The sequence below is a fragment of the Capricornis sumatraensis genome, chromosome 1 (assembly GCF_032405125.1).
Source record: "Capricornis sumatraensis isolate serow.1 chromosome 1, serow.2, whole genome shotgun sequence".
Taxonomy (NCBI): domain Eukaryota; kingdom Metazoa; phylum Chordata; class Mammalia; order Artiodactyla; family Bovidae; genus Capricornis; species Capricornis sumatraensis.
The window spans coordinates 33,903,478-33,975,400 of NC_091069.1; the positions used below are offsets into that span (position 1 = coordinate 33,903,478).

Below are 71,923 nucleotides of genomic sequence, written 5' to 3' on the forward strand. Positions count from 1 at the left end.
TATTATTTATATTAATACCTTACAGGTAGGTTATAAAATTGTTTAAAATCTATTCAAGAGTTTATAAAGCCAGTTAAGAATTAGTTATAAAATTACACTGCACTTTAATATTAGTTAAGAATTGTTTAGTGCTTTACTACGTAGAAAGTTTACTTTTTAAAAAAATCAAATTTGTTTATGTAAACACTTAGCTGTTTCCCACTCACCTCAAACTTCCCTTTTTGGTTTTTGTGCTGTGTTGAACCTTTAATTTGTTCTCATTTTTCAACGCCAAGAAAATCCCCTTTCGGAATCATCTCAGGATGCACCAAGCACAAACACCCCTCCAGGGATGGCTCTTTCATTAGTCTGTTTCTCTTCCCCATGTGCCGATCAGAAGAAAAATAGCTGCATGGTTTTCTTTTCTTTCCCAAACCCCTGACTTATATTACCTTTTGATCCTATAACAAATGTTATCAGCTTGGAGCAAGGGACCAGCCATTGCTGTTCAGCATGTCCCCTGTGACCTGAGTGGCTTCACCACACTTCCAGCTTCCACCCCCAGGTTGCTCTTGCTGCTGCTGCTGCTAAGTCGCTTCAGTTGTGTCCAACTCTGTGCGACCCCATAGATGGCAGCCCACCAGGCTCCCTCGTCCCTGGAATTCTCCAGGCAAGAACATTGGAGTGGGTTGCCATTTCCTTCTCCAATGCATGAAAGTGAAAATTGAAAGTGCAGTCGCTCAGTCGTGTCCGACTCCTAGCGACCCCATGGACTGCAGCCCACCAGGCTCCTCCATCAATGGTATTTGCCAGGCAAGAGTACTGGAGTGGGTTGCCATTGCCAAAATGCACAGGACCTTCATGTCACAGGGCAGTTGTGTAGCTCTTGTATATTACTGGCTATCACAGTGACCAACTGTCTCTAAAGATCTCATGATTTCCTGTGGATTCTACCCAAAGGGGAAATGTGAGTCTTCAACCAATGCCTGTTAAGACGGAATATACATCTTAAACCAATACCTGTTGGGTTAGTTTCACGGTCTTCCTGTAAGAAGTGTCCCTTTGCGGTGTGTCTTTTGGCTTGGATGTTTGTGCCGAGAGCCGGAGCCTCTCAGCTTCCACCGGCTGAGCGGCTGGCAGGAGGCAGCTGTGCTGGACAGACTGCCGCTCTCCTCGTCTCACACCTCCCTGCAGGCTCAGGGAACTGTGGAAGGTGTTGACAGAAGCAGGCAATTCCAAACGCAGTGTTGGGGTTGGCATTTCCTTGGCAGGACTTACACTGTGCACCTTCTAGAAGTGTGGGGTGTGTGCATTTCATGAATGAGAAGCAGAGCTGCTGTAACCTTGACTGTCCACTCGGCAAAGTGCCCCCCCACCCCTCACCCAACCATGCATTTCTTTGCTGGAGCTGCTCAATGACAGAAAAAATGGCAGGAAGGTGGGCAGTGCAGGAAATTTACTGTCATCCCACAAGATGGTTGTGGGAGAGCAGATAGCAATAATTGTTACTATTTTAAACACAAAGAAGCTTTCTCAAGAAAGACTTGGCTCCCAGCTCACAGCATTTTCCCTCCCCACACGGAAGTCCCTCTTTCCCCAGCCAGCACATCACCTTAACTCTGACCCACTACTGGTTCAAGAACATAAGGACCAGGAAACTGGGGAGATATGAGCTGTGTACACTTGGATAAGTCTTTGCATGTTGGAGATATCCACCATCTTTCTGAGGAAAGCATCATTGCTTCCTTGAATATACTGTAAGATTCTTAGTATCTCTGATATTTGTAGCAGAACACCACCCCTTTAGTCCTGAACTGGTTCCCTTCAATTCAAGGTCCTTGTTGCTAAAGTCCAGCACTGGAGGGAAAGTCAGGGTCCACTTGAATCTGTGCAGCTCTAGAATTTCATACCTCTGAATTATTTTTTCTAATAGCATTTAACTATCTGGTGTTTTTCCCCATTCCTTCCTGGGAGGACAGAGATGTGATTTGACTGTTTGAATAGACAGAAGAGCTGGATGATCAGTTTTTGGTTAAACCAATGGGAGTGTAGGATATAGCCAGAAGTCTTTAAAGGAGGTGTATTTATTTTAAGGCCCAGTTGTTACTTAATGATGATTTGACTATAATGTTTATTACTATCTGATGTGGTATCTTAGTCAGCTTGAGCTGCTATAATAAGAATACCAGAGACTGGGTGCCTTGAGCAACGGAAACTCCTTCCTCATAGCTCTGAAGGCTGAGAAGTCCAAGATCAATGTCCCATCCAGTTCAATTCCTGGTGAGAGAGTTTCTTGCTTGTGGACAGTCTTCTCTCTGTGTCTTCATATGGCAGAAAGAGAGAGCTCTTGTGTTTCTTATTAGGAAACTACAAGATTGTCATGACTTAAGTAGCTCCCAAGACCCCAGCTCCAAATACCATCATGTTGGGATTAAGGCTTCAACATATGAATGTGGGAGAGGTGAGCCTAAACATTCAGTCCATAGCGTGTAATAAGCCAGTGGGCCAGGCTGGCTCTGTGTAGACAGTTATGGGGCTTCCCAGGTTGGTGCTAGCGGTAAAGAACCCACCTGCCAATGCAGAAGACATAAGAGGCTTCAGTCCCTGGGTCAGGAAGATCCCCTGGAGGAGGGTATGGCAACCCACTCCAGTATTCTTGCCTGGAGAATTCCATGGATAGAGGAGCCTGGCAGGCTACAGTCCATAGGGTTGCAAAGAGTTAGGTTTTGGAATAAAATCAGTGACTCAAAGCATCATAAATGAGTAAAACCAATCCTGACCTTTTTGACCATGACCACTGATAAGGATGTTCTCTGAATATGCTGCCCCGCTAGAGCAGAGGGAAAGACCATCATGGCCTGTAGTATTTGCACTGTTTAAAAGCATGAGTTTCAACAACTGTGCTCAAATCCTTTCTCTTTGGGGGGACTCTCCTAGGAGGTCTGAGATTTCTCCCCATTCACACACCCCCTCACTTTGTTATGTACATATACACGTCGTACACGCACAGACAGCAGGGACACTGTGGGAAAAGATGCCAGTATGTCTTTCTTTTAGCAAAGACTAGCAGGGAGAACTCTAGGAATGAGGTGCTAATGAGGCTACTGGAGGAGGTGAGAAGCATAATGAATGTCAACCATCACAAAAGTCAACATCAAGGCGGGATCAGGACGAATGAGACATCTTGGTGATACAGACCATTTGGAAATGTGTGGGAGGACACTGGTGTAACAAAAGACATGTCTCCCATCACCAACCTGCTGGTCTCACCCAGTCACAGCTCTGGCATCTGGTACCTGGTGAGAGACACCTAGTCTAAATCAAGTTAGATTTAAGGTCTTTAGGCAAGAAATGTCCCCTTGACACTTTAGCACTTAGTAATGCAATTATTTGTGTGTCTCTCACTCACTAGACTGAGTTTCTTTCTTTTTTAAAAAAATACTTTACTATTTATTTATATGGCTGTGCTGGGTTTTAGTTGTAGCATGTGGAATCTAGTTCCCTGAACAGGGACAGAACTCAAGAGCGTGAAGTGTTTGCCACTGGACCACCAGGGAGGTTCTAAGACTGGGTTTCTTGAGAGCAAGGCCTGTGTCCTTTCAGAGTTGCCTCCAGTGCTTGACACTGGGGAGGAATGAAGTTATAGAATATTTTCATGCACACAAATGTTCATTTTAAAAAGATATGCTCCCAAAACACCTTGGGCAGGGAACTTAAACAACCGTGCTATATTATTATCCAAACACCCCAGTCTAGCACTGGAGTGTTCCAAGGCCTTGGTAACCCCCAAAACACTGAAGATTTTCAGGTAGTTGTGATGACTACACCCCCCAATGTGAAGCTGTAAGTCTGCCAGAGGGTTGGAGGGAGCTGACAGTTCTGTGCCAATCAGACCCATCAGTCCGGCCACTGTTTACACTGAAGCCATTATTTACAGGGTTGGTTTCTGGTGAGGACTCTTTCTGGCTGGTAGCTGGCTGCCTTCTCACTGTGTCCTCACATGACCTTTCTTCTGGGCATAAGCACGGTTTATGGGGGTGAGAGTGGGTAGGGGAGAGAGGGAGAGCTCTCTGATGTTTCATCTTATGAGGACACTAATCCTATTTGATCAGGGCTCCACCCTTATGACTTCATTTATCCTTAAAAACTTCCTTAAAGGCCCCATCTTCTAATATAGCCACTCTGGAAGTTAGAACTTCAGCACATGAATTTTGGGAGGACACAAACATTCAATTCATAACTGCTCTAAAAATGATTGTCTGGCTTTCAAACCCTACTCTGTTATAAACTAGCTGTGTGACTTTGAAGAAGTTCCTTTAACTTTTCCAAGCATCAGTTTCTTTATGGTAAAACTGGGGGCAATAATAGTATCTATCTCAGGGCACTGTAAGAATCAAATAAGATAACGTATATGGTAGGCATTGGGAAGGGTCCAGTATATAGTAGATGTTTGCTAATTGTTAAGATTATTATTAGAATCCTCTAAATTCTGAGAATGAGTTTCTTTTAAGGTAGTCCTAGGAGTCCAGTCCAGTCCGGAGTTCCAGGACTAAAAGCAGGCTTCTGTGAATGGGTTCCCCCAACCGGAGAGGCTGCAGGACTCCCCAGATTTGCAGGAACCCAGCCTCTTCAGAGCCTGGTTAGCCTTCAGGGATTCCCAACAAAGAAGTGGAAAATGATAAGGTGAGTCATGGTGGCAGCCCAAGTGTTCTAGAGAAGGATTCAGGTACAGCTGTCAGGAGCAGGTCTTTTCTTCATCTCCTCACATAGAGGATGGCAGAGGGAGGGACTGAGCCCACTGGACATTAGTGAAGGGTCAAGTTGTATTCTTTCTGGCTTCTTTGTAGCTTAAAAAACCTTCTTAATACAACTTTTTAGAATTTAAAAGGTAATACAAGTTTAATGTATAAAATCTGAAAAATATAAAAAGCTGTCAAGAATGTAAAAATCATCTGAAACTCTTCTACCCAGAGTAACTCTGATAACCTTCCTGTAAGTAACCTTCCCTGTAAGTCCCAGACCCTGGAGTTGTATGACCTCTGATGGGTTACCTGTTATTTCAAAACCTCTATTTCCTTCTCTTAAAATAGAGTTAATACCTCCCCGCCTTCTTCTTACTTCTTGGGCCTGCTGTGTGAATTAAATTCCAGGCACAGGGTGTTAGCTTACTAACAGCCTTGTTACTATTGTTACTATTGAAGAAGACGCCCTTGGCCTTACTATGATTCCAGCATCACAGCTCAGACAAGAAACCCCGGTAAATCATTATCACATCACTCTTCCAGGGTCTCCACCCTCCAGGTGTGTGCCATGAGTATGTGTTGTGGATTAATAAGCAAATCAATATTCTCATTTACCATGCTGATAATGACTGGGCAGCAATTTCCCAGCATAAATATTCCTATTTTCCGTCTTACTTAAAGTTATTTTTAAAGGTGAGGATTATATATTTGCACAGAGGATTGTGCGTGTCTTATCACCATTATTTCTCGCTGAGAACTTGCATCTCTCCTTTTGTGGTCACTTCTGGCCTTGGAAGAAAGAGATTGCATCTCTGAAGGCTTTCTGGGCTTCCTTTGGCCAGAAAGGTTTTGTCCATCACCTAAGAACCAAATTCATTTCCTGATTATTGTGTATTAAATTAAAATTCCAGTTTTCACATTTTAGGACAAAAGTTCTCCTGACGTATGTCAGCTTTATTCCAGCTTCAGACAACGGGCTTGTTGCTATGACAGTCCCGGTCTCCGCGCCCCTCTGGCCTCCCCAATTCCTCCCCACTGTCTCTACCCAGTTCCTTCCACACTAGGGGAGGGATCCCTTCTCCTCAAAGGTCAGAAGGATGCCTGGCAGGGACCAGATGTTCATGGGAGACAACATAAGGAAAGGAGGCTTACTCCCAGCCACCTGCCTTATTTCCCAGCATCTCCCAGCAGCAGACCCCAGTGACCAGCCTCTCCTAAGAGCAGGAGGACCTGACAGTCTAAGCTGAATTCAGACTGTAAACTTTCTTGGTGTGGAGATTCCGTGCACTCCAGCCTGGTCAATTTGACAAAACAAAACAAAACAAAACAAAAAACAACTGCCTAACCAAGCGAGCTCAGGAGAGCAGGCTAAGCTCTCCAACTAGCTGACTTTATTTTCTTACAAGAGTTATTCTTTCAACAGATTGTAAGACCTTTTCATCCTGGGACACAGGCTTCCTGTACCTTGGCTGGTGGCAGGTGAAATAAAATGATGAGGATGAGAGAGAGTGTGTCGCTTTCTTTGCTCTGTTCACAGTGATGTGCTGTATTGGAAGAGGGATGAAAGTTGAGCGTTATCCTATATACAGAGTTGCCAAATGGCCCAGACAACAAATGTGGAATTGGCCTACTGCTTTAAACCATTTGATTGTTGGGTGCACAAGTATCAATAGAGGCAGCCATTCATCCTATTTTTTTCACAGTTTGAATTTCCTATACTGGATGCTGGGGGTGAGGATTGGGCAGATACAGTGCTCACTGCTATGCCTTTGACTTTGAGGACTTAGTGCAGAGGTGGAGACAGATTCCAGTGCCATGAAGTCAGTGAAGGTAGTGAGGGAGTCAGGGAAAGCTTCTCAGAAGAGGGGACAGTTGATTGGATCCTTAAGAATAAGTTTACTAAGTTAAAATGTCAGCTTTCTTTGAGACCACAATGACGCTGCAATGTCATTGTGGGAGGGAGGTATATCTCCCTCTGCTTGGTCAGGTTTATATTTGCTAAATCTAAATGAAAATCGTTTCTATTCATATTCCGAATGGTGAAGAGAGTTGCCAAAATCAACCTGCATTAAACACGTGTATCAATTAGGGGAGAACTGACATCTTTTCTGTGTTAAGTCTTCTGATCCATGAACATAGAATGTCTCTCCACTTATTTAGATCTTTGATTTCTTTCACCAGCATTTTGTACTTTTCAGCATACAAATCCTATATGCATTCTTAGATTTATGCCTAAGTATTTCAATTTTCTTGAGCATCTATGTGTTCATTGCTAGTATATAGAAAAACAATAGCTTTTTGTATGTTGATCTTATACCTTGTGACCTTGCTGAATTCACTTATTTGTTCTAGGAGATTTTTTTGTAGATCCTTTGGGATTTTCTGCATAGCCCCTATCACACCACCTGCAAATAAGAACAACTTTTTTATTTTTCAATTGTTGTGTCTTTCATTTCATTTTCTTTTGTCATATTGCCAGCTAGGACTTTCTCTATTGAATAATAGTGGTAAGAGTAGACATCCTTGGCTTATTCCCAGTTTAGCGGGGAAAATGTTCAGTCTTTCGTCATTAATTCTGACATTAGCTACAGGTTTTTTGTTGATGTTCTTTATCAACGTGAGGAAATTAACTTCTATTCCTACTTTCCTGAGAGTCTTCATCATGAATGGTTGTTGTATTTTGTCAAGTGCTTTTTCTGTATCAATTTATATGATTGTGTGATTTTTTTTTTTCTTTAGCCTGTTAATATGGTGGATTACACTGATTGATTTCCAAAAATTGAGCAAGCTTTGCATCCCTGGAGGTAATCCCATTTACATGGGTGGGATTTTTGAATTCTTTTACATATTGCTAAATTCTGTTTGCTGAGGTTTGTTAGAAATTTTTGTATCTACATTCATGAGGGATATCACTTCAGAGGTTTTTTTTTTTTTTTCTTTGTACTGTATTTCTCTATCATTGGTATCAGGGTAATACTGACTTCATAAAATGAGTTGGGAAGGTTTCCTTCTCTATTTTCTGGAAGGGATTGGTGTTAATTCTTTAAGTGTATGGTAGAGGTCTGTGGCTTTTGAAAAATGGATTCTGGGGCACAGCCTGAACCAAATAAAGCTGAGTCTTCAGTGGTGGAGCTTGAGCATGGATGCTTTTCAAAAGCTCCTCAGATGAGTTTATCAATGTGCAGTCAGCTAGGGAGCTTCAGTGTGGTAGTGGACTTCCTGACGCAAACACAGGAGGGTGAAGTGCAGCAGAATCTAGCTGAAGAATGGCCTGAATTAAACAGCTGTGAGGCTTGGAGAATTTGGCCCTCTGAAACATGCCCCAGGAGCCTCCAATATCTCCAGGACCATATATGGTTTAGTGGGGACATTCCTCATGTAAGACCTCTGGGTTTGACTTGGCTAGTTAGTAGCCATAAATTCCTTAATAGCAATTTCAGTTTTCTCATCTGTGAAATGCCACTTCTTGGACTGTTGTAGTAATAAAATGAGAACCCAGGTCTCCCACATTGCAGGTGGATTCTTTACAGTCTGAGCCACCAGGGAAGCCCAAAATGAGACAAGAGATATGAAAATTCTTCACAACCCCCACAACATCTTGAGAAGCTGAAAACCGATGTTTCTTTGGGTTCTCGCTTCACCTTAATTGCCGCAGTGTCATGATTCCCAAGTAGTCCTGCTGTGAGGTTAGCGGGAGGCCTGTGACCCCAGCTGGCTGAAGGACCAGTGTCCTCAGGCTATGGAGAAACTTCTTCCCCATCCCTGCTCCCTCAACTCTGCCCATTCATTTTGGGCTCTCACAGGAAGGGGTGGGACCTTGGTGACCATGAAAAGGGACTTTGACTTTGACCAATGCCCCTCTCTCACCTTTCACAGGAACATGCTTGCCAATTCAGCCAGCGTGCGGATTCTCATCAAGGGAGGCAAGGTTGTGAACGATGACTGCACCCACGAGGCTGATGTCTACATCGAGAACGGCATCATCCAGCAGGTGGGCCGTGAACTCATGATCCCTGGAGGGGCCAAGGTGATTGATGCCACGGGGAAGCTGGTGATCCCTGGAGGCATCGACACCAGCACCCACTTCCACCAGACCTTCATGAATGCCACGTGCGTGGACGACTTCTACCATGGGACCAAGGTAATGCTTCTGGGTGCTGAAGGTGCTTCCTCGGTGGCTTCCTCTGTTTCTGGGCCTGCTCTAGACTAGACCCTCATGAACAGGGTGCTCCCACCGTATTGCTCAAAGAAGAAATTTGGCCTTGAAAGGGGCCACTGTGCAACTAAAACAGGAAATTTTGGGCTAAATGTCATAGATGTCCATGATTATGGAAAACGGAGGCATTTGGGCTCATTTTGCTGATCACATCACTTAAGCGAGGTACTGAGGCCAGAAACTGATTTTATTTTTATGTTCTTATGTCATGTAGTGCTGATCTAGAGGAAGAGGAGAATTAGCTGGTGTTTGTTATTGTGCATGTATGGGGGGGAGGGGGTTGGTCTAATGGACTCCTTTATGTATGATAAGTTAAATTAATTTCCCCCAAGTTGTGAAAAATAGATATGCTTCTTCTAGATTATTTTAATGGTAGAAATTATGAAACAGACAGAGTTAGCTCTCTTTGATTATCTTTCTTAGCTTGTTATTTTTAAAAACAGCTTGAAAACCACTGGTGGTGGGCCCTCTTTCCAGAGTGAATTATCATGGACAATATTCATGAATTACTGAGCTGGGCTTGAGCTGCTTCAATGCAAAATACAAAAATTCAGACCTGTGAAACAAATGAATCAGCACGAAATTACATTTTCTCAAAAGCATCACAAATAGGTTTTTTTCACCATTAGTCTGTGCTCCAGAATCCTGTCATTGCTGTCATCTCTGCATTGTAATTATCTGTCACAGGCAGGCTTCTTTCTGAAGCTCAGACTATGGGCGCCTTAAGGGCAAGGCCTGACCGTATTCTTCTGTGTTTCTAGAGCCTGACCCTGACCTAGAATTAGAGTAGCTGACCAGTAAATGTTTGTTGAATGAATAAGTGATTGATATTTATCCATGTGGGTCTCTACATCCAACTGTACATCAGATTCATCTATGAAGATTTTTTCAAATGCAGAATTGAATCAGAATCTCAAGGGCCAGAAGTCCCTGGCCTCAGCAGCAGCCCTTTGTACAATCTGATCTATAAAGGACTTAGTCTCTACTGTTCCCTGGATAAAAGGAGTCCACTGGCCACTGGCCCAGTGGCTACAGTCCTATGTCCTACTTTGGCCCACTGCTGCAAATCCCCAGTGGCCCTGTACCCTAAAGTCTCGCTTCTGTTCTCTCTGGGGTCCTCAGGGAGCCCCTCTCCCATGCTCAGTGCTCTCTCTGGGATCCATATTCCTGGGGGCTTCAGTGCTCCTCCTGCTGGTGCTCCCCGAACCCACCCTGAAGAGCCAGTTTTCGGCAGGCAGAGGCTGGCCTTGGAGTTGCAACATTACAGGCTAGCCCACCTCAAGCAAATGGCCCTGAAGCTCTCCCTGAGGATATGCCTCCTTCCCAGTCCTGGAGCAGCAGATCAGACCCCTGAAGGCTGAGCTGTGAGGAGTCACAGTGGCCATAGCCCAGCCTGTGCTGAGGAGAGGATGATATCCCAGGCCACAGCTGCCCGCTGGAGCCAAGCCCAGGGAAGAGAGGTGCTTTGTGAACCCTCCCTAGTTTCTCCTCTGAGAATTACTCTGGGGCCATGCAGGTGATGCCTCACTCATGAAATGGGGAGCCCCATCCTCATACACACTAGCAGGGTCCTGTCAAGGGGACCCAGGTGGCAGACAGGGCCTTTCTGAAGTGAGTGAGCACTTTCAGCTCACCATGTCGATGCACTTGAGCCCTGCCAGGCCAGGCCTGCTTTGTTTGTGGTTAATTTTTAATTTTTTTTTTAGTTTTTTTTTCCTGCACTGTCTTTGTTGCTGTGTGCAGGCTTTCTCTGTTTCAGCGAGCGGGGGCTACTCTCTAGCTGTGGTGCCCATGCTTCTCATTGCGGTGGCTTCCCTTGTTGTGGAGCACGGGCTCTAGGTGCACAGCCTTCAGGAGCTATGGCACGTGGGCTCAGTAGCTGTGGCACGTGGGCTCAGTAGCTGTGGTGCATGGGCTCAGTAGCTGTGGTGCATGGGCTTAGCTGCCTTGCAGCGTGTGGAATCCTCGCGGACCAGGGATCGAACTCATATCCCCTGCATTGGCAGGCAGCTTCTTAACCACTGGACCACCAGAAAGCCCGCTGATTATTTTTATTGAAGACATACAGAGAAGTACACAGATTCTAAGTACGAAGAATTGTCACACTGAACACACCCTTGTGACCAGCACCCAAATCAAGAAACCAAACATTGCCAGCACCCAGAATTCCCCCTTGTGTCCCCTCCCCAGTCACTACTCCTCACCAAGGAGAACCACTATCCTGACTTCTAATACCATAGTCTTTTTGTTTTGTAAATAACAGCTTAATTGAGATACACACACCATACAATTCACCTATTTAAAGTGCAGATGTCAGTGGTTTTCTGTATATTCACCATAGGTTGGTTTTGACTGTGCTTTATGTAAATGAACTCAGGCAGTCTGTCCCCTTGTGTTGACTTCCTTTGCTCAGTATTATTTTTGTGAAATTCACCCATGTTGTTTCACATCATGCTTACTCCACTTTCATTGCTTACTAGTGTCCCACTGTACAAAAGCCCATGTAGTACCCAGCCATTCCACCGTCAACAAGGTCATTAGTTCGGGGCTATTACAAATGCTGTGGCTGTGAATGTTGTGTACATGTCATTTAGCAAACGTGTGTACATTTCTGCTGGGCATGTTCCTAGGGGTTGAGAGTGCCGGGTCACAGAAGACATACATGTTTAGCTTTAGAAGATGCTGCCAAATCACTTTCCAATCTGGTTGGAACAACTGATACTCCCAGCAGGATTCTAAGAGAGGCCCCAGTACTTATCGTCAGTATAACTCTGATTACCACACCAATCCTTGCTAGGGTCTATACTGCAGTGTGTACCAAAAATTGTGTGCAGGGTGCTGCCTTGCTCCAAATTTGTAGCTTGCTGGTATCCCCCCTCCCCCTCCTTGAGAAATCTTTATTCCAGAGTCAGATGCCCTGCTGTCACTGTGCTGCCTACCAGCCTCTGGGAGGGCAGGCTGGCCTTCTTTGTCTTCTTTTCCTTGTTGTCATTTGCCAGGGCCTCATTAGCCAGGAGTGACGAGTTTTCCTCTGAGAGCCTGCAGCTCTTTATGGCTGGTGAAGACCTTTGCACGTGCATCTTTGCACAAGGCGGTGGGTAACTTTTGATCTTTTCCAAGCTTCTCATCCATGGAAGCAGCTGCCTCTGGAAAAACATATAAAAGCCCCCGTGAGATTTAAAGGTCCTGCTTCTCCTAGTTCCTGCAGGTTCAGGCACCCCCAATCCATGTCAGGTGCTAGTTATAGGAAATGTAAGGCCTGTAGACCCCCAGCCAGTCTGACTGCTTGTGTCACCTAAACTGCGCCTTTATTATAACCACCCCCTAAGCAAGATCGGACTTTTTGCATGTTTCTTCTTGTGCCCCAGCTTGTATTAAGTGTCTGTTTCACAAACACAGCCCCTGACCCAGTCCTCCCCAGACCCCTTCAGGAGACCCTGGCCAGAGTCCTTCCTTAGACATCCCAGCCTCCTAAGACTGGCTTCCTGCCCTGGTCCTCACTCCCCTCCACTCTTGGATTGCTCCTCCCTTTTGGTACACCTGCAGCTGGATTTTTTGGCTTCCTCTTACCTCTAATTCCCGACAGTCTCCTAGGGCATGAAACGCTCTCAGAGGCAATGCTGATCTTTGGGATGCGTGGGTTTAATTATTCATATAGCCTGTGTCACTCAAGCCAAGCCTGTGTACCCAGGTAGATCGTCGCTGACCTACTTCGTACCTTCTAAGAGAGGTAGCAGTTGATTTGTTATAAGCAGCTGGGTTTATAATAGAATAATAACCCCAAGGAAAAGCTCTCCTGTGTGATTAGCCTATAGAGAAAGAGAGATCAAGTTGCACCTTTTTGTTCTTGTCCAACAGATCCGCAGGGCCTTGAACTCTGCACCCCCTGAGCTATTGCATGCTTGTCAATTTGGCAGCAGCAGCCAGGGCTGGGAAAACAAAACAGTTGAAAGGCTGGCTTTTCTGCGAGCATCTGGGACTCCATTGTACTAGGTCTAAAGGGATTTCTCTAGCACTTCTTTAACAAATGCTTTGCCCGCCTCTGCTTCTGTTAGAGGCTGTGGCAGGCTCTGCCTGGCTCCCCGGCCTCTGCCCGCCCCTCCTTCTCACAGCCCGGTCACTTGATCCTCTTGATCCTCCTGTCCGCCTCCTCCACACCCTCCCAACCTGAAGGCCCGCCCTCTCAGAGGCCCAGGACCCCCTGCTTGTTAAAAATGCCCCCATTGAAGAAGGATGCTATCTCCCTGGGGAGCCTGGGACAGGAGGGGAGGGAGGAGAGCCAGTGACACCAGTTGTGTTAACAAAGGTATAGGATTTCACTTGGGTCATGGGGGTCTTTTTATTATTATTCTGCTTAGCCTACTTATGCATTATATTTACTCTTTTGTATGAATCTAATATTACTTAAGAAGAGTGTTAATGCAGGCCGATGAGCTCCACCCCACCAATGGCTCTCCATGGTCCGGTGGGAATATCAGATTCAGGCTTTTTCAACTACAGGCGCAGCCCCTTCACTGAGACGGTGATAAAGGGGGCAGCCATGGACAATGGGGAAAAGCTTCCTGGATGCCTTTTCTGCCTCCCACTCCTCCAAAGATATATTAAGAACCACTGTCCAGGCCAATAGTTTTCAACCTTTGGGAGCAAATTACAGTAAAACTACTCGGGGAATTTTTTAAAAATATATGTCCAGGCCCCTCCCCTCTGCTGCCCCCCACCCTCCAACCCAGACTAATGAAGTCAACGTCTTTGGGTCTGCCTCTCCCCCATCAGTATGTTTTTTGACGCACTCTTGATGATTCTAACACTAGCGTGTGGATTATTAAGGAACTTTCTCAGCTGTTTTGAATGGCATGTTGTCCTGGCTATTAGCCCTGTTGCCCATCTAACCCTCACCTTATGTGTCAGGCTGATACCTGAATCACCATGGAAAGCTGGGGCCTGCCTCACCTCACCCTTCCCAGTATTATTTATTTGTTTCTCTCCTTCTAGTTACATTATAGGGGTCCCATGATTAGGCTCCCAAACCCTAGCTTGGGGCCTAGAACCCCTGTACTTGCTAAGTGTGTGTTAGCAAGTGTGTTAACACTTGTGCTGCGTTCTGCCCTCCTATCTGTACCCCAGGAGGCAGCATCGGTGAGCTGCGAGCTGGCCATGGTCAAATATTGTCACTGGAAGTCCAGCTGGGCCTGTCCCTTTTCTTTGAGGACCCAGAATCTCCCTCTTGTCTGTGCCAGAGCCATCTGGTCACAGAGACTGCCTCCCACGAACTCAAAATCTGCAGCAGCAGGATATCTATTCTTGTAGTCAAACCACAAGGGGAGCCAAGTCCTAACTGGACGAGTGCTTGGCCAGCATGGACTCAGCCTAGCGGATGTACAGTGGCACAGGCTAGAATGGCCTCTCTCATCCCGCCCCCAGTGGAGGGTCCTGACCTTCTCCCCTTCTCCCACTGCAGAGGACTAAACCTGTCAGAGTCCTGAGATACAACACACTAGGACATGAATAAATTCCCTTTGGCATCCAGCCTGCCAACATTCTTACCAAGCAGCCCATTTATCCACTGGGCAGACTGTTTTTACTAATATGCCACTGAAGCTTGCTCCTTTGGAATTAAACCTGTAAATGCTGCTCACTTCCTTTCTTCTTGACTCCAGTATTCTGTCCATTTCTGTTTAATTCTAGCTAAAATGTCTTTCCAGTCTTTGAGCTTTGCCTAATACTTCCTGCTTATTGAGATCCAGACTGATACAGTCTTGCTTATTAATTGATGTTCCCAAGTTCACTTCATTCCTCTAAAAAGCTGGAGAGACCTTAGAAATCTATCTTAGAAATCTTAGAAGTCTCCCACCCTGCTATTGTAGGGAGAGAGAGTGAAGGAGTTGCCCCAAGTCCCAGATGTAGTTGGACCAGAATGTAAGTTTCTTAGTCTGAGGCCCTTTTCACCCTATCAATCAGGGGCTCCCGAAACCCCAGATCTAGTCAGTCACCCCTTTCAGACAGCCTAGGACCTCTCTGTGGGCTGCATGCAAATAGTTAACTCGACAGTGTATGGCTCCAAACTTGCCTGGACCAAATAAAGGCATCACAGAACTGATGTGCCAGGCAGACCGTGGAGTGAGATTTCTGCCTCTCTGAGATGGTGGCTTCATTAACACGCCACTGTCTGTAGAGGAGTAACACTGATGCCAGTGCCTTAGAGCTGACTGTTTTTACCATCTGCAAACAGTCATTGTGAGGATTAAACAAGATGATGCATGAAAAACACCTCACCCAGTCTCTGGCACAGAGGACATGCACGATCAATGTCCGTCCCCAGGCTGTGACTACCTGCTTCCACCCTAGGCCTGGCCCTGGCTCTCTCTGGTCTCTTGGGTTAGTTGATCCAGCCACTTGGGCTTTACAGTGAGACTGTTCTGCTGTCCATGTAGTGCCCATGCTGCCTGTGTCCCCGGTTTAACCAACAGTGTCACGTCCTGCTCAAGAGCTTGCAGTGACTCCCTGCTATCTAGTCTGGAATCCTGGATCTTCACCCTGGACGGCTTCCCCATCTGACCTTCCTCACCATCAGTCCTCACTCCCAACACATGCCCATTCACCAGGAAAGGGGTTTTCTCAGCCCCCTTCTCTATGGACATCCCATGCTCCCTGCTGCCGCCCATTCCCACCCATCCACAGAAGACCTTCACCACCTACCAAGCTCATGTCATGTCTTTCCTCCAGCTAATTCAGCTCCAGGAATCCACTTTTTTTTTCCCCAGCTGAAATAATGGGTTATTCTGGGGCTTTCTAATTGCTTCCCGTGTAATGTTTGTCTCTTAACTGATTTGAAAACTTTGAGGGGCAAAGACCACAATTTATATCTAACTTGTGACTCATCACACAGGCTCATTTAGCTTTAAACATGGAGTAGATGCTCAATAAATAGATGAATGTCAGCATAGAGTGGCAGCTGTGAGCACAGACTCAGACAGACACACCGGAGTCTGAGTTTGAATTTCAGCTCCATATTTACTGGCTGTGTGATTTGGACAAGTTAATCTCTCTGTGTCTCTGTTTCCCGGAAAGTGGAGATTATGATAATACTTTATGGGTGTTACTACTGGTAAAAAATTTAAAATAGTACTTCATAGTTCCCTGGTGGTCCAGTGTTTAGGACTCAGTGCTTTCACTGCCATGGCCTGGATTCAGTCCTTGGTCGGGAAACTGAGATCACACAAGCTGCCTGGCCAAAAATAAAAAATGAACAGAATAAAAAATATATTTAAAAGATAGTACTTGGTGTTTACTAAGCACTATATGACTGTTTGTTAAATAGATTCTGCTGATTGAGGACCAACCCCTGGAAAATCCATTCGTACAGTCTCCTCAGGAGCTGTTAGACATCAACTAGGAACCTAAGAAAAACTGGTTTCCATCTCTATAGTCAGGGTTGACTCTGTTGCAGATTTCAAATGCAGCCTATATAGTACTGGTGATGATTTTCAGATCATTGTCTCTCTCCTTTCTTTCTCTTAGAAACAGAGACAGCTAGTCATAAACTCAGCAGGCAGCAGACGCTATTTAAAGATGTCCAGCTTCCAATCAGATATCTCCTGTTAGGAAAATTGGCTGACGACTTTCATTCTAACATCTACATTAACCGGCAGGCCAACACATAGGCCAGGTGACCCTTCTTAGAACAAATGTGGGAGAGGAGATCTATCGTTTCTTACACATTTTTACATCTAGTTGGGGAAGAAATCTCCTATGGTGACCAAGCAGCTCCTCAATTCCTAGAATAAGAGTGTTTGCAAAGAACTGATCTATACAGAGATATTGTTACTTTTTAAAACTTTTGGTTCAAGAATAAAGATAAATGTATCCTTTGTGATTAAACCCACACATCTTGGAAACCTTTCATACCTCATAAGGTTCTGCTTTTATACTCTCATCCTCTGGGGTTTAAAAAAAGATCAAGAAAAATACATCGTGTATTGTATGTATATTTTGGTGATGCTGTAGTACATGAATGCTATCTTTTTCTTCTTCCTTTTTTCTTAAAGCTTGCATATTTTTTAATATTTTAAGAAATATTTCAATAGGGTCTTATAGAATGGTTCAAAAATCTCAGTAGGAAATATCTCTTCTCCCAACTCTCACTGAGGTTGCCTCCAATCTGAAGTCACCATATGTCTATGTTGAAGGTCAGGTACATGTCTTAGAAAGGTCCATTGGCAGGTAGAAGTGTGTAGACACCACATTTTTCCCCTTGGTTGTTTCTGCCTCATTTTCCCCTAAGCCTATCCCTGCCACCAATACATTTTTCTCTCCTTCAGATCCTTTTTTCATTTCTTGTTAATTAAAAATTAGGAGCTAAGGACTAAGATCCCTAATTTTGTGACTATATGAGGATAAAGCTGTAGGCCAACTATAGTTAAGAACTTTCTTACTTACCAATGTTTATCTCTTACACTATACACACACTTACACACTTGGACACTCGCACATACTCTCACACAGTATCACAGTCAGTCTCACACACACACACATGAACTCACTCGTACACACTTTTAGAGTTGGAAACCCCATTGCAGATTAGTGAATTCATCCTCTAATCTATAAATAACTTTCTGCTTTAGATTTAAACTCTCTACAGTGGTCTCAGTATTTAAAAATAAAATTAAACTTGATATACATTGGTGAACTTTGTTCTTGGGAAGAGTATGTATAGAACGAAGAAGGTCATGATTGGGTGACCCAGGAAGCCACTGTAAAGATAAAAAAAAAAGAGACACAGATTGCATTCCCTATCCAAGGAGATCCCACGTGCCGCAGGGCAACTAAGCTTACTGGCCACAACTATTGAGCTTGTGCTCTAGCGCCTGGAAGTCATAACTGCTAAGCCCACGTGCCGCAACTGCTGAAACTTATGTGCTCTGGAGACCCTGCTCCGCAACAAGAGAAGCCACCGATGAGAAGCCCTCGCACTGCAACTATACAAAGCGCCTGCTCACTGCAGCTAGAGAAAAGCCCACCCAGCAACGAATACCCAGCACAGCCATAAATAAATAAATAAATAAATAACATTTTTACAGAGAACTAATGGAGAATATACCTTGATTCCTTTCCCACTTAAAAAAATATCTGATAGAAAAATTCTTAAAAAAATTTTTTTTTAAAGTGTTTAACACTTTTTTCTCCAACAACTTGATTAAGGTATAGTTGGCATATAGTAAGTCTCATTTGTGTTTTTGGCCATGCCTCGAGGCATGTGGGATCTTATTTCCCCAACCAGGGACAGAACCCATTCCCCCTGCATTGGAAGCTCAGAGTCTTAACCACTGGACCACCAAGGAAGTCCCCTCACATTTTTAAAATGTATACTTTGATATGCTTTGACATATGTATATACTGTAAAACCATCACTATTAATATAATAAATATATCCATCACCCTCTAAAAGTTTCTTTGTGTCTCATAATCCTTTCGTGCTCCAAGTAACTACTGATCTGTTTTTTATCACTATAGATTAATTTGCGTTTTTAATATTTATATACAAATGGAATACTACAGTATGTATTTTGGTCCGGTTTCTTTAACTTAGCATTATTAAGTTTTTGGCTATTACAGATAAAGCTACTGTGAATATCTGTATCCATATGTTTGTGTCGACATATGCTTACTATTCCTTGTGTAATTACCTAAAAGTGGGATGCCTAGAATATACAGTCAGTACACATTTAGCTTTTTAAGAATTGCCAAACTGGTTTCTAAAGTGCTTGTGACATTTTCTGCTCCTTCCACATTTTGTCATCACTTAGTTATGGTCAGCCTTCTTGTTTTAGCCGTTCCAACAGATGTATCAGCCGTAGTTCACTGTAGTTTTAAACTGCATTTCCCTAGTGTTGGATGTCTCTACACGTGCTTGTTTACCCTCTGTCTGTCTTTGGTGAAGCATTTGCGTCTTTTCCCTATGTTTTGAGTCACTGGGTCTTTTTTTAATGAAATATAAAGAATAGGTAAATATTTTTTTTTTCTTTCTGAGCTTAGTTGCTCAGTCACGTCCTACTCTTTGTGACCCCATGGACACTAGCCCGCCAGGCTCTTCTGTCCATGAGGGATTCTCCAGGCAAGAATACTTGAGTTGCCATATCCTCCTCCAGGGGATCTTCCCAGTTCAGGGGTTGAACCCAGGTCTCCCACATTGCAGGTGGATTCTTTACTGTCTGAGCTACCAGGGAAGCGCAAATATTTTTTTCTTTCTAGTTTGATTGAACTATACTTGGTATAAGCACTGGTATGAGTTTAAGACGTATAGAATAATGATTTGATTTCTATATGGCATGAAGTGATGACTCCCAATAGGTTTAGTAAATGTCCATCATCCCATATGTTAACAAATACAAAATGAAAGAAAAAGAAAAAGGTTTTTTTTTTTCCTTGTGATGAGAATTCTCAGGATTTACTCTCTTAACAGCTTTCACTAATAATATTCAGCAGTGTTAATTATATTTATCATGTTGTATATTACATCACCGGGCTTCCCAGGTGATGCAGTGGTAAAGAATCCACCTGCTAATACAGGAGACGCAAGAGATGTGAGTTGGATCCTTGGGTCAGGAAGATACCCTGGAGGAGGAAATGGCAACCCACTCCAGTATTCTTGCCTGGGAAATCCCATGGACAGAGAAGCACAGAGGGCTACAGTTCATGGGGTTGCAAAGAGTCGGACACCACTGAGAGACTGCGCACAAATATTTGCACATTACAACCCTAGTACTTATTGACCTTACAACTAAAAAACGTGGAATGCTTCACAAGTCCGTGTGTCATCCTTGTGCGGGGACCACGCTAATCTCCGTATTGTTCCAAGTTTACTGTTGCTGAAGTGAGCACTATATGTCTTTCTTTTTTGTTTGTCTTTAATTAGAGGATAGTTGTTTTACAGATCGTTTCTGCCATACATTAACATCAATCAGCCATAGGTGTACATATGACCCCTCCCTCTTGAACCACCATCACCCCACCTCCCGCCTCATAATTGTCTTCTTTTTATTGGGCTGTCAGAGTTGCTTAAACATTCTAGCTACAAGTCGTTTGTTGGGTATATATTTTGCAAATGTCTTCTCTCAGGCTTTCCTCTTGATTTTCTTAACACTGCCATTGGAAGAGCAAAAGTTTTTCATTTTGAAGTCAGTTTATAGATTCTTTCTTTCATAGTTTGATTTTTGTGTTGTAAATTGAGAAAATTTTTGCAAAATCCAAGGTCATTGAGATTTTCTTCTATGTTTTCTTTTGGAAGTTATATAATACTAGCTTTTACATTTAGGTCTGTGATTCATTTTAAGTTAGTTTTTAAATATGATATTCAGTTTGTCACATATGGCTATCCAATTTTTCCAGCATCATTTGTTGAAAAGATCATCCCATGTCAAAAATCAGTTGACCATAAATGTGTGGGTCTATTTTAGCACTCTTTTTTCTATTCTTCTGATTTATTAATCTGTCTTTATACCAATATGACATATTATAGTTTTACAAGTCTTGAAAGCCAGTAGTACATTTTCCAACTTGCCATTTATTATTATTATTGCTTTATTACTTTATTGCCCTTTATAATAATTATTATTAATAATATTTAAATTATTTATTTATTTATTTGGCTATGTCCAGTCTTCATTGCAGCACACAGGATCCTCAGACTTCCTGTGGCATGTGGAATCTTTTTAGTTGCAGCAGTTGAACTGTTAGTTGGGGCATGTAGGATCTATTTCCCCAACCAGCAACCAAACCCTCAGGTGTTCTGCATTGAGAATGTGGAGTCTTAGCCACTGGACCACCAGCGAAGTCCCTGTCCTTCTTTTTCAAAGTTGTTTTGGCTATTCTGTCTCCTTGGAAGCAAACTTTTTAGTGCCGGCTGTAAACTAAAAACTTAAGAGAACAGTAAACTGAGTGCATTAAACATTTTCAACCCTTAGCATGGTCCCTTTCTGTTAGCTAAAAGTAAAGAATTTCCTCTAAAATTTTCTAGTTATTTGGAGAGAAAAAAATTGGTGATGTGTGTGTGTGTGTGTGTGTGTGTGTGTGTGTGCTGAAAGAAACTTAATTGGGTGCTGGGGATTCAGATGAGGTTCATACGGATGTTGTCTTCTGTGGTACTTGGCTACATGTTGATCTTGATATATTATCTTCACAAGATCCAGATCTTTTTGTACAATACATTGTGATGATGTCATAGGGAAGAGTTTGCTCTGCTCCTTCTTGCTCCCTCTTTGTCTTACATTTAGAGTCAGCAGAGAAGAGACACAGACTAGATTAGGGGAAAACTTCCATGAGCTGAAATTCTACCCATTTAGCTGTTTCCCCTCTCAAGCTTTCCCTCTGTCAGGTTTCCTTTCTGTTTGGTACCCTTTTTAATCACCAGGCCTAGGCTGTAGCCCTTTCCTGGTGTGCTGCCCTGACTCTCACTTTGCCAGTCTTAAGAAGCTGCATTTTATTTTATTTTTTATTATTTTTTGGCTGCACTGTGCAGCCCGTGGGATCTTTGTTCCCCAACCAAGGATTGGACCCACACCCCCTGCATTGGAAGCATGCAGTCTTAACCCCTGGACCACCAGGGGAAGTGTCCTGCCAGGCTTAAGATAACTAGAGCACATATTGGGCCAAGCAGTCAAGCTCTGAATCTCTAAGTCCCAGACTTAGAGGCCCATCAAAGAGTCTATTTTTCCTGCTGTGTGGAAAATACAATGTTCAGAATGGAGCCTGTGGAGCCTCTGGTGGGTTCGGGGCTCCCTGACCCCCAGCTGGCACCTGGCAGTGCCTGGTTCTCCATGGGACCTGCAGCTAGCTTCCAGCCCTGTCCCCTCCAGTAGGGCTGGTCTGAGTTGTCAGTTCAGCACTTCTGTATTCCTTACACCCTTTTCATGATCTTTTAAAGTCTCCCACAGGCAGGCCTTCTTTTCCTTCCTTTCCAGGTAGGGTAGCTGAGTCTCAGAGAGTGAAATACTGTGAAAGTTTTTAAGTACAGGCATGGGCCTTGGTACTGCCCCAGCCTTGACTCCAGCCCACATTCCCCAACATCAGCCTCCCTCAGCAGTTTGACACTGTTATCACTGAAATTTGGGACCAAAATGAAGACTCGCCAACATTGGAGTAGATGAGGGAAGAAGAGCAAGTGGGGTTACATGTGGTTTATTTCTGGACTGATGATAAACCACTCCTCTCTGGCATCTGTGGGCAACCTGGGCTTTTAATAAAGATGGTCATGCCCTGCTTGCCTGTAAACTTTGCCCCTTTGGGTTCGGAAGGGGCTTTGCTAAGGAGGAGGATTACAAAAGGCGTCTCTGGGCTCTATTTTGGAACAGTTTTCTGAGGCCCCTTGCCTTCTCAGAAGCTGGCAGCCACTTTCTCTCTGCCACATAACTCCCTCTGAGAATCCTCTCCGGTCTCCATGGTAACTGCATGTCGGGAGACAGCCTGCTCTGTTCTGTGGCTTTGTATTAAACACAATGAATTTAAATCGGGTGCTCGGCAGTGAAGATAATCATTCTGGATTAGAGAGACGCCTGGAGCTCCTTGTTTCATAATTTTAGATGTTGGCACAATTCTCAGCTTTCGTCCTTGTAATTCAAGCCCAAGCCCCACCTACCCCTCTGTTTCTAAACTGCAGTTAGATCCAATTTCACTTGGGCTTTCCTCCATCCTTTGACAGAGGAATCTTGGAGCCCGGGAGCCCTGTAGTCATGCCAGGGCTATCCTGAGCCCTGGAAGGGGTGGTATCGTGTGAAAGAGACATGGGACTCCAGAGGCAGATGGACACTCATTCCGTCTGGCTGCGTGATTTCCTCTGAGCCCCATTTTTCTTATCTATAAAATGAGAAGAGTAAGCTCTACCCTATAGAATCACATGTTTTTTTAAATTTTAATTGTGATTATATATATATATAATATATATATATATATATATGGGGCTTCCCTGGTGGCCCTAGTGATGAAGAATCTGCTTGCAGTGCAGGAGACACAGAAGACTCGGGTTTGATCCCTGGGTCAGAATATTCCTGCCTGGAGAATTCCATGGACAGAGGAGCCTGGCAGGTCACATTTCATGAGGCCACAAAGAGTCGGTCTCGGCTAAGCACACACACAAGATACATATAAATAAGATTTCTCATTTTAACCATTTTAAGTGTACAGTTCAGTGACATTAAGTACATTCACAATGTTGTCACCACAATAATCCATTTTCAGAACTTTCCCATCGTTCCCAACTAAAACTCTGTCCTCAGTAAATACTAATTTCCATTCTCCCCACTCCTCCCAGCCCCTGGAAAGCACCACTTTACTTTCTATCTCTATGAAGTTGATTACTCCAACTTAATGAAAGTGGGATCATGCAGTTTTTGCCCATTTGTGAATGGCTTGCTTCACAGAGCATAACGTCCTCAAGATTGAACCATGTTGTAGCGTGTGTCATGATTCCCTTCTCTTTTGAGGCTGGATAACGTTCACTTCCACTTTATGTACATACCACATTTTGTTTATCCATTCATCTGTCGATTGACACGTGGTCGCTTCCGCATTTTGGCTATTATGAAAAATACTGCTACGAACATGGGTATACAGATATCTGAGTCCTTGCTTTCCATTATAGAGTCATTTTGAGGACCAAATAAGGTAATAAATATTAAGAACATTGCCCAGAGCAGGCTGTCAGTAAATGTTCATTTCACTCCTGAAAGTGAGTTCAGCCCGGGTTCTGCCTGCCACAAGGGTCCGATGGCTTCTGTGGGAGGAGGTCACCTTGTGCTATTGGGCCGCTTCTGTGTGCCTGGGACATGTGAATTTGTTGAGCCTGGGGAATTAACACAATTCATTTCAGGGTTTAAAGGGCCTGTCTTACCTACGGAAATGTGTGTCGTTTCATGATGAAAACCATGCATGTTTTTACATTTCTCCCACCATTTGGTATTCATGTATTCCCAATTACAAAGTGAGAAAATGTTATGGCTGATGTATATAATTCCCTATTTCTGGTCTATTTTAAGTATAGCCTCTGGGAGACCCTGAATATGCAGTGGGAACGCTCCAGGCTATGAGGCTCTGCCCTTAGTTGCTATTGGTTAGTATCAGATCTATTCTCCATGTTACCCAAGAGTATGAGATTTGGAGGAAAAATACCTAGATCCCAGTCTTGTCTCATCTCTCAAAAACGGAGATGGTGGAAACATCTGTCCAACCCAGTGTTTGTGAAGATTAGGCGAGGGCAGCCTTTGCTGTGCAGGTGACTCTCCTTGTTCACTTCTTGGGGGCCACGTTGCAACCTTGGTCTGCATCTCTCCATGAGAGTTTCTCTGGGTCTAGTTTCTTCTGAAGGTTTCCATGATGGGGATTACTCTCTTGCTGCCTGGGGCCCCTCCAGGGATGAGAATCCCAGAGCCGAGGAAGCATCTTTCTCTGCCGGGTCCTCTGAAATTAGCCTTTCCAGACAGCCAGAGCTTCTGCCACCAGCCCTGGAGAGGGCCAGCACCTCTTTGTCTTCGGGAATTTGCAACAGAGGAGAAAAGGGAGCAATGCACAGCCTCCTTCTGACCGGTGCCTGACCCAGCTGCTCCCCACAGAGTGGCGATCAGGTCTGCTCTTTATTAATGGGGCCGAAGCGGGGAGGGGATGTGGGATTTCACGCTGAATCTTGGAACTTTCTCTCAGCAGGCCTGTTCTTGCTTGCATCTGGTTGTGTTTTGTGTGCCCCGGGCCTACCTGTGCAGCAGGAGCCAGGCCAGCTTAAATCGGGCTTCCTGAGTGGATATGCCCACTGTCCTTGAGATCTGCAAGTTACCCTGGTCTGCTCGCGCCTGAGAGTGGGGCCTGAGTTTCCTGCAAGGGTGTCTTAACTTCTAGGGCAGCTTACCTCTGCTTGAAGCCAGTGAGCCAGGAAGATGCTTGCTTTGTGACAGGGTTTTCTTGGCTTCCATAACCCCATGCCAGCCTGCCCTTCCTCCTCCCTCTTGGCTCTCTTCCCCGTGGCCTTGTCTTTGTCTAACTCCTCTCCTCTGTGGTCGCCTCTCGGGATCCTATCCCAGATTGCCTTCTCCTCTTCCCCACCTTTTCTCCCCAGGTGATCTGTTACTGATGACTCCCGCGTCTGCAGCTACATCTTAGGCACCTCTGCTCACCTGCCTGAAACTCAGCACATCCACCACAACCCCACTCCTCTACTGGGGACCCCTCCTTCCAGGAATGGCACCCCCATCGTCCCAAGCCAGAGTGCACTTGCTCAAGACCACAGGACTCCTCAGACTCAGGTCTGCCAAGCTCCAGAGTTCAGGCCTTTCCTACCAGAGCCTCCCACCTCCACGCACTATCAGCAAATAGAAACATATCTTGAACAAATGCGAAAATTCAAATGTCACTCTCAGCCCCAACCTGACTCTGCTCTGGGACCCCTCCCTGGTTTTGGCTGTGCTGGACCTCTCCTGGGCCCCTCTGTTGGCTGTCCCTGGCCCCTGGGTGCCCACTCCCTTGGCAATCCCAGCCTGATTTCTCTGTCCCTGCTCCTGACTTCACAGAACTGGCCCCTGAACATGGCATGTTCAGTTCAGCCCTCTCTTGTTGATTCTGTAGTGCATTTTCCATATGCTTTTCTTTACCTCCATCTTGGCTCAGACCAACACTTCTCATTTTCCCAGAACTTTCCCTCTGTTTTGCTAAGTCTGGGACCAAGGGCCTGGGCACCCTCAGCTCCCCTCCATGTCACCTCAGATCACCTCCTCCTCTATCCACCTCCCTCTAGAACGGACGGGGAGAGACTTCATTCCTAGTCTAAGAGAAGTGCAACCCTCAGTCTCTTTACCTGAACAATGGGGATAATACATGTATTTCACAGGACTGTTGTGAAAAACAAGCACAGAGCATGTGCTCAGTGGATGTTGGTTATAGTTAGCGATTTCACCTCTGCTTCTGGGTCTCAGTCAGCTCTACCTTAAGATGCCTAAAAACTCTCATCTGTCCTAAATTTGGTGGCTCCTCTCCTGATACTGTTTTTTCAGCCATATAGTCATAAAACCTCCTCTGTTATTTATATCACATCTTCTTCTGTCATTAAACCTAGTTGCTGCTTCTTCCTAGAAATGGGTTTCACATATGACCTTCATCCCAATCCCCAAGTTGAGGTTCATTATCTAAGCACTGCAGTTGAGTTTGCACGGCATAGTCAGAGTCATGTTATGGAGTCTGATTTTCATGTTCTCTCTCTGCCCAGAAGCCTGTCGTGACTACAGACATGTCCCAGGATGGGCATGACCAGAGTCGTCTCTGTAAATGTGCTCCTAAACCCCCACACTCCCGAAGCCCCTCATCACCACCATCTCCACAACACACTTTGCTGACTGATGGAATCCAAGGTCACCAAGGCCCACCCACTTTGGTCATAATCAGTCCTGCCTCAACCAAACCAGCCAGGTCTTTTCTCTGTCCTCCAGCAGTGTCCCCGGCTCTGCCCACATAATTTCCTGCCCCAGAGGGTCACGTCCTGCCCACTTCCAGCCTTCAGCCTTCCCATCCTATTGTGTCCTTCCCCTCTCCCCGTCTTTTGCTGAACTTGATGATGCTGTCACCATTGAGGAAAGTTATCTTATGCTGCTTTGTACTCATTATTTTGAAGTCATTTCTATTAGAAATGAACCTTTTTGTCTTATTTGGTTTGCTAACCGTACTTGTATTTCTCACATAAGCATTTTAAGGTACTTATATTCCTCACTTCTTCTGGAGCATCTGATAGACTTAACATGGTGTGCACATTCGTGTTACCCAGAAATTATGCTTAGTGTTCATTAACTATAATAGTTATAATAGTAGTATAAATCACTCGTATTTACTGGGCTCCTACTATGTGTGGGTACCGTCCTCAGTGCTTTACACACATTATCTCATTTAATTCTCATAGTAACCCCACAAGTGGTGTATTATTACTCCATTTTACCAATGAGGAAAATGAAGCTCAAAGAGATTAAATAATTTGCCCAAGATTTTATAACCATAAGTGATGGAGCTAAGATATAAACCTAGATCTGTCTGCTTCTTGTCACTCTACCATTTTGCCTCTTAATATAGGAATAATGTGCTTTTAAACGGCAGGCAGATTAAGTGTGGGAAAATGTTCTTTTCCCAAAGTATATTGCAGATTGAATGTTGCCTGTCTCCTCTGCTGAAAATTCAAAGAATGAAGGATGAGTTTTAGATATGGTAATGCTGTGAGAGCACAGCAAGGTCAGGAAGCGGGACCGTGCCCTGGATGAGGCAATAGAGGCTGGGACCCAGAAGGTAGGAGTAAAAAGTAAAAGGAAGTTTAGAAGTGCAATTCGTTATAAATATGCAATTTAGAGAAAACCAGTCAGCTGCAGAATGAACTCAACAGGTCAATAAAAGGCCTGGGAGCTGTGTGCAGCTGGAGGAACAATCATGCATTCCTTGGTATCTGGGAGAAAAGGTGTTTCAGGGGAGGGTTTGTGTTGTCTTGTTTATTTTTCAGAGAAAATGAGCATTTGATAAAAAGTGTTGGGGAGACTCTAAACGAAGACAGAAGGGGACTTCCCTAGTGGTCCAGTGGTTAAGACTCTGCACTTCCACTGTAAAGCACATGGGTTCGATCTCTGGTTGGGGAATAGGGTGCAACCAAAAAAGATAAAAATAAATTAAAAAAAAAAAAAAGAGGGTGGAGGCAGTGGTCAGCATTCCAGTGGCCTAGCAGGGAGTTATGGCAGAAAGAGTCATGGTCCTGAGCCCTCAACGTGAGCTGGATGAATTGACAGTAAAGCCAACGTAAACTTGTTAAAAGCATGATTTCCCTAGATCAGGTCAGTGCAGCTGATAAAAATGTGGGACTCCTCATTCAAAAATTATCAAGAATTTCAAGATGACAAGGATTAAACCAGGACAGAGCCCTTCTAAGTGCAAGGCACTGTGGGACTGCACAAGCCATATACCCATGGAGCTGGCTTTGGCTGGTGGCTGTATGTTTCACGATGAGAATGGTGTTTACTGAATGCTAGGCATGATTCTAAGTACCATCATACATCATCTCATTTGACAAAATGCTCAGGTCCTTCTTTTGAGCGTCTCTCGAATCCCAAGGAGCGCTGCTGCGTAAGAGCTGGCTTTCCAGAGGGCTCGTAAGCAGCCAACAGATATCTGAAGATGAAGGAAGTTATTCAGCACAAAGGAGAAACCACTGAGCTGGTTATTTCTTTTCTCTGTACTTCAAGCAAATATGAGTAAAAGATGGAAGATAATTTCAATGTGAAAAGAAAAGGAAACGGTTCAGCAGTTCCAAGAGAAGCAGATCCATTTGAACAAGTGATGACTTTCTCAGTCATGTTAAGAGATGTTAAAATATTTGCATTGGACTTAGTTTACAAAGCACATACAAACATTTGTTATTTGAGGGACTTCCCTGGTGGTCCAGTGGTTGAGAATCCGCCTAGCAATGCAGAGGATACAGGTTTGATCCCTGGTCAGGAAGCTAAGATCCCACATGTCTTGGGACAAGTAAGACTATGCAGCCAAAAGGAAAAAGTTGTTATTTGATTCTCAGTGCAGGATTGTTCCCCCTGTGAAATTTGAGTTGCCCTTAATCTGTACATCTAGATAGTAGCAGATCTAGTTCTTCTGATTCCAATAACCTCCCCCAAACACCCCCCTTGTCTGAGCATCAGTATGAAAATATGATCCAGGAAGTCCTTCCCTCATTCTTAATGAAAAACCCCACAGATAAGCTCAGGCCCAAGTGCCTTCTCAACATCATGGTACCAAGTTTGTGTCTTGACCTGTTGGTTCTTGGCCTTGGAGTTAGAGAATCAAACTTTTTCCTTTGAGGTGCAGAGTGGAGGGGTAGAGGAAAAAAAAGAAAAACATTTTTACTGGGAACTCAGCAATATGTGATTACACCTGCAGCAATGTAGGAGATGCTACAGAGTGACCCTCCAGATTTGTCTTAACAAAATCAGGAAAGGCCAAGGCACTATTCTTTCCAACTCTGTGATATCAGCAAATAAGTTACCTATGAAATTTCTTTTCAACTTGCTGAGCAGGTCCACGGTCAGTACAAAGACCCCCGAGTGCCCACAGTGGTCTGCCCACAGTGGTCTGTAACTTCTGAAGCATAAAGGTGACATTTATAACAACAGGTTTAGGTTGAGTTCAGTATGAGTTCCTGCCAAGTGTATGCCTAGAAACTGTGTCGTAAAATGGATCACTATTGCCTAGACTGGTTTTCCTTAGGGGGCAAGTGGAAGTGACATGACTGGGCATCAAATCAATCCAGATTTACCCAGCAGTATGTCATCAATATCAAAGATAAAATAATGGCAACCCTTTGAAGTAATAAAATTCTGTTTCATATCCTGCCAAATGGATATAATGATGCTGTGTTTGCTGGTTAAACAAAGGGTCCTAAACTCCATGTTAACTCAGTAGTGAGAGATGTCAGGTCTACATTCTCAATAGAAAGGAATGCCACATGCACAGTGGGGAATGCTTGGCTGGAAAGTAGTTTATGTCAAAAAAAATAAATAAATAAGGGCTTGGGTTGATAAGTGGGCCATTCTGGTCAGCCACCAGGTTCCAGGAGGCCCTGCTGAGTTAGCTGTTCCATGGTCAAGTCTGGCATGATTGGAGATGCTCATGTATTGGGAAGAAGCAGTTCTCCTTCCTGGCAGCATATACCCTGAATGCGGGGACTGCCCTAGAGTGGGTGAGGATGCGCCAGGATTGTGCATAGCAGTGTCCCTGAACTCAGAAATGAATACATGCCTGGAAGAGTGTTCATACAGTGAATTAATTAAAGTAAATGAAATATCTGTACTTAAATGAATCTTAAAGATGTCAAATTAAAAAAGCAAGTTGCAAAAGAACATGGAAGTTATAAAACCATTTGTGTACCTTTTTTTAATTTGCAAAGCAAATACAGTGAAAGTATAAAACATGGATGGGAGAAGTTTATATCAACCTCATGGTTGAGGGATGGAAATTTTAAGATGAAGAGCTCTTATTATATTGAAAATATTTTCTTTCATTTTTTAATTAAAAAATATGTAAGGTAAAGACAGTAAAAATTAGCATCTATTAAATCTGAGTAATGGGTTCATGGGTATGTGTTGTATTAAGTTCTGTACTTTACTGTATGGTTGAAATGTTTCATAACTTTAAAAGAAAGTATTTTAAGCACATAAACATGGCTGACTAAATTTTAAATAGCTTTAGTTTCCCTCAAATTTATTTTTATGTATATTATGAAAATAATATAGTTTGAGAGAAATTTCAGAAAATTAGAAAAAAAAATAAATTACTCAGAATCTCATCATCCAAAAACAATCATTGTTAATGTGTTGGTATATTTCCTTCCATTTTGTTTCTTTGTGTGGGTGGGTGTGTATTTAAACACACTTCTAAAGCATCTTGGGTACACATATTGAATGCTGCCTTTTTCACTCATTATAGCATCACCCCTGTTCCCTGTTGAGACAGCCTCCATGAACATCATTTCTACCGATTTCTAAAGATCTTTCACAGCTTCCTGTTCTTGCATAAACACAGTTCTGAACATTCAGGAGTCACACAGTCACATTGCCTTTTGATTATCGTAAACATCATCCTTCTGAAAGCCTCCGGAACAGGATTGGGTCACGCTCTGCTGTTGATTTCTATAAGGCTGTTTTGTGTGGGATGACAGTAAAAAGGTCCGTCACATCTGTGATGCCACATTCCCGTGAAGACTGAGCTTGTCGGCATTCATTCCGTGGGTGGGAGCTGTGCATATTTTAGAGGCCAGCTCTGTGTGTATCTTTCCTGGGAGGAAACCAGCGCTTATGCATCCAGCATCTGCTCTGGGCTCCAAACCTGCAGCTGAAGGGATGTTTACTCCTGTTAAACTTGCTTTGAGGCCTGAGGTAACAGCAGTAATGACTATTCCAGCTATTTATATGCCCTTTGCAGCTGATAGTTGCTTTCACATCCATTGCCACCTGACCTTCTCTGAGCCCCCAGAGGCAAGGTACAGAGCAGAGTAGACACACAGGATTACAACCAGTAAATGTGATAGTCAGGACCACTGTTGGATGCTTCTGACTCCTTCCAGAACACTTTTCGGTTACTATCCTTGGACCCAGGCAAGAGGAGTCTCTGCCATGAGCTCTGGACTCCAAGTGACCTCCAGGCCCAGAGCCCACTGTCCCAAAATCCTGAACTATACTCTGGGGCCCTGGAATCCACTGACAAAGGGTCTCAGCACTGCCAGGGCCTATATTAGCCTGTATCTGTCTGCTTGGGGGCCAGACCCCCACTGTGTGCGTACCAAGCCCCAGGGCAGCATCTTGCAGGGGTGAGCAGAGCTTAGATCTGCAGCTGCAGAACAGATCCAGGGTTGCGGGGTGTGGGCTGCAGGCAGACGCAGAGGCCAAAATCTCCTGCAGTGTATCTCAGAACTGCAAGGACCCTGAGAATTGCGAACTCAGGCCTAGCCTTCTCAGTCATTATGAAGTTGTATCTGTTACAGTAGGTGCCTAGAATATATTCTATGTAACAGTTTGTTAGCTTGATCTGAGCCAACCTAGAGATTCAGCAGGTAGATCTTTTCTACTCTCAGAAACCCACAGATATTAAGAACTGTCTTGGCTCTCTTATTCCACTGTGCTGTTTCCAGGTTCCCTTCTTTTTGACGCAAGGCCACAGATGGACGAGGGAGTGCAAAGGAAAACAATCTAGAACCCCAGAAGAAGTAAAACAATTTAGTGTGTAAAATCCCAATATACCAGACACCCCCGTGTCCACACATAAAAGCAAGAAATGCATTTCAGGACAAAATAGACTACAACCACCTGCTGTGAGGGTGAATCAGCCTGGCACCATCCAGCCAAATCCGAAATAGAAGCCAGCTAGTAAAGCTACAATCTGGTGCTCTTCCCCTTCCTACATCTCTCTGCCTCCCACATCACAGGTCCTACGTGTGAACCGAAGAACTAGCACCCTCTGTTGGTTACTTCAAGTTATGAAAGAAGTCAGGCCCCTGCATCTCCCGGGACAACAGGGCGACAAGTCTCACCCACCCAGCCAGGGTCAGCATGGAAAATCTGTGTTGCAAGAGCTTTCATTTTATTTGTTTGTTGGCCACTGAACTAATTTTTTTCACTTCCTTATTCCCCAGCAATATTTCTGATTTGTGATGAAGGATTTAACTGAATAGAGGAAGCATGAAATCATCAAGACAGTTTCATTGTGCTGATTTCCTCCCATACAGAAAACAGAGATAAACAACTAAATTCTGAATAATTACACACGCATATTAGGACAAAACTTTACAAAGTGATACTTTTGACTTTCACAGCCATCCAACGAGGTAAAGACTCTGCATCAAAATATTTTTAAAATGATAGGGATAATGTTAATCACTCAGTCATGTCCAACTCTTTGCAGCCCCATGGACTGTAGCCTGCCAGGCTCCTCTGTCCGTGGGATTCTCAAGGCAAGAATACTGGAGTGGATTACCATTCCCTTCTCCAGGGGATCTTCCCGACCCAGGGATCAAACCCTGGGTAGTTTTTCACTGATAAATCAGACAAGGACCTAAAATGCTATCTCAAACAAGTCAAATGGAAATAATGTTCTTGGAAAAACTGAAAACAAAGATAACGATTTGAAAATGTCTATAAAAACTTTGACCAGAATTACTGAATGAAATGTGAGAGAATAAAACAAAACAACATATTCAAATTAATATTTTATTCATTATGGTTTACATGTATATCTGTAACTAGATAATATTACAAATAATATTATAAAATTACCTCATCTATATATTCAGGGCTTCGTTTGTGGCTCACCTGGTAAAGAATCCACTCACAATGCAGGAGACCTGGGTTCGATCCCTGGGTTGGGAAGATCCCCTGGAGAAGGGAAAGGCTACCCACTCCAGTATTCTGGCCTGGAGAATTCCATGGACAGTATAGTCCATGGCGTCGCAAAGAGCTGGACACAACTGAGCAACTTTCACTTCACTTAACTCATATGTCCAAATTGGTCAGAAATCATTTGCGGGGAATCGTCTCATTGGGAAGTAGAGGCTGAGGAAACACACTAAGTGGTTTTTCCAAAGCACCGAGCCACAGCCCAAGATGAGGAAGAAGCAGGTTTGCGTGTTGGGTCCACAGTCACGATGAAGGTTATACACTGGCTCCTGTGTGTAACCCAGGAGCTCCAGCTCCTCGCAGTTTCCCGAACACTGCTGCACTTGGACCTCCCTGCCTCCTATGTGGGAGAGTCAGTGGTTGTCCTGAATATCCGCCGGAGGACCCAGTGTCTTCCCATGCAGCGACTCACATGTGGGTAGGAATGTAACCAGATGACTTCTCCCATCTCCCTCAGGCAGCACTCGTTGGAGGCACCACCATGATCATCGGCCATGTCCTGCCTGACAAGGAGACGTCCCTTGTGGAAGCCTACGAGAAGTGCCGGGGTCTGGCCGACCCCAAGGTTTGCTGTGACTATGCCCTCCACGTGGGGATCACCTGGTGGGCTCCCAAGGTAACAGTGCTGGGCGGAACCCTGAAAGGAGAACCAGTGCTCTTGTTGGCGGAGGGGCCATTTAGTGAGAGCCAGCTGTGGGTGACACTCTCCTACAGTGAGGAATGCCCCTCCTGCTGGCATCCTAACTCCCCCAAATGCTAAACCAAAGAGCACTTAAGATTCTATGTGGCGGGGGCTGTCTTGCCCAATTTAATGAGCCAGTTTTCCAGCACATACACAGGGAGCACCAGCTCCTTGCTCTGACCACCAGGCTGTCACCGTGTCCTGACGCTTTCCATTAGGTACCACTGACACCGAAGGGGTCACTGCTGAGTAGCGGGGTCAGCCCCCAGGGTCGAATCATTTTGTGCTGGAAGTAACAGCACTGAGGTCTCAGAACAGAGAGTCCTGTCCTGACTGCCACCTGGTAAGAATGGATCTTACCATCTTACCCAGGAAGAATGGGTGCTTCTTTTCTGCTGGGCCCCAGCTTCTGCTCTAAGCACCCTGAGGCCACCTCCCACTGGGCCCTGTTTCAGTTCAGCCTCTGTGCCCCTGGCTACCCTGGCCTCCCATTGCCCAGGCTCCAGGGCCAGAGTCTAAGCCCTGCTCCTTGGCATCCCACTTCCTTGTTCTTCCTGAAAACAGATTCACAGGCATTTAGATTTTGCTTCACTTCTGGAGTTTTTACTGCTTGTTGCCCCCGGGGAAGCAGCCCGAGTATTCATTCTTTCATCAAGTGTTCATTAATCATGTGCCAGTACTTGAGTGGGTGCCCTGGGATCTTAAAAATAAACAAGCATTAAGAGATTTTACCAAGTTCTCCAGTTGGGGACCCTGACCTAAAGAGCCTGACTCCCTTCTGAGCTGGTAACTAAAAGCCTGACTGCACTTCTGCCCTCGAGTACAAGCCGTGATTGTGAGATTCACCCAGTCTCACCCATTACTTCCAAAAGGGTGCTCATGAAAGGCTGTAGAGCCACCCACCTCCCACATGAAGACTCCCCTCCTGGTACCAGGCAGAAGATGCCATCTATACTGAATGCCAGCCATCCCTTATCTTAGATGGAGGTTTTGTCCAATTCAGACACCCTCCTGGGTGGGTGACCCCTTCTGCCCTGAGCCTCTCTCCCTTCCCTCCCCCAGCAAGGGACTGGAATCAAGGATCCACTCAGATCCTCAACATTGAGGCCAAGCCAGTCATCCATAACTCCCCAGAGATTGTGGGGACTTTCATGTATCTAGAATTCTAAATTCATTTCTATGGTAATCAAAAAATTTTTTCTAATTACAGATTTTAAAAATAGAAAAGAAAGGAAGCTCATAATCCAGTCACCCCCAGTACAATGACCATTGCTATTCTAGCTCATTTCTTTCTGGTCTTTTTCATACCTGCTTTTACATAGTAACTCTTCTGCTTTAAGTATGAGCTTCTCCATTTGGCTGCATGGTCTTCATGACCATCAGTGCTATGGCCACTTAGTATTCTGTCAAGTAGATGAACCACAATTTATTCACCTATCGCCAGACCAGTGTTTCTTCCACTTTTTAACCTAGTATAAATAGTACTGGGATCAATCTCCTTATTCACATAGCGTTATTTCATGTTTGGCTTTGTCCCTAAATTAGATTTTTCCCTAGGTCTCTGGATTTTTAGTATTAGTATACCTTCTCTGTAACACCCCTTCCATTATGAGGATGGAGGGAACTGACCAAGCTATGAAAGTCATTAGTGCATTTACCAACAAAGGTGATTTGGAGACAGAAATATAGACAAGCTTATGTGATACGAGAAACATGCCCAGATAGCTTTTCTATATTTGTAGCATGCTGGACAATTTTCAAAGCACTTCTGTGTCCATTTGCTCATGTGACCTCACAGCAGCCTGGGGAGTGGGAGGAGAGTGACATACTATGAGGTTACGGGTGGTCATGCGGCAACTCCATCCGCTGAGCTACCTCTCTCCTCCATGCTGGGCCGGCACTGGCTGGCCAGCCTCTTGATAATCTGTACCAGGTCTGTACCAGGTGACATTGCCTTTACGTTTTGCTCTCCAGGTGAAAGTGGAAATGGAGACCCTGGTGAGGGAGAAGGGAGTCAACTCGTTTCAGATGTTCATGACCTACAAGGACTTGTATATGCTTCGGGACAGCGAGCTGTACCAAGTGTTTCACGCTTGCAAGGATATTGGAGCCATCGCCCGAGTCCATGCTGAAAATGGGGAGCTCGTGGCTGAGGCAAGGCAGTAGAGAATGATGGGCGACAGGGGGAGGGCACCAATTCTCAGAGGGATCTTGACCACCCGTGACCCATCCTACAGGGTTCAGATAAGACAAATTCTAAAAGAAATTCTAAAAGAAAGTGTGAGATGTTAACACCCCAGATGATGGATCTTTGCCCCCAAATCCAAATCTAGCATCTGTAAAAAAGCAAATCTTCCTTTTTAGTTCAAAAGGGTTTCTAAGTCTTGAATGATGATGTCTTCATTCTAATATGATATTTAAGTTCCATTACCACAAAAGAATGTGGAGCATCTCTAAGAAGTATTTTTAATGAGATGTGACATTAAAATAAGAATAAATAAGAGTCAGCCTTCCACTTTTTGGACCTCCTCAGAGGAGCAGAGGTATTAGAGAGATCTTCTCACTGGGACCAAGACAGACAAGCCCCTTTCTACTCCTGGATCTTAAGTAGGACACTTGGGGTAAAGGCTAATCTAGGCATTTCTAGAAGCTGGAGATTTAACTAGATTTCCAGTGAGGAAATTCTGATTTTTCATATCAATAGAGAGTGCTTGTCTTTAGTGTCCCAGGCCTGTTGGCTGGTGACTGAACTGTATTTCTAAGAGGAAGAAAATATTTTCAATCATTATGAAGTCACCCCCAATACAATGGGAGGGCTCTCTCTCAGGGGAGCCCTTTATTAATCCTGCCCTTTTTTAAAGATGAGGATTACAGAAGTGAGAAAAGCAGCAAGCCTACTGGCATGGGCTGGGCTGAGCATATTTTATAGTCCCTTCAGTTATGTTTTTTGTATCTCATTCTCTCAATTTTCTTTCTTTTGCTATTATTCAGGGAGCAAAGGAGGCACTAGATTTGGGTATCACAGGCCCAGAAGGCATTGAGATCAGCCGTCCAGAGGAGGTGAGAAAGACGTCTGCATTCTTTGTCAACGTCCTTCCTATCGGTTCATAGAATCTTTAGGATGCATGAGACATCTGTGAATACAGGTTGTCTGGTGTTGCTTTCTCCATGGGTGAAATTCCCTTCTGGAGGCTTCCCAAGGAGCAGCCTCCTCCATACTGCCAGTGGGACTTCACTGGTGGCTCAGATGGTAAATAATCTGCCTGCACTGTGGGAGACCTGGGTTTGATCCCTGGGTTGGGAAGATCCCCTGGAGAAGGGAATGGCAACTCACTCCAGTATTCTTGCCTGGAAAATTCCATGGACAGAGGAGCCTACCAGGCTACAGTCCATGGGGTCGCCAAGAGTCGGGACAGGAGTATGCAACTAATAATACTACTCTACTACACTGCTACTATCCACAGCTGGCCAGGCCTTGAACTTCCGTGCGGAAGACCACTTTGGGGAAGCAAACCCACCTGGGTTGGGTTCTGATTTCAAGGATCCCTTCTGAGGGAGGCCATGCGAGCATGTCAGGGGTTGCAGTGGCCAAGATTAAATTGGGAGAGAAAAGACAGACTGAAAGAGCCTTCAGATGCTAGAAGAAACTCCAGGCTGTAAGCCAGTGAATCAGCATTTGGGGGCTGAGATCCCTTTGAGTGTCTGAGGAAAACTCTGGACTGTTCCCACTAGAAACAAGAGGCACATGTGTGAGCTCTCACCCTCTTTTCCTATTCATCGCTGAGAATGGTAACTAAGGCCTGCCCTTCCTCTGCCCTCTGATTTTACCCTTGCATGGTTTTTCAGGATGTTGACACAAATGCCCTCCAGTTCCCATTTTCTGAAGAATTTGACTCTGAAGGATCACATTGGATAAATAATGCATTCTTGCCCTATTGCCCTATTCAGATATCCCCCACCACTGGTGAGGAGAAAGCTATTTTCTGTTTCTGCAAAGCCTTAAATGCAGAGTGGTGGTTGGATGCCCATGAAGGATTGATGGGGCAGCCTTGAGGGATGAAGAGCTGGAGACAGGATGTGATGGTTCTACCATCTGACAGAAACTAAGTCAGCTTATATTGGGTCAGCCCTGTATAAGTCTTACTCTTGCCCTGGGTCTGTCCCTGTCTGTCAGAGCCCTTGAATATAGCTCCAGTCTGGGCACCTCGGAGCTGGTAGAGAAAGACACACCAACTTCAATAAAGACAATGCATTGAGAGTGCCCATGAGAACAGGGGTGGGTGGGTGATGGGCACAGGACTGCACTTTGGAGTCCAACCAGGAGAGGAGCAAGACACTGACTGTAGTTGTAGTAAAAGCAAGAATTACCACCACCATCATCTACTGATTAAAGGGGAGCATCTGGGGAGATTTTGCTCCCCAGGGACATTTGGTGATGTCTAGAGATATTTTGTCAGTCACTCAGTCATGTTCGACTCTTTGCAACCCCATGGACTGCAGCGTGCCATGCTTCCCCGTCCTCAGAGCCTGTTCAAACTCATGTCCGTCAAGTCGGTGATGCCATCCAACCATCTCGACCTCTGTCGTTCCCTTCTCCTCCTGCCTTCACTCTTTCCCAGCATCATGGTCTTTTCCAGTGAGTCGGCTCTTTGCATCAGATGGCCAAAGTATTGGAGCTTCAGATATTTTGGGTTATCCCAACTCAGGAGGAGGATGTTACTGGCATCTAGTAGGTAGAGGTAGGGGCTGCTGCTGAAGAGCCCACAATGTCCATTCAGCCTCCACCACAAAGAATTATCTCACGCAAAATGTCAATAGTGTCAAGGTTCAGAAATCCTGATCTAGGCTAATTTCCAGCTTGAAATCAGTCCATGTTGCTCCTTTGCTACAGTGCTGAGATGGCTGTGGAGAGAAGGCACCAGAAACCAGGGGAGGTGTTTTTGTTTGCTCTTGTTTTGTTGCCTTTGAATTAAGCCCTGAGTAGCATCCAGGGAAGACACGCCTGGAACACTAAGTCCTAGGATGCTCTCGAGGTGAACAGAGGTGGCTGGAACTTGGTGCCCCTGCTCAGGGTTTCCTCCCAGGCCAGTGCCTGTGGGTGCAGTTGGCCCCTCCAGCTCTAAGTCAGACATTCCAGCACTTTCTACAGGGTGGGATATCAGGCAGAGGTAAGCTTGCTTGGGGAGATGATGAAGTTTGTTTTCTTCCTGTCCTCTGTTCCTAACAGCTGGAAGCAGAAGCCACTCACCGAGTTATCACCATTGCAAACAGGGTAAGTAGACCCCAGCTCACTCTCAGCCCATTTTCAACTCTGGGGTCAGAAACCAGCCTGGACAGTGGATCTCCAATCTGCTCTGGGTGCTAGCACCAGGTCTGGCTCACAGGACCCCAAATGGATATCATTTGCTAAATGAACGCTGTTATTCCCACAGCCATGATAGGAGCGCTCCTTGCCACTGGCTCTCTGTTCCACCCCACTGGGCTTACTGACATCTGGTTCATTGCTCCAGTGGAAACAACTCCCAAGGAAGGCGAGGCAAGGTGGGGACCACAGAGCCTCACAGCAACTGGAATCTGTTTCTTCTAGAGGAACAAAGATTTTTACTTAGAGAATCACAATTCAGACCTCTAGCTCTGGGCCATTCGTGATTTTTTTCTTGGTGCAGTTCAGGGTAAGGGAGCAATGATGTAGTGTGGTGGTGAGAACAAGCAAGAGAAATAACAAGCTTGATCAAAGACAAGCTCTGTTCACATGCCAGTCAATCAACCATTCCAACAGACTGTTTCATTATCCAAAATTGGAGTGATGTTATTACCCACTCCTTACAGGATGGTTGTGAGCATCATAGGAATCATGGAAGGAAAAGCACTTTATACACAGCAAAACACTGTATCAAGGTCATTTCCCCTCCTGAACTGTCGTTAGAGGGTTCCCTTTTCTCAGATAATCCAAACTGCTGCTGCTGCTAAGTCACTTCAGTTGTGTCCGACTCTGTGCGACCCCACAGACGGCAGCCCACCAGGCTCCCCTGTCCCTAGGATTCTCCAGGCAAGAACACTGGAGTGGGTTGCCATTTCCTTCTCCAATGCATTAAAGTGAAAAGTGAAAGTGAAGTCGCTCAGTCATGTCCAACTCTTAGCGACCCCATGGACTGCAGCCTACCAGGCTCCTCCATCCATGGGATCTTCCAGGCAAGAGTACTGAAGTGAGCCCCCATTGCCTTCTCCGATAATCCAAACTACCTTCTCTAAAACACTAGTTTTCTAAGTGCAGTCTCTGGTCTAGCTGCATCCACATTGTTTGTTAGGAATAGGAACTCAGAAACACAAATGCTCAGGCTTGTCCAGACCCACTGAATCAGAAACTGGGGGTGATGCCCAGCAATCTATGTTTTAACAAGCCCACTAATGATTTTAACAGGCACTAACACTTGAGAACTTCTCCTCTGGAAAGACCTGGGCTACCTTGAAGGCTGTGAGCAGAGGGTGAAGGGTGTGGTGTTAGGGACACCAGGGGAACACAGAGGTCAGAGGTCCAGTTGGTCTCAGAATTAGTCAGGAAACTTGTACCAAGCACATCAAATGTCAGGCCAGTTCCCAAATTCTCTATCCTCCTAATTTGATAAGAAAAGAAGGCCCTAGAATAACATTTGGGAAAAGTTTCCCATTAGCCCTTTATAAGTCTAGAAGCTGGACAAGGACATCATTTTACTGTTATAACAATAATTATGCCAGCAATTACTTCCTGATGGAAACTTACCCCAGAGTAAGGAAAGATCTGAACAACAAAAGGGCAATTCCTCATTTTTTTAGCTTAAACATATTCCCAGAGAAGTGAAACCTTGGACCATGGTTGCACAGTTCAGTAGAGGAAAAGTTAATCAGTGTTATAATCCAGGTGTCCATTTGCAAGACTGGTCCCATCTGATGTAGACTGGACCCTGAGCCTCTTGTGTAACATTTCTTCTCTGGGGTAGGGTACATTCTGTCTGCGCATAAAGCAGCCTTCAGATGGCAGGCATCGTGATTTTAGATATGGGACATAATACACAACTATATCTAGGTCTTCACGTTCATGAACAGGAAATTAAAAGTCCTTCATTTTAAGTTGTAAATAGTCTTGGTGTTGGCTGGTAGAAAATGTGAGGTTCAGCACTTGACATCTTACCCAGATGTTCCCCCTGTGGGCTCTGGTGCTGGGCACCACCTGTGCCCTCCTTGTTTTGTGGGGTTTCCCTAGCCTGCAGCTGCCAAGCCTGCATTCTGTGCAGAAGACCGTCAGCCTAAGGAGGGTGCTAAGCGATGGAGGGGAAGTGCTGGGGCCAGGACTAATCTGGTCTGGTCATCTTGATGCTTGTTACGGGGTTGATGCTGTCTCCTTCCCACCATGTTTCCTGTGTTTAGACTCACTGTCCCATCTATCTGGTCAACGTGTCCAGCATCTCAGCCGGTGATGTTATCGCAGCTGCTAAGATGCAAGGTGAGTTAGTAGGGTGGGCTGGGCAGTTAGCCCTTGTATGAGGGGTGCCCAGCAGTTTCATGCACTTTCCCTCCCGCCTCCTGAGGCCAGGCCCTGAGGCTGCCCTGCCCTTCTCTTTCCTGCTGTCTTCCTGCCCAGGCCTGGGGTCGGCCCCTTAGAATCAGGGTTTTCCTCTGCACATTTGTATGCATAACAGCTTTACAGAAGTGTCTGTCACCTCTCCTCAGACTGGTAAAAATTCTCCAAGTTTTTTAATCAACTCATGAATTGGTTTTGTTTTGTTGTTGTTGTTGGGTTTTTTTTGGTCTGTTGGGTTTTGCTAGTGGTTGCCTTGGTAACCAACATAAAATCCTGGATGAGTTCCAGCGGACATTTCAGGGGGAAAGGCCTACGAAGTCCCTGGAGAAATGACAATGTTGGAGCTGGACATCCTCTTCAGGAACCCAATGTACCAGCCCTGGGACACCTGTGTGTCTGAGCACCTGGCCAAAGCACCTGAAGGCTTTGTCCATGCTTGTACTCCCGGCCTGGCTCGGGGTGCCAGTGAGGGCCTGATAACAAGCGTAAGAGATCACAGTCACGAACCTGGGGATATAAATTAGGGCCTTCCAGCCCTCCCGCCACACTGCTTTCTGCACCCCGCCTCCTACCTGTCCTCTAGCTAGACCTCCTCCAGGGTCCCACCTGTGCTGTGGACCCAGCCTTCCACCTCTGTCTCTTGGGACACGGGAGCACTCTGGCCTTGACCGCAGCTGAGGTCTCCAACGCCCAGCCGAGCTCAGACTAGTCCCTTCCTTTCTGACTTCAGCCTCTTCCCCTGCCCAGTGAGAGGCTCAGACCGATGCTCCCCCAGGTTCACTGGCTTCCTGGTGATGGTCGGACTCCCCTCTTCTTGCAGGGAAGGTCGTGCTGGCTGAGACCACCACTGCACATGCCACGCTCACGGGCTTACACTACTACCACCAGGACTGGTCCCACGCAGCCGCCTACGTGACGGTGCCTCCCCTGAGACTGGACACCAACACATCAACCTACCTCATGAGCCTGCTGGCCAAGTAAGGCACCTCAGCTGGACCATGATGCAGCCTTGTGTCACAATTCGGGCCATGCTGGGCATTTGTAGACCTTTAAGGTGATATCGTAGAGGCCCCCAGTCGGACCTAAGTTGGGTTTCCTTATGTCCAAAGGATGAGTTTTGCTTTTGTTGCCTTCTCCAAAGCTCCTGCCATGCCATGGTGCTCCTATGACCACTTGATTGGGAGTGAGAGCCTCTGAGGTGACAAGTAAAGAGCGTATATAAAACTGTGAACAGTAGCTATTCAGAATTTCAAAGAACCTTGCTCCCATACACTGAAGGCCACCAGGAGCTATAGGATGTAGACTCTGACTTATCTGAGAGTATTTCTGGATCTTCCTCTTTTTTCCCTTCACCTCCCCTTCTCATTGTTTCCCACGTGGCTTACTCTCATTGTGCACCCCTCCCTTCTGTGTTGCTCCCTCCTCTCTTTCCTCTTTCCCTTTTTCTTCCACACCTTCTCCCCCTTTCTCCTTAACCTCTTCCTCCAGACCTTCTTTTCTCCAGTTCCTGTTTTTCCAAAACTGCTTTGTTTGGTTCCAGTACTGGCTTGCAAATTCTTTCTTGCCTCTAGTGACCCTTCAGTTCAGTTCAGTTGCTCAGTCGTGTCCGACTCTTTGTGACCCCATGGAATGCAGCATGCCAGGCCTCCCTGTCCATCACCAACTCCCGGAGTTCACGCAAACTCTTGTCCATTGAGTTGGTGATGCCATCCAGCCATCTCATCCTCTGTCGTCCCCTTCTCCTCCTGCCCCCAATCCCTCCCAGCATCAGGGTTTAGGTAATGGTAAAAACCATTGCTTTTTCTTCCCTTTTGGTTATTGAAGTCCAGCTCAGTTTAAAAGTCAGTCTCCTCTCCTCCCAACTCTCAGCTTGGGGAATTTGGTGGGGATTAGGATTAAAGGGGTGGGGGACACTGCTCCACACCCAAGCACGGCCTGTACCCCTGTACTAACTGCTGCTGCTTCTTCTCTGGAAGAAAGTGACTGGCTTCTGGGCCCTCCTTGTGCCGGGTATGTGCCCAGATAAGGGCTGTCTTGAGCCACTCTCGTGCCATCCTCTGACTCAGGAGATGGAGTCCAGCTTGACTTCTTTAAAAAAAAAAAAAACCATCTCTTTGGCTTTGCTGGGTCTTTGTTGCCACACTCGGGATCTTTGATCTTCCTTGCAGCATGTGGTATCTTTAGTGGGACCTAGCGCCCTGACCAGGGATCGAACCCAGGCCCCCTGCTGTAGAAATGCCACGTTTTAGTCACTGGGCCACCAGGGGAGTCCCCATCTTTACCTCCTCTAACCTGCCCCTTCCCAGCTTCCCTGTGAACAGGAACCTGGGCCAGCAGCTTAAGCCTCATCACCTTCTGCAGAGTCTGGGCCCAGAGGAAGCTCATGCAGCTTTGCCGCTCCTTTTGATGGGATTACAGGCTGCCCCATCCCCATGACCTGGCTCTCCTCATTCAGAGGCTCAGGCAGGCCCACCCACCCATCTTCCAAGTAGGTGCCTGCTCCTGTCCTCTCTGATCTCCACAGGTGAACCTCTTCAAACATTCCCTCTTGACTCTGAGGTAGACTAGTTGGGGGAGAAGGAAAGTACCATTCAACTCATGAAAACAGGAAGAAGGGCAAGACCATAGAACCCTCCATTTTACCAAACACCCCAGTCGCCCTTGCTGTCTTCTGCTTTTATAGACGTGGGGATAGTGATACACTTCTGCTAGGATGATGGTGGGGGATGTTGAGGGACATGACCAGCCCCAGTTGGAGGTGGCTGTCATTAGATAAGGGGCATTTATCTTATCCATGTCCTTTGTTTTCAGTCTTGGTTGGTTGAGTAACAACTGGAGAATTTCTGCTCAACATCTTGCTCTGTTAACAATCTAAAGAGCACTGCTGCTGCTGCTAAGTCACTGCAGTCGTGTCCAACTCTGTGCGACCCCACAGACGGCAGCCCACCAGGCTCCGCCGTCCCTGGGATTCTCCAGGCGAGAACACTGGAGCGGGTTGCCATTTCCTTCTCCAATGCATGAAAGTGAAAAGTGAAAGTGAAGTCACTCAGTCGTGTCTGACTTCGCAACCCCATGGACTGCAGCCCACCAGGCTCCTCCATCCATGGGATTTTCCAGGCAAGAGTACTGGAGTGGGGTGCCATTGCCTTCTCTGAAAGAGCATTGTGGGGCTTTCCAAATATGACTGGAGTGCAGGTGGTAGGGTCCTGGGGCCACAGTGGCCCCTGGAGGGGTAGGATATGCTGTGGCATAGTGGCAGTAATTATAGTCTGTCCCATAAAGTGCTAAGATTTTGAGCAATGGCAGCTCTGAGAGTTTTAACCAATTTTAGAGAGTAAAGGGAGAAATGCTAGATCAGCTCATACTTTTAAAAATGCTTGTTTGGGGGAAAAACCAGCTTCCTTTTCACTATTATCAATACAACAAAAACAAACCAGTATCAGGAACCCATGATAATAGTTTTGGCTCTGTTCTAAGGTCAAAGAATCTTTTGAAATACCTCACAAGCAAATTTACGAAAAGAACAAAAAGGTAATGAATTCCCAAACCCCCACAAATTTAAATAAGCAGAGGAAGAAAAGTATTATTAATTGAATAATTTCAAGTTTTAATTTCTAGCTTATTTTGTCAAATTTGTTTAAATTATTCAACTAAATTATATTCATTTAAATAGAATTATAATTTCATGTGAATAATTATGAGAATAGTTTGAATCCCTTTTTTAATCAGTGCAAATGTAAACTTGTATAATTTTATAGAATTTGGAGCATATTTTTAACATTTTTAGGAATTCATGATTACTATAATTTTGCTTTTATGACATTTTAGTGATAATTGGTATTAGGCAAAGTACTTGATAGAAAACCCACGCACTAATTAACATATTTCTATAAGAAAATATGAGCTGCTTTATAATGATCTATTTTAGGATATGATCTCTTCAGGTATATCAGGGTAAAAAGTACAATCTGTAGATGTCAGGATTTGTCCTTTATTTAAAATCTGACTTCTTAAAGAGACCAGAAATTCTTTCATTTGAACTTATATATTTTTAAAGTGGGCTTCCCTGGTGGTTCAGACAGTAAAAAAATCCACCTGCAACGTGGGAGACCTGGGTTCGATCCCTGGGTTGGAAGATCCCCTGGAAGAGGGTATGGCAACCCACTCTAGTACTCTTGCCTGGAGAATCCCCATGGGCAGAGGAGCCTGGCAGGCTTCAGTCCATCGGGTCACAAAGAGTCAGATACAACTCAAAGAGTCAGAGTGACTAAGCACAGGACAGCACATTTTTAAAGTACTTAACAAAAGTTAGTGATGTTTTAAAGAATAAGGATGGGTGTGTCATATCTCCCAGATTCCTGGCAGCACTGGGGATCCCCAAAAGCCCTTCTGGAATGTGCCCCCCTCATTCACTCCTGCCTAGAGAACACTTACTTGTGTGTGGGCCTTTTAAGAAAGGCGAGGACTCAGTTAGACTTGTCAGTTAAAGCATGGGGTCCATGGGTCCTCAGCCCGTGACTCTGATGAGCATTTTCTGATCTGAGCCCCACCCAGGGTTCTGGAGAACGCCCAAGAAAAAGTGAAAACTGAAGATTCTGTTCATCGCTGGCAGGTTCTGTGGGTCTGGGGGAGGTGGGGGGTGGTCTCTGGGAACACTAAAACAAACCCTCTGCTCAGTGGAGGAGCCCCTCCTGCAGTCTCTCAGGGGGGCCACAGCAGCATCTTTGGTGCCGGAAGCTGCCAGCCCATGCCACGGAGGAGCTAAGTCATGTCACTGTGGATTTTGCCAAGGATAGTAGTCATTTGGGGAAAGCCCTGCCAGGCCCCAAGTGAAGGCAGCACCATGTGCAGCCTGACCCTGAACATCTGAGAGCCTTAAGAATACGCTCCTCACCAAGCCAAATAATGCCTTCTGCTCAAAGATTCCCCTCTGAGGATCGCATCTTGGTTGGCCCACATGCACACACAAGGCTTGGTAACTCCTCCAAGGTAAGCTAGACTCCAAGGCCCCTGCTGTGCCCTCCCCTCTCCCACCAGGCCCCCAAGTTCCAGCCAGGCCCCTCCCTGCCCTCTTAGGGTGCTTCCTCCTGAGGCTCTCCTGGCCTGGGCAATGGAGGCGTCCCTCCCCGCTCCCCCTCACCACCTCTGAGACCCACAGAGATCTCTGAACATGGGCCAGCCACCTGCCTGCCTCCTCAGGCAGAGGGTCTGCCACCATGTGAACTCTCACCCACATAAGTCTCCACCCCGAGTTCTGAGCTGGCCCAGGAGCCCCTTAAGAGCTCAGCCATGCCTCACCCACCACAGCCTCAGCAACCATCTGAGGACCATGGTCACAGACGGCAGCGGCGATGACCCACTGCCATGTCATTGCTGGCTCATCGAGCCAGACTTCTCTTCTGTCTTGTCCATCCTCTTCCCACAAAGCTTAACACAGAACTTGAGTATTTCACCAAGAACGTGCTTGTTGCCAGCAGGGCCTGGTAGGGGTTGAGATGAGAGGGAGTTGGTATATGTTTCTGGGGAAGTAAAACTACCTCCACCCTCTCACTTTAAACTCTTAAGTTCAGTTTTTCTCTGTTCATTCTCTTAACTCTTAAAGTCAACATCCCAAAGACTACTCTCGATGTCTTCTATGACCCTGGCATTCTGTGCCGTGGTCAGCACACATTCCCATTCTGCAGATGTGTAAACTGAGATTCTCACAGATTAACTCATTAGAGGTCATACAGCTCTGAAGTATCAGAGCGGAGACTGAAACCAGCTTTGCCAGGTTCCCAAGCAAAGGCTTTTTCCCTGTCCTCACCCTCTGGGACCCTGGCCTCCCCTCCCCTTACTGGTCATGTCCTTCTCTTTACCCAGTGATACTTTGAACATTGTGGCATCAGATCACCGGCCTTTCACCACGAAGCAGAAAGCTATGGGCAAGGAGGACTTCACCAAGATCCCACACGGTGTGACCGGGGTTCAGGACCGCATGAGCGTCATCTGGGAGAGAGGCGTGGTACGTTTCCAGGACCCCACCCGGCGCTGGGCCGCAGAAGAATTTTCACACTTAGGAGGGATGGGTCAACTACAGCTCCTGTTTCACTCAAAAACAAAACAGAAAAGGTCTTTTTTATTTTCTTGATCTGAAAAGTAAGAAGTCCTAGCATGACAATTTGGAAAATACAGAAAAGTACTAGAAAAAAAAACATAATTCCATACTGAGAAATTTTTAATATTTTGGTATATTTCTTCCCAAGCTCTATGCATGAAGCATACATTATTTTGATTACTGGGTTTATCTTTTTTTTTCATGTAAAAGTGTATTTTTAGTGTCTTCCTATATCAGTAAAAGTTCTTTAAAAACATCTTTGTTAATAACTAAATGAGATTTCCTCCCATGGAAGCACCATATTCAGTTACGGCTTCCCTGATGTTTGGAACTTTCAACTGCTTCAAATTTTTGCATTTAGCAATAACACTGCACAGAATTTCTTTGTTCATGAGTGTATGTCAGCATTTCTAATTGTTTCCTGAGGACAGATTCCTAGAAATGGATTTCTGGGCCAGGGGATATGAACTTTCTTTAAAAATCTTGGTATCTTTCGTCCAATAGTAAAGACAGAGACTAGGACTTCATTTGAATACCACCTGTTCTGCCCCTGAAGAATAAGTAGTTTGGTCTTGACCTATCACAGATTAGATGCAGTTTTAGGGGATGAGCCTGAAGAAATTTGAAATACACAAGGCTAAGCCACCAGCTCAGGGAAGACCCTGAGGCAGCTCAGGAATCCCTTTTTAAAATTTATTTATTTATTTGGCTTTGCTGAGTCTTAGTTGCAGCACATGGGATCTTTCATTGTGGCTCACAGGTTATTCTTTAGTTGGGGTGGACAGGCTTATTTGCTCAGCAGCATGTGGGATCTTAGTTCCCCAACCAAGGATCAAACTCATGTCCCCTGCATTGGAAGGCGATTCTTAACATCTAGACCACCAGGGAAGTTGTAGGAATCCCCTTTGAAGAATGTCCACGGTGCACTCATGGGTGGGGCTATAAGATGCCTTTCCAGCACAGAATATACGTCCCTTCATGGATCTAGGAAAGCTCCCAATTTATCCATAGTGAGCACATGAGTAGACCTGGTTTTACAAACAGGAGGTAGATTTGCCCCAAGAAAGCCACCATTTGGAAGAAGGGCCCACCCACCACTGTTACTAGAAGGAGAGAGGAGGAAATGAGCACGTGGGAACCAAGCCATGCAGATTGTCTCATCCAAGATGATGCCCATGGCATTGTCCTTCTCAGCACCATTGTTCGGACCAACTAAAAGTGCACAACAGTGACAAGGGGGTGTGAGGCACACACACAGGACCTTGGTTGACCTGACCCTTTGGCCATGTTTCAGGTTGGAGGAAAGATGGATGAGAACCGTTTTGTGGCCGTTACCAGTTCCAACGCAGCCAAGATTCTCAACCTGTATCCCCGAAAGGGCCGCATCATCCCTGGAGCTGATGCTGACGTGGTGGTGTGGGACCCTGAAGCCACCAAGTAAAGCCTGCTACTTGTCTCCAGGGCTGGGGGATGGGGTTTTTAAGGACCTTGTGTTACAGAACTCCAAAGCATCATCTTTGCCCTACGTCTAGCATAGAGCAGGATGTCCCTGAGATGTGTTCAATTCAACAAATACTTGAGGTTTTGCCATGGTCCAAGCACTAGGGATGCAACAATGAACAAGAAGGTCTGAAGACTTGCCACAGGGCAAGCTCCATGTGCACAGCACTTTACAGGTTTTCACAACTGCATCACATCAATGATCTCATTTGCTTATCTCACAGCCCTTAGAAGCACTCAAGGCTGGAGTTCTTACTTCCATTTTACTATTGAAAAAACTTGGAAAAGGAAATGGCAACCCACTCTAGTATTCTTGCCTGGAGAATTCCATGAACAGAGGAGCCTGGCGGGCTACAGTCCATGGGATCACAAAGAGTTAAACACAATTGAGTGAGTATCACTCACTGAAGAAACTAAGAGCAGAGAGTAGAGGCACTCCGCATATCACATAGCTAGTAAGAGGCTGAACCAGACAGATGTCCTGACACTCAGTTCCAGACTCTTCCACCAACCCACTGCTTCCCTCGTTGAGAGTGTGCATTCTCTCGAGCGCACAGCACTTGACACCCACAGCATTTATGAATACAACTTGAGTGAGTAAATGAAATGCATCAGGAATTATCAAGCTGCAGGATACAGGGCATCATCTTTACTCAGAGGTTTGACCAGGGGAGATGGGAATTGTTTCCTAATACTAAACTTCATTCAGTCACTCAACAAATATCTGTTAGGTGCTACCATTTGCCAAGCACTTTTCTAGACGCACAAGCTAATAGTGAACAAGACAAAAATGTGCTGGGATTTTGAAGGTAAAAAGTTGAACTGCAGAAAAAGTTTTCCCTGTGCACCACCGCCCAGCCCCTTGCCCAGATCCCTGCCCTGCTTCTCCATTAGGGCACTTGAGAAATCAGATTCTGCATCCAGCCTGGGGCTGGTCCCTGTTGCTCTTGTGGGTGTGGCTGTTAGTGATTGCTGTCGGCAGAAAGACCCCTAGAGTGTAGGCCAGTATGTTAGTCAGCTAGGGTGCTCCCATAACAAAACAGGAGGAGGCTTGGACACAGACAGGAGGCTTGAACAATAGAAATTCATTTTTCTCACAGTCCTGGAGGCTAGAAGTCCAAGATCAAGGTGCCAGCAGAGCTGATTTCATTCTGAGACCCTTGGTTTGTAGAGGTCATCTCTTCCCTGTGTCTCTATGTGGCACTTCCTCTGTGTGTGCACTTCTGGCATCTCGATTTCCTCTTATAAAGTTACCCATTTGACTGGATTAGGGCCCACCTGTATGACCTCGTTTTACTTTAATTAGTTCTTTAAAGGCCTTATCTCCGAATATAGTCACCTTCTGAGGTACTGGGGACTGGGACTTCAACAGATAAATTTGTGGTGACGTAATTCATTCTAGCCTTTGGGAGTCCTTCCTTTCCACTGAGCATCATCACCTCTTCCCCTGAGCATCTTCCCTTCCGTTGAGCTGTGACAGCTTTACCTCCTCTCATGGCGTTCTCTCCCGCCACTGCCTTCCCACCAGGACCATCTCCGCCAGCACCCAAGTGCAGGGAGGAGATTTCAACCTGTACGAGAACATGCGTTGCCATGGCGTCCCGCTGGTCACCATCAGCCGAGGCCGGGTTGTGTACGAGAACGGCGTCTTCATGTGTGCTGAGGGCACCGGCAAGTTCTGTCCCCTGCGATCCTTCCCAGACACTGTCTACAAGAAACTGGTCCAGAGAGAAAAGGTACGGTGAGGGAGAGGGGAGAATACATGTGGGAAGGGGTTGAAGACTCCTGTTGGGGACTTCTTATATGACTATTTTAAGTCTCAAAGATGTTCTCACTGTTTTTTCCACCAGAATCCTGTTGCCTGAGTAGTCACTTTGGGAACAATCAAAATAGTAGAAAAGGAGCATCTGTAACAGAGTAAAATTTACTGGGAAGGGTCCCCAAGTCCCTTGGAGCCGGGGACACTATGAGGTGCTCACAGCTACTCCTGACACCCAGGTTTCTTGTGGTGCCTCAGGGCAGGGCGCTCCTGGCTTAGCCAGGGTTATCATATTTGCACTGGAGATCCTCTTTCCCCAAACTCCCCACAATTGCCCTGTGTCTGCTGTGGAATGGGTGAGCTTTGCTGAGTCTCCAACACTGAAGGGATCAGGTCAGGTCTGAAATAGCTCACTGCCATGTGGGGGTAGCCTGAGGTCTTATCTTGAGAATTTCACCCAGTCCTTGGATTCCATTAACACTCTAAGTGTTCAGTGAAGCTTGAGGCTCCTTCCTCATCTCCAGGGATACTGAACACTGGGGAGAGTTTCACCCAAAAGAACTGGCTCTTCCCTCACTGCTCTGGGATTGACTGTCCAGCCTTATCTTTGAGGGCTGCCCTGGCCTTCCTGTGCGCCATTGCAGCTGCTGTGCCCCTGCGGCATGGTAGAAAGTGAAAAAGAACTAAAGAGCCTCTTGATGAACGTGGAAGAGGAGAGTGAAAAAGTTGGCTTAAAGCTCAACATTCAGAAAACTAAGATTATGGCATCCAGTCCCATCACTTCATGGCAAATAGATGGGGAAACGGTGGAAACAGTGGCTGACTGTTTTTCTGGGCTCCAAAATCACTGCAGATGGTGATTGCAGCCATGAAATTAAAAGACGCTTACTCCTTGGAAGGAAAGTTATGACTAACCTAGACAGCATATTAAAAAGCAGAAATATTACTTTGTCGACAAAGGTCCATCTAGTCAAGTCTATGGTTTTTCCAGTAGTCATGTATGGATGTAAGAGATGGACTCTAAAAAAAGCTGAGCACAGAAGAATGGATGCTTTTGAACTGTGGTGTTGGAGAAGACTCTTGAGAGTCCCTTGGACTGCAAGGAGATCCAACCATCCTGAAGGAGATCAGTTCTGAGTGTTCATTGGAAGGACTGATGTTGAAGCTGAAACTCCAATCCTTTGGCCACCTGATGCAAAGAGCTGACTCATTGGAAAAGACCCTAATGCTTGGAAAGATTGAGGGCAGGAGGAGAAGGGGACAACAAAGGATGAGACGGTTGGATGGCATCACCGACTCAGTGGACATGGGTTTGGGTGGACTCCGGGAGGGAGGCCTGGTGTGCTGCAGCTCATGAGGTCGCAAAGAGTCGTACATGACTGAGCGACTGAACTGACTGACTGACTGACCTTCCTGACGACTCCAGGTGCTGGGAACCAATAGCAGCCCTGGCCTCATGGTGGAGGACTCAAATCACCAGAAAACAAGAAGTCTGACAAACTGACAGGTGGAAGCATCATGCGGTTTCCCCTCTGGCAGAAAGTACTATCATCATGATTCAAAATGCTGCTGCCTAGCTATTTCCAGATTCTGTCCAGAAATGGTGGGTGTTCTTAGAAACACCATGGCCAACGGCCTAGGAGCCCCAGCCCCAATCCAGGTCTTCTGCTGGGGAGCAGACTTGGACTACCCAAACAAAGCATGACTGTAGTTATCCCAGTACTCAGTCTGAAAACAGACTCAGGATCTCTCAGGTAGGTGAAGGGTCCCACCTCCACTATGCTTGCCAGATAGGGACAATGGCAGGAGGCCTCAGCCCCACCTCTGCAGGACATGCCAGAAAGAGATGGAAAAGCGATCCATTCACACGCAAGATTATCTGACAGAGGGTGGCAATGATTTAAAAAAAGAAAATGGAAAAAATGTCAGTGATGATGTAGAGAAATCGGAAAGCTCATTCACTGTAAATCAATGTAAAATGGTGTAGCCACTTTGGAAAACAGTTTGGCAATTCCCAAAAAGTTATAGAGTTGCCAAAATGACTCAGCAATTCCTTTCTTGGGTATGGACATACTCAAGAGAAATGAAAATACATGTCTGCAAAAAATCTTATCCATGAATGTTGATAGCAGGATTTTTTTCATAATAGCCAAAAAGTGAGAACTCAAATGCCTATCAACTATTGAATAAACAAAATGTGGTGTTAATATAGCCATACAATGGACTATTATTCAGCCATGAAATGGAATGGAATGCTAACATATGCTATATACAACATGCATGAACCTTAAAAACATTATGCTAAGTGAAAGAATCCAGTCACAGAAGACAACATATTATATGATTCCATTTGTTGGAAATGTCCAGAAGAAGCAAATCTGTAGAAAATAGACTAGTCGTTGCTTAGGGTTGGTCAGAGAGAATGGGAGTGACTGCTCGTGAGTATGGGGATTTTTTTTAAGGACTTCCCTGGTGGCTCAGACAGTAAAGGGTCTGTCTACAATGCAGGAGACCCAGGTTCGATCCCTGGGTTGGGAAGATCCCCTGGAGAAGGAAATGGCAATCCACTCCAGGACTATTGCCTGGAAAATCCCATGGACAGAGGAGTCTGGTAGGCTACAGTCCATGGGGTCTCAAAGAGTCAGACACAACTGAGCGACTTCACTTTCACTTACGGGGATTTTTGAGGGGTGATGAAGATATTTTGAATTTACACAGTGGTGATGTAATTCACAACCTTGTGAATTACACTAAACACAACTATAGTGTATACTTTTAAATGGGGAGTTTTATGGTATGTGAATTATATCTCAATTCAAAAAAATATATATCTGTCAACAGTTCTATGACTTTCCCAAAAAAGAACATTTTAGTCAGGAAATAGGGTCAAAAGAGGGCAGACAAAGTGTTTGAAGCCCTTCTAAAAGCCAACCTCACAAAAATGTCAGACAGATAGCAGTTTGTGCTGCTCTGAGAGCCAGCCACAGTGAAAGAGCCCAGCTTCTAGGGCTGACATAAATTTAACTCAGAATCCCTTTATCCAAAGCACTTATTGTAATGACAAAGTAAGGTCCTCAAGAAAAAGCCATCTATATTTCCTATTCTCCGGTATAGCCCTTACATAACAGAATGCAGGGTTTCCCCACTGACTCAGCAGTAAAGAATCCACCAAAATGCAGGAGATGCAAGAGACACGAGTTCGATCTCTGGGTGGAGAAGATCCCCTGGAGGAGGAAATGACAACCCACTTTGGTATTCTTGCCTGGGAAACCTCACAGACAGGGGAGGCTGGCAGGCTACGGACTATGGGGTCGCAAAGAGTTGGACACAAGTGAGTTACTGAGCACACAATAGAATATAGGTATGCAGAAAACCTAATTTCCCCCAAATTATAAATAAGCAGTCCGTACAGAGCAGGGTCCTCGGGGAGAAACCAGCCCTGGGGTTGGGACTCGTATCTAAAGCCAGGAAGCCAGGGGCTTCCAGGACCTGCCAAGGTCACTCACCCAGGGTTCACCAGGTCCGTACTCCCACCTATACCACCCGGACCCCAAAGTGCAGCCTGGTAAAGGCTAAAACACTCCAGACCAGCTTTGACATTCTGAGGGCTGAGCTCAACTACAGATCTGTTGGAGAATACAAAGGAATATGTAAGCTGAGGAGCATTCCAGAAATCACCCATATCTATTGTTTCTCTCAACAAGGTTTTCAATAAGCATTGAGCAGCAAGGAGAAGGCAATGGCACCCCACTCCAGTACTCTTGCCTGGAGAATCCCGTGGACAGAGGAGCCTGGTAGACTGCAGTCCATGGGGTCGTGAAAAGTCGGACACGGCTGAGCGACTTCACTTTCACTTTTTATTTTCACCCATTGGAGAAGGAAATGGCAACCCACTCCAGTGTTCTTGCCTGGAGAATCCCAGGGATGGGGGAGCCTGGTGGGCTGCCGTCTATGGGGTCGCACAGAGTCAGACACGACTGAAGTAGCAGCAGCAGCAGCAAGGAGATTGAGGTTCTGTCTCTGATGAGTGCCTGAGGTGTAGATTATATATGCTGCTCCTTCAGACCTTACGCACACACTCCAACACACTTCTTCTCACAATACCACCCTTTAAAATGATAAAGCCCCATAAATTACCTCTGCAATAATAACAACTGCTGGTACTTTTGTGTCACTCACCATGTGCCAGAGTTTTACGTGTTCTGTTTCATTTGCTCTCATAACAACTCTGTACTTACAAATGAGAAAACAGGCACAGAGAGTTTATGTAACTTGCATAAGGTCACACAGCTTCCAAGTAACAGAACTGGGAGTGAAACATAGGCAGTCTGGTTGCAGAATATAGGCTGTTAATTCTACTGCCTTTGTGAGTACAAAATTAACTACTATTGCTCGTGGGGGATTCTAATCTTCAAATCAGCTGTATTTAGCCTCTATTCCCACAAAGTTGTCAGATCGATCCCAGTGAAAGCTCCAGTACTTTGTCCACCTGAAGCGAGGAGTTGACTCATTGGAAAAGACCCTGATGCTGGGAAAGACTGAAGGCAAAAGGAGAAGGGGGAGACAGAGGATGAGGTGATTAGATAGCACCATCAACTCAATGGAAATGAATTTGAGCAAACTCCAGGAGAAAGCAGAGGACAGGAAAGCCTGGTGTGCTGCAGTCTATGGGGTCGCAAAGAGTCAGACATGACTTAGCAACTGAACAACAGCAGCAGCTTGAGAGCCTGGCAAGTGAAGGGATCACTGCTCCATGTGAGGGATGCTCTCTAAAGCTGAATCTCTCCGAAGCCTACCTGCTACCTTGGAAAGCATTCCGCCAGTGTCAAGGGGGAGCCGGTGGATATCTCCTTTATGCACATACCTGCACACACTCACACATATGCCCTGTTTAGGAAGTACAAGAGGATTCTTTACCCTTGGGCTCAAGATGTAGGAAGGCTTTGTCACGTGCAATACTTTGGGTTCTGAACAGAGTGGCAGTGTCTAGACTCTCATCAGCCATCAGGGAAGCTCTGGTGGTGGCGGTGGTGTCTTGGCCCTGATAGTTGATGGTGTCCGTGCTCTGATGGTATCATCTTTTCCCTTTTTCTCCTTCTCTGCCATCACTAGACCTTAAAGGTGAGGGGAGTGGACCGCACACCCTACCTGGGGGATGTAGCTGTCATTGTGCATCCTGGGAAAAAAGAGATGGGAACGCCGCTGGCAGACACTCCAACCCGGCCTGTCACCCGACACGGGGGCATGAGGGACCTTCATGAATCCAGCTTCAGCCTTTCTGGTAAGAGCAAGGGCCACTTGGCCTGGCACTTGCGTCTCCACCACAGTGGGGTGTAGGGAGACAGGCGGAGGGGCCAGGAGTTGCACCCAGGCAGTGGGCTTACTCCACCTCCTCCCTCCGTCTCCCATCCCCTGCCCGGTGATGAGTGCTGGTCCCCTGTTAGAGATACACAAATACTGGGGATGGGAGAAGAGGGCTCTCCCAGTCCACAGGCACCTGCCACTCCACCCGGCCACAGCTCTTCTGGGGCTTGCCCCTCGATTACTAAGTTCAAATGTTTTCATCCCTTGAAACATCTTGAGGGCCTGGCACGTAGGGTGCCCCTAGAGATGATCAGACCTCAGAAGGGTTAACTCTGTGCCACATGGGTCTGCACTCGCATTTCCCACCCTGTCCTCACCAGCCTCTCTGAAAGACATGGTGTGTTTCCCTTATACCCTTTCCTCCCTCATCTTAGCCTGTTTGCTCCTCTGCCACCTTCTTTTCTTGCCAGGAGTTGTACTGTACAGAATATACAAAACGGAAATATATGGGTGTGTGTATGCTTAGAGACTTTATTGTTGATAGCTGCATGCCTCCCAGGTGCTCTGTGGTAGTTAGAGGTGGGGGTCATTGCCGGCATAAACCGCAAGCCTCCCTGGAGAACAAGTAGAGGCCCATAAGGTGCCCTGGACCTGCAAGCAGCTTTGGTGGAAAGTGTGAGCCCCACGTGAAAGGGGTCAGGGCTGGGTCTTGCTGAGCTGCCTCCAGGACTAGCCCCGGTGCAGACCAAGGCTCTGCTCTGCAGGCTCTGTGCTGGGCCCAGAGGGTGAGAGGATGTAGATGCGCATGCCTCCACACAGAGCATGGATGCTCCGGGGGACGGGGAGACACCGCCGCAAACCAGCCTAACCTGAGAGGCAAAGAGCTATACCCAGGGCTGCAAGGGGCACGGCGGGCCGCTGGGCTTCCTTCGTGCGCAACCGTGTGCTGAGAGCAGCTCAGGTGGCTCCTGTCTGAGCTGCTGACCGGCCTTTGTGGGGAGAGGTCCTCTCCACACCCCTCCCCCATCATCTCAGAGCCAATCTCACTACAGAGATAACTTCTCCCCCGCCCTGAGGGCCACTGTTCAAACTCCCACCAGTGACCGAGTGCATTCAGAAAGAGGTCCGCCATGTGGAGTGTCCGTGGGCGCCCCCGACTGGCCAATCCAGGAGGTGTCGCGCCCCACGGCTGCCTGGGTCTGACCCCTCCCGCAGGGGTCAGCCCCAAGAGAAGCGTCCAGGCCCCAGAGGCGCCAGGCCCCTTGGGCCCCTGGCTTCTGCTCCCACCCTAGTCTGGGTAGAGCCAAGACTGGACAGAACCGCTCTCAGGTCCAGCAGACACCAGGCAGCCTCTCACCTTCCCTCGCCTCAAACCCTGTCTGCTGGGAGACAGGCGGAAGAATGTTCCACGGCACTCCCTGGAGCACCAGGACTTCTTTTCTAAGCCTCGAGATTTCACGACGTGGGGGCTTTGGGGGTGCTGTTCTATGTTTTTCCAAGACAACGGCGCCCGCTCCTCCCTCTCTTGCTCACTGAGTCATATGTACAAAGGCCCACTTGCTAACAGGCGGCTCCATGGTCTGTGTGCTTGACAAGAGGGTACCTTCAGGGCTGGGAGTGGTGAAGGCAGGGGTAGCAAGGCAGTTAGTTAACCGTGCAGGCTCTGAATCAGGAAGACCGGGGTTCAAGTCCAGGCTTTACATACTCATACACTATGGGACAGGGGGCAAGTTAACTTCCCTGAGCCTCAGTCTTCCCACCTGTAAAAGGGGATGGTATTGTGTTGAGGATTAAATTAGATCTAAGCACGGGAGGACCCGGTTTTATTACCCAGGGGAACTCACCCTGTGCTTCCTTCCTTGCAGGTTCTCAGATCGATGACCATGTTCCAAAGCGAGCCTCGGCTCGGATCCTCGCTCCCCCCGGAGGCAGGTCAAGCGGCATTTGGTAAAGACACTGCCCAGCCCCCCAAGTGAAGATGCTCCGACGCCACCAGCCTCACACCCTCCGGCCGCAGCTGCAGGGGTGGGGCGGGAGAGGCCGTGGGGCAGCTCACCACCTGAGGGGCCCCTGGATCCAGGGGCCCTCCCCATGTCTGACACGTGATTCACTGTGCTTCGAGCCAACCCTAACAGGCACTTTGAGATGTGTTCCTCCTGCTGCAGTCCTTTCCTGCCTCGGCCCCGGCGGGCTTCCCTGGGGCCCAGGAAGCCCATACTATGCACAGAGCCCACTTGCATAGAGCCTGGCCCCGCCCCTCCCTCGCCCCACCCCCTGCTGGCCTTGGGCAACCCCCGCCCTTAGTGCCCTGCCCCTGGCTGACCCGCCAGTTGTCCAGAGCACTTTAGCAGATGTGTTTTAAAAGAAAAGTACCCCCTCCCCATCCCCTTTGGCCCCGCGGTCGGTCGTTTTCCCCAAGTCAGACAGGTGTCCGCATCCCAGCCACGCCCAGGACCTCCCGTTTCTCCCGATTCAACTCCTGCCCCTGTTTGGGAGTGGCTGGGACACGCTGCGCCCTTTGCTGGCTGCCTCGTCCCCGAGTCCCGGCAGTCCCAGGCCCAGAAGGGCCGGGCTGGCTGGGAGGGCATGAGGCTGGTGCCAGGCGCGTGTATATGATTTCGTTTTGCACGTTTGGTTTGCGCAGTGGTTTGGTTTGACTTGTTTGTGCATCCTGTGAAAACTGACGGTGCTTTGTGTCACTAGCATAGCATAGAAACAGGAATAGATGTGGACCTTAAGAGATGCTGCATCGACACCAACCAGACAGCCTAGGGCACTGAGAACAGGGGCCAGAGGCGCGGACTGGACTCTCGGGGCCCTCTTCTCCCTATCTTAAGTCTTCCGGTCCCCCCGCTCCCCTCCTGGTTTCCTGCATCCTGAGAGGGTGCGCGGAATGCTGGCCCTAGAGACCTTCAGGAAGCAAGGTGGCCTTTCCCATGTGTGGTCCTGGTCACTCCCAGCACTAGCCGCCCCCCCACATACACACACCCAATTGCCTGTAGGTATCCCCCTGCTGGACAGAGGCCCAGTTGCTACTCCTGTGTGATTGGCAAGAGGCCTCCTGCCTGCTGGGGTGGGGGGGTGGGGGGGCATGATAGGGGGAGCAGGCTGGCTGTATGCCAGGTAGGAGGCCAGGCCAGTAGGACCTGACTATAGCCAACAGTGTTACACAGGGTCCACGGTCTCCTGTGGTCAGCACCTCGCCCTCAACTGCTTGTGGTCTCCATCTCTCAGCTGGGCCTCCCTTGTCTCCAAAACTCCAGGAGGTTTCCATGGAAACACTAGAGGCTGCCCTTGCTAAGCCTTGTCCCCCTTGGGGAGTGACATCACATTGCACCTGGGCTGACACGCGGCTCCTGCACTCTTGGGCCAGTGGTCATACCCTGCACATTTCTGCAGTGCTTTTCATGTTTTCAAAGCCCTTTCACGTATGAGCTCTCAATTGCTCCTCACAACCACAAAGCGTGCATTATTCTCCCCATTTTTTCAGATGTGGCCCAGAAAGCTCAGGCCCTCTGACTCCAGAAAGGTCCAGACTGCCCTTTTTAGAACTTGGCTGTCTGCCCCAGCTGAGGACAGAAGGAGTGGAGTGACATCTCTTGCAGATCCCCCCTGAGAGTTTAACCAGCTAGATGACTTACTCCCCCAGTAGGCATTCTGCTTTGTTTTGCACAGGTAGATAGATTTTTCTTGTAAACACACTAATGCATATTCACTATTTGAGCCAGAACTAGTTACATGCTGGAGGCTTGCCATGTGGTTTGAGCTGCCTCTGCATCCTCACCCCTCCTTTCATGCTCCCCTTCCTCACTATGGGGCTGAGAGGACCCAGACGGTAACCCAGGAAGCAGAGGCAGCAAAGGCACTCATGGAGAGTGGTAGCTATGGGGACAGTCAGTAGGGATCTAAGCCTGGGAAACCGTGACACTGATCCCTTGGTACAATGCACATCATCTTTATCCCTTTCAGCCCTTGCTGGGTCATGGGCCTTGGGCAGATGCCAAAGAGCCAAGCAGTGGTGGTAGCCAGCGGGCAGAGCATCCCTGCTTGGGCCAGGAAAGCTTTACCTTCTCTGAGTGCCTCCGCCTGAGAGATGCGTGGTCTGTGGCTCTGGGAGACCACCTGTAGGTGTGGTCCATCGAAGGCCTTCCACTTCATTCGCCCCCGACCCTTACATAGACCCACCCTTGCCCAGGAGCATCTAGATGAAAATCAGAAGGAGGTTCAAGGAACCAAATGAAAGGTCAGCCCTGTCACCCATTCCCTGCCCCTGTGCTGAGTTCCAGCCAGCCCCATCACCAGCCCCACCGGCTCCTGGTTGGAATGAAAAGGGTCTCTGGTTGCACTGAATGCAGCTCTCAAACTTGGTCTTGTACTTGCTGAATAAATACTGTTGTTCTTGCCTTAGCTGCTCTCTAGGTTTGTGGGGTTAAGTTACCAGAAAATTGTGCTACCGTGTGTGCGTGTGTATGTGTGCGTGTGTGTAGTGCTAGGAGTCCACAGTAGGTCTCGGTCAAGCCAATGCCGAGATGAGGGCTTTTCCAATACTGACCCAGAAACCACAGAAACCACTCGGAAACCCAAACCCCCTCCAGCTACCCAGGCGGCGGGCACAGCCTGGGATCGGGATGGAGCCTCGAACACCCCAGCACCCAAGTGACTTCCTCACTCCTCTGTAAACGTCATGGTGCTAAGATTGTGTCAACCCCAGGACGGCACATGGTCTTGTGCTTTGGCCACCCGATTGAGGCAAACACACAACAGCCCGACTCATTGTGTTCTGGTGCAGGTTTGTATTAAACTATAGCTACTTCTCTCTTGGTCTCAGTTGTGTTTCTTCAAAGAAAAGGGAGTTTGGTGGGGGGACCTTTTCTTCCATAGTGGCTGGGGCGAGGCTTTAGCCACTAAAAAAAAGGCCAAAAAACTCAGCTTTGGTTCTTCACTTGTGTTGCGTGGCAGATGGCAGTTCACTGGGAGGCCTGAACAGAGTTTGAAGATTAAAAAACCGCTGAATGCTTCCCTGGTGGTCCAGTGGTTAAGACTGTGCACTTCCACTGCAAGAGTCACAGGCTTGATCCCTGGTCAGGGAAGTTCCACATGCTTTGCAGTCTGGTCAAAAAAAAAAAAAAAGTTGACAGATGGGAGCCTCAGTGACCCAACAGCTAATAGTCAGTCCTTTCTCCTAGTGGGAACAAAACCAAGTTTTCTGGTGCTAAATTTCCAAGACAAGCGTGAGTTGAGTTATCTGAAACAGGAATAGTTAGATGAAGATATTAGATACAAAAAGAGGGTAGGAGAGTGGGGTTGGACTAGGCTTTCCCCACCCACCATTGGTCACTTGTTTTCTTGGCTACCATTTTGGAACACCATAGCCTACTCTCCATGTTGGAACCATGGACTCACAAAATCACATTTCAAAGGATTATACAAGGCCAATGTGTCCTTGAGGAGTTAGGGCTGCTCTCCGGCTCCACTGAGAGCCCACTGTGCCCTCAAACCCTTCCATCTGCATCACGGCTAACTCGGGCAGAGATTGGGGGGTTATTCTGATCAAACACTTTCACACTAGTGAGTGAGTGAAATTATTGCTACCAGTACCATGGGGTCATGGGTGCATGCTAGATCACTTCTTCAGTCATGCCTGACTCTTTGTGACCCTATGGACTGTAGCCCACCAGGCTCCTCTGTCCATGGGATTCTCCAGGCAAGAATACTGGAGTGGGTTGCCATGCCCTCCTCCAGGGTATCTTCCTGACCCAGGGATCGAACCCAGGTCTCCTATCTCCTGCAATGGCAGGCGGGTTCTTTACCACTAGTGCCACCTGGGAAGCCCACTATGGAGTCGCTTGTACTTATTTCTTAGCCTCCAAAATAAAGCCTTAATGAGGGAATTTTAGGTACAATAGGGAAACAGTTGTCTGCAGGGGAACTTTCACAGCTCTCCTGCAAATAAGGTAGCCCATGACCTAAAGAAACACTCAGAGCACTACAGTTAATAATGAGGTGATCTGTGCGTGAAAGTTCTACTGGCACTTCTGAGCCAGATGGAAACACCATTGTCTGATTTGTGAAGGAAGCTGAGTTGCTGGGATGGTACTAAGCCAAAATGTCTGTTTCCTCATAACATGGGAGCACACCAGAATGTGATTAAACGCCAAAAATCCCTTGTGTAAGTGTTTGAATGAAAAATGGCACGGCCGCACATTCGGCAGACCATGTGCATGGTATCAGGTAATTCATAGAGAAAAAAAAATAAAACAAGATACCAGGAAGACACTGGTCTCCTTTGTATGCAGTTGTGGAAAAACAAAAGACCACAGATTCAGACTTTAAAATAAGGCTTGGTCCTTTATAAGAATCTGCACTTGAGGGAACCTGAACCAGCCAGCAGTCAAGCAACTGCTGCTGCTAAGTTGCTTCAGTCGTGTCCGACTCTGTGTGACCCTATAGACGGCAGCCCACCAGGCTCCCCTGTCCCTGGGATTCTCCAGGCAAGAACACTGGAGTGGGTTGCCATTTCCTTCTCCAATGCATGAAAGTGAAAAGTGAAAGTGAAGTCGTGAAGTCGTGTCTGACTCTTAGTGACCCCATGGACTGCAGCCTACCAGGCTCGTCCATCCATGGGATTTTCCAGGCAAGAGTACTGGAGTGGGGTGCCATTGCCTTCTCTGAGTCAAGCAACAGTCACCCTCAAAATGCTTAACTCCAACTACAGGTTGACTTTTAGATACAGGTACAACCTAACACTAAGAATTGCCTTGCAGTTAGTGAAGGAGGAAGTCTCATGACACCTGAGGCAAAGAAGAAACCTCACAACACACCAGGAGGGTAGACCTCATTGTCCTAAGTTAATAAAAGGTTATTTGATAGCTGCTAATAACACCTTTGAAAGGGTTCTTAGTGTTTTTCCAGTAAAGCATTAATGGATCTAACATTTGTTGATACTGGATACATCTTACAAAGATGGAAGCTGATTTCTTCACTTGCCTACCTTCATATATTTACAAACCACACATTTATACCTAGAGGGATCTTGTCCAGGTTTGCCCAAACAATCCTGTTTTAAGTTTATTGCCCCCAGAATAATTCTTAACAGCGCCCTCTTTCACTTTCAAATATGTCTTGGTTTGGACAATAAATTGTATGGTCACCTTACATATACCTATACATTAGGCTATTAAAATGCTTGTCATGAGTCAAATGTTTTTCTATCACCGAAAGATGGGGGACAGGGCAAGGAAAATGGGTCCTTTTTCATGAGTGAGGACCAGGGTTTCCTATGACAAGCCCTGAGGCTCCACACAGCCTTGGAGACCTCATGAGACCTCAGTGGCTGAGGCTATAACAGAGGGTGAAGCCTTGGGGGCACCTTCCTAAGCTTTTCAGTTTAGCTTATAGACTTTATTATTCTCTTAAAGGCTGTAAGCCTACCAAATTTTATCATTTACTTTTAAGGGGGCTTTGATTCAATTCATAAACTTAAATACTTTACAATATTTTAAACTACATTTAAAATTCTACTTCCTTTCTAAGTACCTTTCCCAAGTATTTAATGATTATTTTACCAATTTAATATACTGATAAATATAGTGAGCTTAGAGGTTTATTAGATATTTCTCTGCCAGGCATAAACATAGTAAGATTTCTGTAAGTCTATAACTCTTAAGTCTTATGTTACACATTTTAAGTTAGTTCTGGGGCACTCACTCTAATAAGCCAAAATTTCTCTTACAAGTACATAAACTACCAAATATGTGCAGATCTCCTCTTTTTTTTAATTGAAGTATAGTTGATTTAAAATGCTGTTTTAGTTTCAGGTGCACAGTACAGTGACGTATGAGTGTCCAGATATCATCAAGACATTTCTAAAGAATGGAACTAATGCTTCAAGAGCTAGCAAGAGAAAGGCACTAGCTGCACACAAAGAATTGGACATCAAATGTCCGTCACCTGGTTTGTCAACAAAATACTAGAAGATGGAAGATCATAGAGTATGTTTTCTAACTTTTGAGGGAAAATAATTTCCAACCTAGAATTCTGTACACAGTCGATCTGTCAACCAAGTATCTGTGAAAAGTCATTTTCAGTTCACTTGCTCAGTCGTGTCTGACTGTTTGCAACCCCATGGACTGCAGCACGCCAGGCCTCCCTGTCCATCACCAACTCTCAGAGTTTACTCAAACTCTTGTCCATTGAGTCGGTGATGCCATCCAACCATCTCATCCTCTGTCATCCCCTTCTCCTCCTGCCCTCAATCTTTCCCAGCATCAGGGTCTGGTCAAATGAGTCAGCTCTTTGCATCAGGTGGCCAAAATATTGAAGTTTCAGCTTCAACATCAGTCCTTCCAGTGAACACTCAGGACTGATTTCCTTTAAGATGGACTGGTTGGATCTCCTTGCAGTCCAAGGGACTCTCAAGAGTCTTCAACACCACAGTTCAAAAGCATCAGTTCTTTGGCACTCAGCTTTCTTCCCAGTCCAACCCTCACATCCATACATGACTAGACATGACTACTGGAAAAACCATAACCTTGACTAGACAGACCTTTGTTGGCAAAGTAATTGTCTCTACTTTTTAATATACTGTCTAGGTTGGTCATAACTTTCCTTCCAAGGAGTAAGCGTCTTTTTATTTCATGGCTGCAATCACCATCTGCAGTGATTTTGGAGCCCCCAAAAATAAAGTCAGCCACTGTTTCCACTGTTTCCCCATCTATTTGCCATGAAGTGATGGGACCAGATGCCATAATCTTTGTTTTCTGAATGTTGAGCTTTAAGCCAACTTTTCACTCTCCTCTTTCACTTTCATCAAGAGGCTCTTTAGTTCTTCACCTTCTGCCATAAGGGTGGTATCATCTGCATATCTGAGGTTACTGATATTTCTCGTGCCAATCTTGATTCCAGCTTGTGCTTCATTCAGCCCAGCGTTTCTCATGATGTACTCTGCATGTAAGTTAAATAAGCACGGTGACAATATACAGCCTTGACATACTCCTTTTCCTATTTGGAACCAGTCTGTTGTTCCATGTCCAGTTCTAACTGTTGCTTCCTGACCTGCATACAGGTTTCTCAAGAGGCAGGTCAGGTGGTCTGGCATTCCCATCTCCTTCAGAATTTTCCACAGTTTCTTGTGATCCACATAGTCAAAGGCTTTGGCATAGTCAATAAAGCAAAAATAGATGTTTTTCTGGAACTCTCTTGCTTTTTCCATGATCCAGCGGATGTTGGCAATTTGATCTCTGGTTCCTCTGCCTTTTCTAAAACCAGCTTGAACATCTGGAAGTTCACAGTTCACGTACTGTTGAAGCCTGGCTTGGAGAATATTTAGCATTACTTTACTAGTGTGTGAGATGAGTGCAATTGTGTAGTAGTTTGAGCATTCTTTGGCATTGCCTTTCTTATGCATTTTCAGACATGCAAGACTGAAAAATTTGACCTTCTTTGTACCACTTTTTTGGGAATCTATTTGAGGCTGCATCCCAACATAGTAAACTGCAGTTAAAAAAAAAAAAAAAAAACAGAAAGACATGGGATAAAGGGAACAGGAGATTCAGCATAAGTAAGAGGATCAGGAATGGTGTAGAGGGAAACCCCTGGAAGACAGCTGGGCAGCAGCCTGGAGGACAGTTGGACCTGAGGAAGGAGTCCTGAGTAAATCTTGACCAGGAAGCTAGAAAAGCCATTGGGGAGACTTCCCTGGTGGTCCAGTGGCTAAGGCTACATGCTCCCAAGGCAGGAAGCCCAGGGTTTGATGACTGGCCAAGGAACTGTATCTGACATGCCACAACCAAGATCCAGTGCAGCCCAATAAAATAAATATTTTTTTAAGCCAGTTAGTCCTTTATTTGCTCTTTCGTAATAATATGCTATAAATACTTAGCTGAAAGAGGTTCTCAAAACAACCAGAAATACTGCCTTACTCTTGATAAAAGAGAACTGAAGAAGGAAAGATGATTTGCAAAAATGAATGAATTATGGATTCTCTGAGTTTAGGGATTCTTTACACACATCTAATTCAACCTCTGCAGAAATTTCTACCACATCCTTGGCAGATCGTCTAGCCCAGGAACCAGGACATTTAGTCCAGAGACAGAGACCTCCCTTCCCCAGGCATCCTCTCCTAGTCCCCCAGAGCTCTGTTTGTTCAGTATGACTTCCTTAATTGAAACTGAATTCTGTCTCTTGGCAACTCATGCCTTTTGCCCTAGCTCTTGCCTCTGGAGGCACAAAGACAAATAGCCACCTCATTCATGTACCAGCTCTTTCTCTTATGTGCACTTCAACATGGGCTCCACCCTGCTCACCCGCTCGTGTTTCCTCTAAGCTGATAGTTCTCCAACGTCAGCTTTGCATCAAAGTCACTTAAATGGGGACTTCCTGGAGGTTCAGAGGCTAAGACTCCATGTTTCCAAAGCAGGAGGCCCAGGTTTGATCCTTGGTGGGGAAATTAGATCCCTCATGCTGCACCTTAGAGTTTGCATGCTGAAACAAAGGTCTAAGATCCCATGTGCCACAATTAAGACCCAGCACAGACAGATAAATAATTTAAATAATAAAATTTTAAAAAAAGAAAGACTCACCTGGAGGACTTATTTAAATGAAGCCCAGTGGACCCCACCCCCACAGCTTCTGACTCAGTAGGTCTGCTGTGGGGGCAAAGAATTTGTCTTATAAGACAAAGACTCCCCGGAGACTGCAAGGAACAACCTGGGAGGCAGAGGGCCCTGGAGAAGTACAGCCCTAAGAAGTGATCTCCTTTGGAGAGTGAGTGCCTTCAGTTCCTGGGGGGCCAGAGCAGCAGCCATCCACTGAAAATGCCAGGAAGATATTTTTTTACCCTGCCCCTTGCCACTGCTGTACTGGCCTCCTCTTCTACCCTGTCTCTGCCGTGTTTGGCCTTTCTCTGCTTTCCAAGGTTCTGGATCCCTGGCCACAGTACTACCCATAAAGGCCTCCAGGTGGCGCTTTAAGCTTATCAGTGCCTGCTTCTTTGGTTTACGGCATCAAGATTGACCTAACCTAATATGCAGAGAGTGTCTGTACATCATGCAAAATGCTGAGCTGGATGAATCACAAGCTGGAATCAAGATTGCCAGAAAAAATATTAACAACCTCAGATATGCAGATGATACCACTCTAATGGCAGAAAGTGAAGAGGAGCTAAAGAGACTCTTGATGAGGGTGAATGAGGAGAGTGAAAAAGCTGGCTTAAAACTCAACATTCAAAAAGCTAAGATCATGGCATTTCGTCCCATCACTTCACGGCAAATAGAAGGGGGAAAAGTACAAGCAGTGACAGATTTTATTTTCTTGGGCTCCAAAATCACTGCAGATGGTGACAGCTATGAAATTAAAAGACTTTTGCTCCTTGGAAGGAAAGCTATGACAAAACTAGACAGTGTATTAAAAAGTAGAGATATCACTTTGCTGACAAAGGTCTGTATAGTCAAAGCTGTGGTTTTTCCAGTAGTCAAGAATGGGTGTGAGAGCTGGATTATAAAGAAGTCTGAGCACCGAAGAACTGATCCCCCACAATTCAGTGGTGCTGGAGAAGACTCTTGAGAGTCTTTTCTCCCTGGGACTGCAGGGAGAAAAAACCAGTCATTCCTAAAGGAAATGAACCCTGAATATTCATTGAAAGGACTGATGCTAAAGCTGAAGCTCCAATACTTTAGCCACCTGATGCGAAGAGCCAACTTATTGGAAAAGGCCCTGATGCTGGGAAAGACAGAAGGAGAAAGGAGAAAGGGGCAGAAGAGGATGAGATGGTTAGATAGCATTACCAATTCAATGGACATGAATTTGAGCTCTGGGAGATAATGAAAGACAGGGGAGCCTGGATTGCTGCAGTCTATGGGGTCTCAAAGGGTCGAACAAGACTTAGCAACTGAAGAACAACAAGAGACCTAAGAAAGGCCAATATGTCCACGTCACTGTGGCCTCAACCCCAGCCCCCAGAGCAGCTCGGGACTAGGTCAACCTTGAGTGTGAGTGAGGGGCCACAGCAACCCTTCTGCTATCAGGAGAACCCCTGGGGAAGTTGTCCCTTTCAAAACCAATCTCAAGGTTTAGGTTAAAGTTGCAAGTTTTAACAAAAATACAGGATGCTCAGTGAAATCTGAATTTCAAATAGCAAATCATTTTTAGAAATTTTGCATATAGATATATCTCATATAGTGTCTGTGGCATACTTACACTGAAAAGTTATTTGTTGTTTGTCTGAAATTCAAATTTAACTAGGCATCTTATATTCATGTGGCAAGGCTAGGTTTACTTTCGTGAGTTTTAGATTTTTTATGCAATGCAGGCCTATGGGGTATCTGCCAGGCATGTGTTAGATACAAAAATGAACCAAGTGCAGCTTCTGCATTTAGAGATTAATTTGAGGAAAATATATATTGATAAATAATTACAGTACAGTAGGCTTAGGAAGCATGGGATAATAGACATTTGGGTTTTAGTGTTGTCTTTAGCTCAAGCTCTGCTTCTGCTGTTCACTAGCTATGTGATCTTAGGCAAGTTAGGTAACTTTTCTGGGTCTCTATTGTTTATTGTAAAAATGGAAATGATACCAACCTCAGGGGATGACCAGGGCAGTTATAGGAAATGGTACACATCTCATGCCTGGCCATAGTAGCAGCTAAATAAATGTTAATTTCCCCTTTATAAAAAAGAAATGCCGTGTGTGTGAGAGGGAGAGAGAGACAAATAAAAGTACCAGCAAAGAGCTTTACTTGTTTTGGGAAGGTCTTTACAAAGAATATAACACTTCTTTGTTTTTTTGGCTGTGCTGAGTCTTCGTTGCTGCGTGCAGGCTTTCTCTAGCCGCGGTGAATGGGGGCTACTCTCTAGTTATGGTGCATGGATTTCTCACTGCGGTGGCTTCTTCTGTTGCAGATCAAGGTCTTTAGCCCGCTTCAGTAGACGTGGCATACCGGCTTAGCTGCTCAGAGGCATGTGGAATCCTGCCAGACCAGGGATCAAACTAGGGTCCCCTGTATTGGCAGGCAGATTTTCAACCACTGGACTACCAGGGAAGTCCACACTTCACTTTTTATATAAAAACAATAATAGATACTGTTTATTGAATGCCCACAACATGGTAAGCACTGTACCAAGCACCTGACAAACAAGATCCCATCTAATCCTTATGTTAAGTCCCTGAGGTTTTTACTGTTATTATCCCTACTTTACAGATGAAGAAACTGAGTTAAATAGCTTGCCGTAGAGTTAGTGAGTGATAGATTTAGTATTTCATCAACTCAAGTTCTTGTAGCTTCCAAAGCATGCCCTAATCTCTGTCTAACGCTTCCTTTCCACAACTCGGCCTTTGACATTTGAGGAGGGGATCTCTACAAGGAGAAGCTGGATTTGTGTCCATCGAGCTGCAGAAACAGGGGATGCAGATGCAAACGCTGCGGCAGACAAAAGAGTGAGTCCTGGGAGACACACGCAGTTCTATGTTCATTGCAGCACTGTTTACAACAGCCAGGACGTGGAAGCAACCTACTAATAAGTGTCTATCAACAGAGGAATGGATAAAGAAGACGTAACACATATGTATATATAGATATATGTGTATGTGTATATATACATACACACACATATTGAATAGGAAATGGCAACCCACCCCACTATTCTTGCCTGGACAATTCCACAGACAGAGGACACTGGTGGGTTATAGTCCAAAGGATTGCAAAGAGTCAGACACAACTGAGTGCACACACACACACACACACACACACACACACAATATATTACTCAGCCATGAAAGAATGAAATAATGCTATTTGCAGCTACATGGATGGACCTAGAGATTATCGTACTGAGTGAAGTAAGTCAGACAGAGAAAGAGAAATATCATATGGTATTGGTTATACGTGGAGTCTAAAATATGACACAAATGAACTTATCTACAACATAGAAATAGAGTTACAGATATAGACAACACACTTATTGTAACCAGGGGGCAAGTGAGGGAAGGGATAAGTTGGGAGATTGGGATTGACATATACACACTACTGTATACAAAACAGATAACTAATAAGGACCTACTGTATAGCATAGGGCACTCTAAATATTCTGGAGTGGTCTATATGGGAAAAGAGTGGATAGATGTATATGTATAACTGATTCACTTTGCTGTACACTTGAAAGTAACACAAGATCGTGAATCAACTACACTCCAATAAAAAAAAGTTAAGAAAAAAAACTGTTGGATCCAAGTTAATCCAAGCCTTTATCACCCACCTGATCATCATGGTGGCATTTGCCACAAAAGCAGGGTGACATCTTGCAATCTAAGCCACTGCTCTAAAGGTGGTATTTATTCTGGGTACAGTGGGTCATTAATGTTCACAAGAGGTTCATCTTAAGACTTTGCAAATTCTAAATTTGTATATTTGACCTTATATGATGTAACAGAATATAACTGAGGGGAGAATCAAATGACCTCTTGAACAGAATAAGAGTTTGGTTACTATTGATAGTTACCGTTTATTGGGTATTTACTGTGTTTTGAGTACTGCCGGCCATTTTTCATATGTTATCTCATTTAACCATCACAATTACAAATGAGAAAAACCATGGCCCAAGGTCACATCAAAAAGGAATTATTGGACCCAAGGCTTGTGCAGCTCCAGCAGGGAGAAGGGTTACATTCACCCTCTAGATAAGGTCACAAGGTCACCTGCTTCAAGTCTCGAGATTAAAATTCATTCCTTAACAAAATTACACACTGCTTCCATGAGCCCCTTGTACATTTTAAAGCCATGTCAAGGGTTTCCTATATCTGGGCATCAGTCCTACTTGAATGCCCTATTCCACTTTTGTGTGCTAATTTGCTTCCGTCATGTCCGACTCTTTGCGACCCCATGAACTGTAGCCCACCAGGCTCCTCTGTCCCTGGGATTCTCCAGGCAAGAATACTGGAGTGGATACACAAAAATAAACTCAAAATGGATTAAAGATCTAAACGTTAAGACCAGAAACTATAAAACTCCTAGAGGAGAACATAGGCAAAACACTCTCCGACATAAATCACAGCAGGATCCTCTATGACCTACCTCCCAGGATATTGGAAATAAAAGCAAAAATAAACAAATGGGACCTAATTAAAATGAAAAGTTTCTGCACAACAAAGGAAACTATAAGCAAGGTGAAAAGACAGACTTCAGAATGGAAGAAAATAATAGCAAATGAAGCAACTGACAAAGAATTAATATCAAAAATATACAAGCAACCCTTGCAGCTCAATTCGAGAAAAGTAAACGACCCAAAAAATGGGCCAAAGAAATAAACAGACATTTCTCCAAAGAAGACATACAGATGGCTAACAAACACATGAAAAGATGCTCAGCATCACTCATTATCAGAGAAATGCAAATCAAAACCACAGTGAGGTACCATTTCACGCCAGTCAGAATGGCTGCTATCAAAAAGTCTATAAGCAATAAATGCTGGAGAGGGTGTGGAGAAAAGAGAACCCTCTTACACTGTTGGTGGGAATGCAAACTAGTACAGCCACTATGGAGAACAGTGTGACGATTCCTTAAAAAACTGGAAATAGAACTGCCATACAACCCAGCAATTCCACTGCTGGGCATACACACCAAGGAAACCAGAATTGAAAGAGACACATGTACCCCAATGTTCATCTCAGCACTGTTTATAATAGCCAGGACATGGAAGCAACCTAGATGTCCATCAGCAGACAAATGGATAAGAAAGCTGTGATACATATACACAATGGAGTATTACTCAGCCATTAAAAAGGATACATTTGAATCAGTTCTAATGAGGTGGATGAAACTGGAGCCTATTATACAGAGTGACCAGTGCATTTTCTTGGCAAAACTCTATTAGCCTTTGCCCTGCTTCATTCTGCATTCCAAGGCCAAATTTGCCTATTATTCCAGGTGTTTCTTGACTTCCTACTTTTGCATTCCAGTCCCCTATAATGAAAAGGACATTTTTTTTGGACGTTAGTTCTAAAAAGTCTTGTAGATCTTCATAGAACTGTTCAACTTCAGCTTCTTCAGCGTTACTGGTTGGGGCATAGACTTGGATTACTGTGATATTGAATGGTTTGCCTTGGAAACAAACGGAGATCATTCTGTCGTTTTTGAGACCGCATCCAAGTACTGCATTT

General features: G+C 45.8%; 1 protein-coding gene and 1 pseudogene across 1 annotated transcript; one reads left to right on the forward strand and one right to left on the reverse strand.

Annotated features, from left to right (window-relative positions):
- Positions 1-8,601: 8,601 nt before the first annotated feature.
- Positions 8,602-57,724, forward strand: DPYSL5 (dihydropyrimidinase like 5). The gene is made up of 12 exons (XM_068979820.1): positions 8,602-8,862; positions 33,331-33,489; positions 35,530-35,709; positions 36,547-36,615; positions 38,783-38,827; positions 40,960-41,035; positions 41,934-42,090; positions 46,976-47,117; positions 48,505-48,647; positions 50,239-50,446; positions 55,582-55,750; positions 57,639-57,724. The coding sequence occupies exons 1-12, from the start codon at positions 8,602-8,604 to the stop codon at positions 57,722-57,724; spliced, it is 1,695 nt and encodes a 564-aa protein (XP_068835921.1).
- On the reverse strand, positions 19,718-19,815 carry LOC138093633 (U6 spliceosomal RNA; annotated as a pseudogene).
- Positions 57,725-71,923: the final 14,199 nt, after the last annotated feature.

Bases quoted from the DNA above. Each gene is read 5' to 3' on its own strand.
- DPYSL5 (XM_068979820.1), top strand. From the start codon at position 8,602: ATGCTTGCCAATTCAGCCAGCGTGCGGATTCTCATCAAGGGAGGCAAG. The intron at 35,710-36,546 runs GCAAGGCAGTAG...GCTATTATTCAG, and splicing joins ATGGGGAGCTCGTGGCTGAG to GGAGCAAAGGAGGCACTAGA. The intron at 50,447-55,581 runs GTACGGTGAGGG...TGCCATCACTAG, and splicing joins AACTGGTCCAGAGAGAAAAG to ACCTTAAAGGTGAGGGGAGT.